Source organism: Phyllobates terribilis, unplaced genomic scaffold (assembly GCF_046119375.1).
Source record: "Phyllobates terribilis strain yellow unplaced genomic scaffold, ASM4611937v1 Scaffold_207__1_contigs__length_3498100, whole genome shotgun sequence".
Taxonomy (NCBI): Eukaryota; Metazoa; Chordata; class Amphibia; order Anura; family Dendrobatidae; genus Phyllobates; species Phyllobates terribilis.
The window spans coordinates 2,940,096-3,012,184 of NW_027362967.1; the positions used below are offsets into that span (position 1 = coordinate 2,940,096).

Consider the following 72,089-nt stretch of genomic DNA (forward strand, 5'->3'; position numbering starts at 1 on the left):
TAGAGAAGAGAAGTTGGAAATAATATAGAGAAGAGAAGATGTGAAATAATATAGAGAAGAGAAGATGGGAAATAATATAGAGAAGTGAAGATGGGAAATAATATAGAGAAGAGAAGATGGGAAATAATATAGAGTAGTGAAGATGGGAAATAATATAGAGAAGAGAAGATGAGAAATAATATAGAGTAGTGAAGATGGGAAATGATATAGAGAAGTGAAGATGGGAAATTATATTATTTCCCATCTTCTCTTCTCTATATTATTTCCCATCTTCTCTTCTCTATATTGAGAAGAGAAGATGGGAAATAATATAGAGAAGAGAAGATGGGAAATAATATAGAGAAGAGAAGATGGGAAATAATATAGAGAAGAAAAGATGGGAAATAATATAGAGAAGAGAAGATGGGAAATAATATAGAGAAGAGAGGATGGTATATAATATAGAGAAGTGAAGATGAGAAATAATATAGAGAAGAGAAGATGGGAAATAATATAGAGAAGAGAAGATGGGAAATAATATAGAGAAGTGAAGATGAGAAATAATATAAAGAAGTGAAGATGGGAAATAATATAGAGAAGTGAAGATGGGAAATAATATAGAGAAGTGAAGATGGGAAATAATATAGAGAAGAGAAGATGGGAAATAATATAGAGAAGAGAAGATGGGAAATAATATAGAGAAGTGAAGATGGGAAATAATATAGAGAAGAGAAGATGGGAAATAATATAGAGAAGAGAAGATGGGAAATAATATAGAGAAGAGAGGATGGTATATAATATAGAGAAGTGAAGATGAGAAATAATATAGAGAAGTGAAGATGGGAAATAATATAGAGAAGTAAAGATGGGAAATAATATAGAGAAGAGAAGATGGGAAATAATATAGAGAAGAGAAGATGGGAAATAATATAGAGAAGAAAAGATGGGAAATAATATAGAGAAGAGAAGATGGGAAATAATATAGAGAAGAAAAGATGGGAAATAATATAGAGAAGAGAAGATGGGAAATAATATAGAGAAGAGAAGATGGGAAATAATATAGAGAAGAAAAGATGGGAAATAATATAGAGAAGAGAAGATGGGAAATGAAAACAAAACAAAAAATACAAAACAATTGTGGAATTGCATTTTTTTTTTTAGAAATTTTAACTCACTTGGAATTTTTTTCTTGCTTTCTGATGCATAAAATGATAAAATAAATGATGTCATGAAAAAATATAACTCATCCTGTAAAAAAACTGGTCCTTGTACAACCATGGGCCAGGCTAAAATAAAAAAAGTTATGGCTCTAGGAAGAAGGGAGGAAAAGACAAAAACGAAAAAAAAAAAAAAAACAACTTAAAATTTCCGGGAATTTAAGTCCATATATATCAGAATATAATCTAGTAATTCTTACTTTGGTGAAAATGCCTACTCTCCCCAAAACGTACAGTTCTGCCAATATTTTGTGTTACATTTTCACTCCGTGGTCATTATCACACACATTCCCCCATCTATTGATTCCGTGGGAACAATTTTATTTCCCCAAACTCACACGTACTGAACAGGTAAGGGTTAATGTTTCCGTACACGATCACCGGATCATATAATGCTGTTATTAGGTAATAAGCCCCCAGGCAGCCAATAGCAGATAGCGCTCTGCAGCCCCACCTAGTGGTAGGAATATGTAGTGCAGATATCAGGAGGATATAAAGCATGGTGTTATCTGCTGTTCTTACAGATCGTCTTCTCCTGGATATTCCCCTGTGTCTCCTGGGCACAATGATGACCTGTCTGCTGCTCCTCCTTAGTCTCGGTAAGTCCTGATATTATCTGGAGCCCCTCAAGTAATGGGAATATAGTAGGGACTGATCTCCAGGCAGCTCCTGATCCAGAAGAGGAATATTCCCTGTAACATCCGTCATTCCTGGTGACTGCTCCGATCAGTGTCACACAACAAGTGATGGCGGCTTTTATCTTCTAGGGTCGGTGGACGGCATCATAATCCATCTCAAAGATTTCACAGATATGGTGAAGGAAACAACGACCAAAGAGATATCAGATGCTCTTCCTAATGACTGCATATGTGCGAAAACAACAAGTGATCAATTATTGGATCGTATTCGAAGGTAAGTGAAAATCTATACAAGACGTGACATGCAGTTCTATGTAACACCACAGATAAAACACAGAGCGTTATCACTGTGTTATCTGTGGTGTTACATAGGACTGCAGGTGACATATACTACATTATCTGTACTCAGAGAGTTATCACTGTGTTATCTGTGGTGTTACATAGGACTGCAGATTACATCTACTACATTATCTGTACTCAGAGAGTTATCACTGTGTTATCTGTGGGGTTACATAGGACTGCAGATGACATCTACTACATTATCTGTACTCAGAGAGTTATCACTGTGTTATCTGTGGTGTTACATAGGACTGCAGGTGACAAATACTACATTATCTGTACTCAGAGAGTTATCACTGTGTTATCTGTGGTGTTACATAGGACTGCAGGTGACAAATACTACATTATCTGTACTCAGAGCGTTATCACTGTGTTATCTGTGGTGTTACATAGGACTGCAGGTGACATATACTACATTATCTGTACTCAGAGAGTTATCACTGTGTTATCTGTGGTGTTACATAGGACTGCAGATTACATCTACTACATTATCTGTACTCAGAGAGTTATCACTGTGTTATCTGTGGGGTTACATAGGACTGCAGATGACATCTACTACATTATCTGTACTCAGAGAGTTATCACTGTGTTATCTGTGGTGTTACATAGGACTGCAGGTGACAAATACTACATTATGTGTACTCAGAGAGTTATCACTGTGTTATCTGTGGTGTTACATAGGACTGCAGGTGACATCTACTACATTATCTGTACTCAGAGAGATATCACTGTGTTATCTGTGGGGTTACATAGGACTGCAGATGACATCTACTACATTATCTGTACTCAGAGAGTTATCACTGTGTTATCTGTGGTGTTACATAGGACTGCAGGTGACATCTACTTCATTATCTGTACTCAGAGAGTTATCACTGTGTTATCTGTGGTGTTACATAGGACTGCAGGTGCCATCTACTACATTATCTGTACTCAGAGAGTTACCACTGTGTTATCTGTGGTATTACATAGGACTGCAGGTGACATCTACTACATTATCTGTACTCAGAGAGTTACCACTGTGTTATCTGTGGTGTTACATAGGACTGCAGGTGACATCTACTACATTATCTGTACTCAGGGAGTTATCACTGTGTTATCTGTGGTGTTACATAGGACTGCAGGTGACATCTACTACATTATCTGTACTCAGAGAGTTATCACTGTGTTATCTGTGGTGTTACATAGGACTGCAGGTGACATCTACTACATTATCTGTACTCAGAGAGTTATCACTGTGTTATCTATGCTGTTACATAGGACTGCAGGTCACATCTACTACATTATCTGTACTGAGAGTTACCACTGTGTTATCTGTGGTGTTACATAGGACTGCAGGTGACATCTACTACATTATCTGTACTCAGGGAGTTATCACTGTGTTATCTGTGGTGTTACATAGGACTGCAGGTGACATCTACTACATTATCTGTACTCAGAGAGTTATCACTGTGTTATCTGTGGTGTTACATAGGACTGCAGGTGACATCTACTACATTATCTGTACTCAGAGAGTTATCACTGTGATATCTGTGGTGTTACATAGGACTGCAGGTGACATCTACTACATTATCTGTACTCAGAGAGATATCACTGTGTTATCTTTGGTGTTACATAGGACTGCAGGTGACATCTACTACATTATCTGTACTCAGAGAGTTATCACTGTGTTATCTGTGGTGTTACATAGGACTGCAGGTGACATCTACTACATTATCTGTACTCAGAGAGTTATCACGGTGTTATCTGTGGTGTTACATAGGACTGCAGGTGACATCTACTACATTATATGTACTCAGAGAGTTATCACTGTGTTATCTGTGGTGTTACATAGGACTGCAGGTGACATCTACTACATTATCTGTACTCAGAGAGTTATCACTGTGTTATCTGTGGTGTTACATAGGACTGCAGGTGACATCTACTACATTATATGTACTCAGAGAGTTATCACTGTGTTATCTGTGGTGTTACATAGGACTGCAGGTGACATCTACTACATTATCTGTACTGAGAGTTACCACTGTGTTATCTGTGGTGTTACATAGGACTGCAGGTGACATCTACTACATTATCTGTACTCAGGGAGTTATCACTGTGTTATCTGTGGTGTTACATATGACTGCAGGTGACATCTACTACATTATCTGTACTCAGAGAGATATCACTGTGTTATCTTTGGTGTTACATAGGACTGCAGGTGACATCTACTACATTATCTGTACTCAGAGAGTTATCACTGTGTTATCTGTGGTGTTACATAGGACTGCAGGTGACATCTACTACATTATCTGTACTCAGAGAGTTATCACGGTGTTATCTGTGGTGTTACATAGGACTGCAGGTGACATCTACTACATTATATGTACTCAGAGAGTTATCACTGTGTTATCTGTGGTGTTACATAGGACTGCAGGTAACATCTACTACATTATCTGTACTCAGAGACTTATCACTGTGTTATCTGTGGTGTTACATAGGACTGCAGGTGACGTCTACTACATTATCTGTACTCAGAGAGTTATCACTGTGTTATCTGTGGTGTTACATAGGACTGCAGGTGACATCTACTACATTATATGTACTCAGAGAGTTATCACTGTGTTATCTGTGGTGTTACATAGGACTGCAGGTGACATCTACTACATTATCTGTACTCAGAGAGATATCACTGTGTTATCTGTGGGGTTACATAGGACTGCAGATGACATCTACTACATTATCTGTACTCAGAGAGTTATCACTGTGTTATCTGTGGTGTTACATAGGACTGCAGGTGACATCTACTTCATTATCTGTACTCAGAGAGTTATCACTGTGTTATCTGTGGTGTTACATAGGACTGCAGGTGACATCTACTACATTATCTGTACTCAGAGAGTTACCACTGTGTTATCTGTGGTATTACATAGGACTGCAGGTGACATCTACTACATTATCTGTACTCAGAGAGTTACCACTGTGTTATCTGTGGTGTTACATAGGACTGCAGGTGACATCTAATACATTATCTGTACTCAGGGAGTTATCACTGTGTTATCTGTGGTGTTACATAGGACTGCAGGTGACATCTACTACATTATCTGTACTCAGAGAGTTATCACTGTGTTATCTGTGGTGTTACATAGGACTGCAGGTGACATCTACTACATTATCTGTACTCAGAGAGTTATCACTGTGTTATCTATGCTGTTACATAGGACTGCAGGTCACATCTACTACATTATCTGTACTGAGAGTTACCACTGTGTTATCTGTGGTGTTACATAGGACTGCAGGTGACATCTACTACATTATCTGTACTCAGGGAGTTATCACTGTGTTATCTGTGGTGTTACATATGACTGCAGGTGACATCTACTACATTATCTGTACTCAGAGAGATATCACTGTGTTATCTTTGGTGTTACATAGGACTGCAGGTGACATCTACTACATTATCTGTACTCAGAGAGTTATCACTGTGTTATCTGTGGTGTTACATAGGACTGCAGGTGACATCTACTACATTATCTGTACTCAGAGAGTTATCACGGTGTTATCTGTGGTGTTACATAGGACTGCAGGTGACATCTACTACATTATCTGTACTCAGAGAGTTATCACTGTGTTATCTGTGGTGTTACATATGACTGCAGGTGACATCTACTACATTATCTGTACTCAGAGAGATATCACTGTGTTATCTTTGGTGTTACATAGGACTGCAGGTGACATCTACTACATTATCTGTACTCAGAGAGTTATCACTGTGTTATCTGTGGTGTTACATAGGACTGCAGGTGACATCTACTACATTATCTGTACTCAGAGAGTTATCACGGTGTTATCTGTGGTGTTACATAGGACTGCAGGTGACATATACTACATTATATGTACTCAGAGAGTTATCACTGTGTTACCTGTGGTGTTACATAGGACTGCAGGTAACATCTACTACATTATCTGTACTCAGAGAGTTATCACTGTGTTATCTGTGGTGTTACATAGGACTGCAGGTGACATATACTACATTATCTGTACTCAGAGAGTTATCACTGTGTTATCTGTGGTGTTACATAGGACTGCAGGTAACATCTACTACATTATCTGTACTCAGAGAGTTATCACTGTGTTATCTGTGGTGTTACATAGGACTGTAGGTGACATCTACTACATTATCTGTACTCAGAGAGATATCACTGTGTTATCTTTGGTGTTACATAGGACTGCAGGTGACATCTACTACATTATTTGTACTCAGAGAGTTGTCACGGTGTTATCTGTGGTGTTACATAGGACTGCAGGTGACATCTACTACATTATCTGTACTCAGAGAGTTATCACTGTATTAACTGTGGTGTTACATAGGACTGCAGGTGACATCTACTACATTATCTGTACTCAGGGAGTTATCACTGTGTTATCTGTGGTGTTACATAGGACTGCAGGTGACATCTACTACATTATCTGTACTCAGAGAGTTATCACTGTGTTATCTGTGGTGTTACATAGGACTGCAGGTGATATCTACTACATTATCTGTACTCAGAGAGCTATCACTGTGTTATCTGTGGTGTTACATAGGACTGCAGGTGACATCTACTACATTATCTGTACTCAGAGAGTTATCACTGTGTTATCTGTGGTGTTACATAGGACTGCAGGTGACATCTTTACATTATCTGTACTCAGAGAGTTATCACTGTGTTATCTGTGGTGTTACATAGGACTGCAGGTGACATCTACTACATTATCTGTACTCAGAGAGTTACCACTGTGTTATCTGTGGTGTTACATAGGACTGCAGGTGACATCTACTACATTATCTGTACTCAGAGAGTTACCACTGTGTTATCTGTGCAGTTACATAGGACTGCAGGTGACATCTACTACATTATCTGTACTCAGAGAGATATCACTGTTATCTTTGGTGTTACATAGGACTGCAGGTGACATCTACTACATTATCTGTACTCAGAGAGTTATCACTGTGTTATCTGTGGTATTACATAGGACTGCAGGTGACATCTACTACATTATCTGTACTCAGAGAGTTACCACTGTGTTATCTGTGGTGTTACATAGGACTGCAGGTGACATCTACTACATTATTTGTACTCAGGGAGTTATCACTGTGTTATCTGTGGTGTTACATAGGACTGCAGGTGACATCTACTACATTATCTGTACTCAGATAGTTACCACTGTGTTATCTGTGGTATTACATAGGACTGCAGGTGACATCTACTACATTATCTGTACTCAGGGAGTTATCACTGTGTTATCTGTGGTGTTACATAGGACTGCAGGTGACATCTACTACATTATCTGTACTCAGAGAGATATCACTGTGTTATCTGTGGTATTACATAGGACTGCAGGTGACATCTACTACATTATCTGTACTCAGAGAGTTACCACTGTGTTATCTGTGGTGTTACATAGGACTGCAGGTGACATCTACTACATTATCTGCACTCAGAGAGTTATCACTGTGTTATCTGTGGTGTTACATAGGACTGCAGGTGACATCTACTACATTATCTGTACTCAGATAGTTACCACTGTGTTATCTGTGGTATTACATAGGACTGCAGGTGACATCTACTACATTATCTGTACTCAGGGAGTTATCACTGTGTTATCTGTGGTGTTACATAGGACTGCAGGTGACATCTACTACATTATCTGAACTCAGAGAGATATCACTGTGTTATCTTTGGTGTTACATAGGACTGCAGGTGACATCTACTACATTATCTGTACTCAGAGTTATCACTGTGTTATCTGTGGTGTTACATAGGACTGCAGGTGACATCTACTACATTATCTGTACTCAGAGAGTTACCACTGTATTAACTGTGGTGTTACATAGGACTGCAGGTGACATCTACTACATTATCTGTACTCAGTGAGTTATCACTGTGTTATCTGTGGTGTTACATAGGACTGCAGGTGACATCTACTACATTATCTGTACTCAGAGAGTTATCACTGTGTTATCTGTGGTGTTACATAGGACTGCAGGTGACATCTACTACATTATCTGTACTCAGAGAGCTATCACTGTGTTATCTGTGGTGTTACATAGGACTGCAGGTGACATCTACTACATTATCTGTACTCAGAGAGTTACCACTGTGTTATCTGTGGTGTTACATAGGACTGCAGGTGACATCTACTACATTATCTGTACTCAGAGAGTTATCAATATGTTATCTGTGGTGTTACATAGGACTGCAGGTGACATCTACTACATTATCTGTACTCAGAGAGTTACCACTGTGTTATCTGTGGTGTTACATAGGACTGCAGGTGACATCTACTACATTATTTGTACTCAGGGAGTTATCACTGTGTTATCTGTGGTGTTACATAGGACTGCAGGTGACATCTACTACATTATCTGTACTCAGATAGTTACCACTGTGTTATCTGTGGTATTACATAGGACTGCAGGTGACATCTACTACATTATCTGTACTCAGGGAGTTATCACTGTGTTATCTGTGCAGTTACATAGGACTGCAGGTGACATCTACTACATTATCTGTACTCAGAGAGATATCACTGTTATCTTTGGTGTTACATAGGACTGCAGGTGACATCTACTACATTATCTGTACTCAGAGAGTTATCACTGTGTTATCTGTGGTATTACATAGGACTGCAGGTGACATCTACTACATTATCTGTACTCAGAGAGTTACCACTGTGTTATCTGTGGTGTTACATAGGACTGCAGGTGACATCTACTACATTATTTGTACTCAGGGAGTTATCACTGTGTTATCTGTGGTGTTACATAGGACTGCAGGTGACATCTACTACATTATCTGTACTCAGATAGTTACCACTGTGTTATCTGTGGTATTACATAGGACTGCAGGTGACATCTACTACATTATCTGTACTCAGGGAGTTATCACTGTGTTATCTGTGGTGTTACATAGGACTGCAGGTGACATCTACTACATTATCTGTACTCAGAGAGATATCACTGTGTTATCTGTGGTATTACATAGGACTGCAGGTGACATCTACTACATTATCTGTACTCAGAGAGTTACCACTGTGTTATCTGTGGTGTTACATAGGACTGCAGGTGACATCTACTACATTATCTGCACTCAGAGAGTTATCACTGTGTTATCTGTGGTGTTACATAGGACTGCAGGTGACATCTACTACATTATCTGTACTCAGATAGTTACCACTGTGTTATCTGTGGTATTACATAGGACTGCAGGTGACATCTACTACATTATCTGTACTCAGGGAGTTATCACTGTGTTATCTGTGGTGTTACATAGGACTGCAGGTGACATCTACTACATTATCTGAACTCAGAGAGATATCACTGTGTTATCTTTGGTGTTACATAGGACTGCAGGTGACATCTACTACATTATCTGTACTCAGAGTTATCACTGTGTTATCTGTGGTGTTACATAGGACTGCAGGTGACATCTACTACATTATCTGTACTCAGAGAGTTACCACTGTATTAACTGTGGTGTTACATAGGACTGCAGGTGACATCTACTACATTATCTGTACTCAGTGAGTTATCACTGTGTTATCTGTGGTGTTACATAGGACTGCAGGTGACATCTACTACATTATCTGTACTCAGAGAGTTATCACTGTGTTATCTGTGGTGTTACATAGGACTGCAGGTGACATCTACTACATTATCTGTACTCAGAGAGCTATCACTGTGTTATCTGTGGTGTTACATAGGACTGCAGGTGACATCTACTACATTATCTGTACTCAGAGAGTTACCACTGTGTTATCTGTGGTGTTACATAGGACTGCAGGTGACATCTACTACATTATCTGTACTCAGAGAGTTATCAATATGTTATCTGTGGTGTTACATAGGACTGCAGGTGACATCTACTACATTATCTGTACTCAGAGAGTTACCACTGTGTTATCTGTGGTGTTACATAGGACTGCAGGTGACATCTACTACATTATTTGTACTCAGGGAGTTATCACTGTGTTATCTGTGGTGTTACATAGGACTGCAGGTGACATCTACTACATTATCTGTACTCAGAGAGTTATCACTGTGTTATCTGTGGTGTTACATAGGACTGCAGGTGACATCTACTACATTATCTGTACTCAGATAGTTACCACTGTGTTATCTGTGGTATTACATAGGACTGCAGGTGACATCTACTACATTATCTGTACTCAGGGAGTTATCACTGTGTTATCTGTGGTGTTACATAGGACTGCAGGTGACATCTACTACATTATCTGTACTCAGAGAGTTATCACTGTGGTATCTGTGGTGTTACATAGGACTGCAGGTGACATCTACTACATTATCTGTACTCAGAGAGCTATCACTGTGTTATCTGTGGTGTTACATAGGACTGCAGGTGACATCTACTACATTATCTGTACTCAGAGAGTTACCACTGTGTTATCTGTGGTGTTACATAGGACTGCAGGTGACATCTAATACATTATCTGTACTCAGGGAGTTATCACTGTGTTATCTGTGGTGTTACATAGGACTGCAGGTGACATCTACTACATTATCTGTACTCAGAGAGTTATCACTGTGTTATCTGTGGTGTTACATAGGACTGCAGGTGACATCTACTACATTATCTGTACTCAGAGAGTTATCACTGTGTTATCTATGCTGTTACATAGGACTGCAGGTCACATCTACTACATTATCTGTACTGAGAGTTACCACTGTGTTATCTGTGGTGTTACATAGGACTGCAGGTGACATCTACTACATTATCTGTACTCAGGGAGTTATCACTGTGTTATCTGTGGTGTTACATATGACTGCAGGTGACATCTACTACATTATCTGTACTCAGAGAGATATCACTGTGTTATCTTTGGTGTTACATAGGACTGCAGGTGACATCTACTACATTATCTGTACTCAGAGAGTTATCACTGTGTTATCTGTGGTGTTACATAGGACTGCAGGTGACATCTACTACATTATCTGTACTCAGAGAGTTATCACGGTGTTATCTGTGGTGTTACATAGGACTGCAGGTGACATCTACTACATTATCTGTACTCAGAGAGTTATCACTGTGTTATCTGTGGTGTTACATATGACTGCAGGTGACATCTACTACATTATCTGTACTCAGAGAGATATCACTGTGTTATCTTTGGTGTTACATAGGACTGCAGGTGACATCTACTACATTATCTGTACTCAGAGAGTTATCACTGTGTTATCTGTGGTGTTACATAGGACTGCAGGTGACATCTACTACATTATCTGTACTCAGAGAGTTATCACGGTGTTATCTGTGGTGTTACATAGGACTGCAGGTGACATATACTACATTATATGTACTCAGAGAGTTATCACTGTGTTATCTGTGGTGTTACATAGGACTGCAGGTAACATCTACTACATTATCTGTACTCAGAGAGTTATCACTGTGTTATCTGTGGTGTTACATAGGACTGCAGGTGACATATACTACATTATCTGTACTCAGAGAGTTATCACTGTGTTATCTGTGGTGTTACATAGGACTGCAGGTAACATCTACTACATTATCTGTACTCAGAGAGTTATCACTGTGTTATCTGTGGTGTTACATAGGACTGTAGGTGACATCTACTACATTATCTGTACTCAGAGAGATATCACTGTGTTATCTTTGGTGTTACATAGGACTGCAGGTGACATCTACTACATTATTTGTACTCAGAGAGTTGTCACGGTGTTATCTGTGGTGTTACATAGGACTGCAGGTGACATCTACTACATTATCTGTACTCAGAGAGTTATCACTGTATTAACTGTGGTGTTACATAGGACTGCAGGTGACATCTACTACATTATCTGTACTCAGGGAGTTATCACTGTGTTATCTGTGGTGTTACATAGGACTGCAGGTGACATCTACTACATTATCTGTACTCAGAGAGTTATCACTGTGTTATCTGTGGTGTTACATAGGACTGCAGGTGATATCTACTACATTATCTGTACTCAGAGAGCTATCACTGTGTTATCTGTGGTGTTACATAGGACTGCAGGTGACATCTACTACATTATCTGTACTCAGAGAGTTATCACTGTGTTATCTGTGGTGTTACATAGGACTGCAGGTGACATCTTTACATTATCTGTACTCAGAGAGTTATCACTGTGTTATCTGTGGTGTTACATAGGACTGCAGGTGACATCTACTACATTATCTGTACTCAGAGAGTTACCACTGTGTTATCTGTGGTGTTACATAGGACTGCAGGTGACATCTACTACATTATCTGTACTCAGAGAGTTACCACTGTGTTATCTGTGCAGTTACATAGGACTGCAGGTGACATCTACTACATTATCTGTACTCAGAGAGATATCACTGTTATCTTTGGTGTTACATAGGACTGCAGGTGACATCTACTACATTATCTGTACTCAGAGAGTTATCACTGTGTTATCTGTGGTATTACATAGGACTGCAGGTGACATCTACTACATTATCTGTACTCAGAGAGTTACCACTGTGTTATCTGTGGTGTTACATAGGACTGCAGGTGACATCTACTACATTATTTGTACTCAGGGAGTTATCACTGTGTTATCTGTGGTGTTACATAGGACTGCAGGTGACATCTACTACATTATCTGTACTCAGATAGTTACCACTGTGTTATCTGTGGTATTACATAGGACTGCAGGTGACATCTACTACATTATCTGTACTCAGGGAGTTATCACTGTGTTATCTGTGGTGTTACATAGGACTGCAGGTGACATCTACTACATTATCTGTACTCAGAGAGATATCACTGTGTTATCTGTGGTATTACATAGGACTGCAGGTGACATCTACTACATTATCTGTACTCAGAGAGTTACCACTGTGTTATCTGTGGTGTTACATAGGACTGCAGGTGACATCTACTACATTATCTGCACTCAGAGAGTTATCACTGTGTTATCTGTGGTGTTACATAGGACTGCAGGTGACATCTACTACATTATCTGTACTCAGATAGTTACCACTGTGTTATCTGTGGTATTACATAGGACTGCAGGTGACATCTACTACATTATCTGTACTCAGGGAGTTATCACTGTGTTATCTGTGGTGTTACATAGGACTGCAGGTGACATCTACTACATTATCTGAACTCAGAGAGATATCACTGTGTTATCTTTGGTGTTACATAGGACTGCAGGTGACATCTACTACATTATCTGTACTCAGAGTTATCACTGTGTTATCTGTGGTGTTACATAGGATTGCAGGTGACATCTACTACATTATCTGTACTCAGAGAGTTACCACTGTATTAACTGTGGTGTTACATAGGACTGCAGGTGACATCTACTACATTATCTGTACTCAGTGAGTTATCACTGTGTTATCTGTGGTGTTACATAGGACTGCAGGTGACATCTACTACATTATCTGTACTCAGAGAGTTATCACTGTGTTATCTGTGGTGTTACATAGGACTGCAGGTGACATCTACTACATTATCTGTACTCAGAGAGCTATCACTGTGTTATCTGTGGTGTTACATAGGACTGCAGGTGACATCTACTACATTATCTGTACTCAGAGAGTTACCACTGTGTTATCTGTGGTGTTACATAGGACTGCAGGTGACATCTACTACATTATCTGTACTCAGAGAGTTACCACTGTGTTATCTGTGGTGTTACATAGGACTGCAGGTGACATCTACTACATTATTTGTACTCAGGGAGTTATCACTGTGTTATCTGTGGTGTTACATAGGACTGCAGGTGACATCTACTACATTATCTGTACTCAGATAGTTACCACTGTGTTATCTGTGGTATTACATAGGACTGCAGGTGACATCTACTACATTATCTGTACTCAGGGAGTTATCACTGTGTTATCTGTGGTGTTACATAGGACTGCAGGTGACATCTACTACATTATCTGTACTCAGAGAGTTATCACTGTGTTATCTGTGGTGTTACATAGGACTGCAGGTGACATCTACTACATTATCTGTACTCAGAGAGCTATCACTGTGTTATCTGTGGTGTTACATAGGACTGCAGGTGACATCTACTACATTATCTGTACTCAGAGAGTTACCACTGTGTTATCTGTGGTGTTACATAGGACTGCAGGTGACATCTACTACATTATCTGTACTCAGAGAGTTATCAATATGTTATCTGTGGTGTTACATAGGACTGCAGGTGACATCTACTACATTATCTGTACTCAGAGAGTTATCACTATGTTATCTGTGGTGTTACATAGGACTGCAGGTGACATCTACTACATTATCTGTACTCAGAGAGTTACCACTTTGTTATCTGTGCAGTTACATAGGACTGCAGGTGACATCTACTACATTATCTGTACTCAGAGAGATATCACTGTGTTATCTTTGGTGTTACATAGGACTGCTGGTGACATCTACTCCATTATCTGCACTCAGAGAGATATCACTGTGTTTTCTGTGGTGTTACATAGGACTGCAGGTGACATCTACTACATTATCTGTACTCAGAGAGTTATCACTGTGTTATCTGTGGTGTTACATAGGACTGCAGGTGACATATACTACATTATATGTACTCAGAGAGTTATCACTGTTATCTGTGGTGTTACATAGGACTGCAGGTGACATCTACTACATTATCTGTACTCAGAGAGTTATCACTGTGTTATCTGTGGTGTTACATAGGACTGCAGGTGACATCTACTACATTATCTGTACTCAGAGAGTTATCACTGTGTTAACTGTGGTGTTACATACGACTGCAGGTGACATCTACTACATTATCTGTACTCAGAGAGCTATCACTGTGTTATCTGTGGTGTTACATAGGACTGCAGGTGACATCTACTACATTACCTGTACACAGAGAGTTATCACTGTGTTATCTGTGGTGTTACATAGGACTGCAGGTGACATCTACTACATTATCTGTACTCAGAGAGTTATCACTGTGTTATCTGTGGTGTTACATAGGACTGCAGGTGACATCAACTACATTATCTGTACTCAGAGAGTTATCACTGTGTTATCTGTGGTGTTACATAGGACTGCAGGTGACATCTACTACATTATCTGTACTCAGAGAGTTATCACGGTGTTATCTGTGGTGTTACATAGGACTGCAGGTGACATCTACTACATTATCTGTACTCAGAGAGTTATCACTGTATTAACTGTGGTGTTACATAGGACTGCAGGTGACATCTACTACATTATCTGTACTCAGTGAGTTATCACTGTGTTATCTGTGGTGTTACATAGGACTGCAGGTGACATCTACTACATTATCTGTACTCAGAGAGTTATCACTGTGTTATCTGTGGTGTTACATAGGACTGCAGGTGATATCTACTACATTATCTGTACTCAGAGAGCTATCACTGTGTTATCTGTGGTGTTACATAGGACTGCAGGTGACATCTACTACATTATCTGTACTCAGAGAGTTATCACTGTGTTATCTGTGGTGTTACATAGGACTGCAGGTGACATCTTTACATTATCTGTACTCAGAGAGTTATCACTGTGTTATCTGTGGTGTTACATAGGACTGCAGGTGACATCTACTACATTATCTGTACTCAGAGAGTTACCACTGTGTTATCTGTGGTGTTACATAGGACTGCAGGTGACATCTACTACATTATCTGTACTCAGAGAGTTACCACTGTGTTATCTGTGCAGTTACATAGGACTGCAGGTGACATCTACTACATTATCTGTACTCAGAGAGATGTCACTGTTATCTTTGGTGTTACATAGGACTGCAGGTGACATCTACTACATTATCTGTACTCAGAGAGTTATCACTGTGTTATCTGTGGTATTACATAGGACTGCAGGTGACATCTACTACATTATCTGTACTCAGAGAGTTACCACTGTGTTATCTGTGGTGTTACATAGGACTGCAGGTGACATCTACTACATTATCTGTACTCAGGGAGTTATCACTGTGTTATCTGTGGTGTTACATAGGACTGCAGGTGACATCTACTACATTATCTGTACTCAGAGAGTTACCACTGTGTTATCTGTGGTGTTACATAGGACTGCAGGTGACATCTACTACATTATCTGTACTCAGAGAGTTATCACTGTGTTATCTGTGGTGTTACATAGGACTGCAGGTGACATCTAATACATTATCTGTACTCAGAGAGCTATCACTGTGTTATCTGTGGTGTTACATAGGACTGCAGGTGACATCTACTACATTATCTGTACTCAGAGAGTTATCACTGTGTTATCTGTGCAGTTACATAGGACTGCAGGTGACATCTACTACATTATCTGTACTCAGAGAGATGTCACTGTTATCTTTGGTGTTACATAGGACTGCAGGTGACATCTACTACATTATCTGTACTCAGGGAGTTACCACTGTGTTATCTGTGGTGTTACATAGGACTGCAGGTGACATCTACTACATTATCTGTACTCAGGGAGTTATCACTGTGTTATCTGTGGTATTACATAGGACTGCAGGTGACATCTACTACATTATCTGTACTCAGAGAGTTACCACTGTGTTATCTGTGGTGTTACATAGGACTGCAGGTGACATCTACTACATTATCTGTACTCAGGGAGTTATCATTGTGTTATCTGTGGTGTTACATAGGACTGCAGGTGACATCTACTACATTATCTGTACTCAGAGAAATATCACTGTGTTATCTTTGGTGTTACATAGGACTGCAGGTGACATCTACTACATTATCTGTACTCAGAGAGTTATCACTGTGTTATCTGTGGTGTTACATAGGACTGCAGGTGACATCTACTACATTATCTGTACTCAGAGAGTTATCACTGTATTAACTGTGGTGTTACATAGGACTGCAGGTGACATCTACTACATTATCTGTACTCAGTGAGTTATCACTGTGTTATCTGTGGTGTTACATAGGACTGCATGTGACATCTACTACATTATCTGTACTCAGAGAGTTATCACTGTGTTATCTGTGGTGTTACATAGGACTGCAGGTGACATCTACTACATTATCTGTACTCAGAGAGCTATCACTGTGTTATCTGTGGTGTTACATAGGACTGCAGGTGACATCTACTACATTATCTGTACTCAGAGAGCTATCACTGTGTTATCTGTGGTGTTACATAGGACTGCAGGTGACATGTACTACATTATCTGTACTCAGAGAGTTATCACTGTGTTATCTGTCGTGTTACATAGGACTGAAGGTGACATCTTTACATTATCTGTACTCAGAGAGTTATCACTGTGTTATCTGTGGTGTTACATAGGACTGCAGGTGACATCTACTACATTTTCTGTACTCAGAGAGTTACCACTGTGTTATCTGTGGTGTTACATAGGACTGCAGGTGACATCTACTACATTATCTGTACTCAGAGAGTTATCAATATGTTATCTGTGGTGTTACATAGGACTGCAGGTGACATCTACTACATTATCTGTACTCAGAGAGTTACCACTGTGTTATCTGTGCAGTTACATAGGACTGCAGGTGACATCTACTACATTATCTGTACTCAGAGAGCTATCACTGTGTTATCTGTGGTGTTACATAGGACTGCAGGTGACATGTACTACATTATCTGTACTCAGAGAGTTATCACTGTGTTATCTGTGGTGTTACATAGGACTGAAGGTGACATCTTTACATTATCTGTACTCAGAGAGTTATCACTGTGTTATCTGTGGTGTTACATAGGACTGCAGGTGACATCTACTACATTTTCTGTACTCAGAGAGTTACCACTGTGTTATCTGTGGTGTTACATAGGACTGCAGGTGACATCTACTACATTATCTGTACTCAGAGAGTTATCAATATGTTATCTGTGGTGTTACATAGGACTTCAGGTGACATCTACTACATTATCTGTACTCAGAGAGTTACCACTGTGTTATCTGTGCAGTTACATAGGACTGCAGGTGACATCCACTACATTATCTGTACTCAGAGACATATCACTGTGTTATCTTTGGTGTTACATAGGACTGCTGGTGACATCTACTACATTATCTGCACTCAGAGAGATATCACTGTGTTATCTGTGGTGTTACATAGGACTGCAGGTGACATCTACTACATTATCTGTACTCAGAGAGTTATCACTGTGTTATCTGTGGTGTTACATAGGACTGCAGGTGACATCTACTACATTATATGTACTCAGAGAGTTATCACTGTGTTATCTGTGGTGTTACATAGGACTGCAGGTGACATCTACTACATTATCTGTACTCAGAGAGTTATCACTGTGTTATCTGTGGTGTTACATAGGACTGCAGGTGACATCTACTACATTATCTGTACTCAGAGAGTTATCACTGTGTTATCTGTGGTGTTACATAGGACTGCAGGTGACATCTACCACATTATCTGTACTCAGAGAGTTATCACTGTGTTAACTGTGGTGTTGCATAGGACTGCAGGTGACATCTACTACATTATCTGTACTCAGTGAGTTATCACTGTGTTATCTGTGGTGTTACATAGGACTGCAGGTGACATCTACTACATTATCTGTACTCAGAGAGTTATCACTGTGTTATCTGTGGTGTTACATAGGACTGCAGGTGACATCTACTACATTATCTGTACTCAGAGAGTTATCACTGTGTTATCTGTGGTGTTACATAGGACTGCAGGTGACATCTACTACATTATCTGTACTCAGAGAGTTATCACTGTGTTATCTGTGGTGTTACATAGGACTGTAGGTGACATCTACTACATTATCTGTACTCAGAGAGCTATCACTGTGTTATCTGTGGTGTTACATAGGACTGCAGGTGACATCTACTACATTATCTGTACTCAGAGAGTTATCACTGTGTTATCTGTGGTGTTACATAGGACTTCATGTGACATCTACTACATTATCTGCACTCAGAGAGTTATCACTGTGTTATCTGTGGTGTTACATAGGACTGCAGGTGACATCTACTATGTTATCTGTACTCAGAGAGCTATCACTGTGTTATCTGTGGTGTTACATAGGACTGCATGTGACATCTACTACATTATCTGTACTCAGAGTGTTATCACTGTGTTATATGTGGTGTTACATAGGACTGCAGGTGACATCTACTACATTATCTGTACTCAGAGAGCTATCACTGTGTTATCTGTGGTGTTACATAGGACTGCAGGTGACATCTACTACATTATCTGTACTCAGAGAAATATCACTGTGTTATCTTTGGTGTTACATAGGACTGCAGGTGACATCTACTACATTATCTGTACTCAGAGAGTTATCACTGTGTTATCTGTGGTGTTACATAGGACTGCAGGTGACATCTACATTATCTGTACTCAGTGAGTTATCACTGTGTTATCTGTGGTGTTACATAGGACTGCATGTAACATCTACTACATTATCTGTACTCAGAGAGTTATCACTGTGTTATCTGTGGTGTTACATAGGACTGCAGGTGACATCTACTACATTATCTGTACTCAGAGAGCTATCACTGTGTTATCTGTGGTGTTACATAGGACTGCAGGTGACATCTACTACATTATCTGTACTCAGAGAGCTATCACTGTGTTATCTGTGGTGTTACATAGGACTGCAGGTGACATCTACTACATTATCTGTACTCAGAGAGCTATCACTGTGTTATCTGTGGTGTTACATAGGACTGCAGGTGACATGTACTACATTATCTGTACTCAGAGAGTTATCACTGTGTTATCTGTGGTGTTACATAGGACTGAAGGTGACATCTTTACATTATCTGTACTCAGAGAGTTATCACTGTGTTATCTGTGGTGTTACATAGGACTGCAGGTGACATCTACTACATTTTCTGTACTCAGAGAGTTACCACTGTGTTATCTGTGGTGTTACATAGGACTGCAGGTGACATCTACTACATTATCTGTACTCAGAGAGTTATCAATATGTTATCTGTGATGTTACATAGGACTGCAGGTGACATCTACTACATTATCTGTACTCAGAGAGTTATCACTGTGTTATCTGTGGTGTTACATAGGACTGCAGGTGACATCTACTACATTATCTGTACTCAGAGAGCTATCACTGTGTTATCTGTGGTGTTACATAGGACTGCAGGTGACATGTACTACATTATCTGTACTCAGAGAGTTATCACTGTGTTATCTGTGGTGTTACATAGGACTGAAGGTGACATCTTTACATTATCTGTACTCAGAGAGTTATCACTGTGTTATCTGTGGTGTTACATAGGACTGCAGGTGACATCTACTACATTTTCTGTACTCAGAGAGTTACCACTGTGTTATCTGTGGTGTTACATAGGACTGCAGGTGACATCTACTACATTATCTGTACTCAGAGAGTTATCAATATGTTATCTGTGGTGTTACATAGGACTGCAGGTGACATCTACTACATTATCTGTACTCAGAGACATATCACTGTGTTATCTTTGGTGTTACATAGGACTGCTGGTGACATCTACTACATTATCTGCACTCAGAGAGATATCACTGTGTTATCTGTGGTGTTACATAGGACTGCAGGTGACATCTACTACATTATCTGTACTCAGAGAGTTATCACTGTGTTATCTGTGGTGTTACATAGGACTGCAGGTGACATCTACTACATTATATGTACTCAGAGAGTTATCACTGTGTTATCTGTGGTGTTACATAGGACTGCAGGTGACATCTACTACATTATCTGTACTCAGAGAGTTATCACTGTGTTATCTGTGGTGTTACATAGGACTGCAGGTGACATCTACTACATTATCTGTACTCAGAGAGTTATCACTGTGTTATCTGTGGTGTTACATAGGACTGCAGGTGACATCTACTACATTATCTGTACTCAGAGAGTTATCACTGTGTTATCTGTGGTGTTACATAGGACTGCAGGTGACATCTACCACATTATCTGTACTCAGAGAGTTATCACTGTGTTAACTGTGGTGTTGCATAGGACTGCAGGTGACATCTACTACATTATCTGTACTCAGTGAGTTATCACTGTGTTATCTGTGGTGTTACATAGGACTGCAGGTGACATCTACTACATTATCTGTACTCAGAGAGTTATCACTGTGTTATCTGTGGTGTTACATAGGACTGCAGGTGACATCTACTACATTATCTGTACTCAGAGAGTTATCACTGTGTTATCTGTGGTGTTACATAGGACTGCAGGTGACATCTACTACATTATCTGTACTCAGAGAGTTATCACTGTGTTATCTGTGGTGTTACATAGGACTGTAGGTGACATCTACTACATTATCTGTACTCAGAGAGCTATCACTGTGTTATCTGTGGTGTTACATAGGACTGCAGGTGACATCTACTACATTATCTGTACTCAGAGAGTTATCAATATGTTATCTGTGGTGTTACATAGGACTGCAGGTGACATCTACTACATTATCTGTACTCAGAGACATATCACTGTGTTATCTTTGGTGTTACATAGGACTGCTGGTGACATCTACTACATTATCTGCACTCAGAGAGATATCACTGTGTTATCTGTGGTGTTACATAGGACTGCAGGTGACATCTACTACATTATCTGTACTCAGAGAGTTATCACTGTGTTATCTGTGGTGTTACATAGGACTGCAGGTGACATCTACTACATTATATGTACTCAGAGAGTTATCACTGTGTTATCTGTGGTGTTACATAGGACTGCAGGTGACATCTACTACATTATCTGTACTCAGAAAGTTATCACTGTGTTATCTGTGGTGTTACATAGGACTGCAGGTGACATCTACTACATTATCTGTACTCAGAGAGTTATCAATATGTTATCTGTGATGTTACATAGGACTGCAGGTGACATCTACTACATTATCTGTACTCAGAGAGTTATCACTGTGTTATCTGTGGTGTTACATAGGACTGCAGGTGACATCTACTACATTATCTGTACTCAGAAAGTTATCACTGTGTTATCTGTGGTGTTACATAGGACTGCAGGTGACATCTACTACATTATCTGTACTCAGAGAGTTATCAATATGTTATCTGTGATGTTACATAGGACTGCAGGTGACATCTACTACATTATCTGTACTCAGAGAGTTATCACTGTGTTATCTGTGGTGTTACATAGGACTGCAGGTGACATCTACTACATTATCTGTACTCAGAGAGCTATCACTGTGTTATCTGTGGTGTTACATAGGACTGCAGGTGACATGTACTACATTATCTGTACTCAGAGAGTTATCACTGTGTTATCTGTGGTGTTACATAGGACTGAAGGTGACATCTTTACATTATCTGTACTCAGAGAGTTATCACTGTGTTATCTGTGGTGTTACATAGGACTGCAGGTGACATCTACTACATTTTCTGTACTCAGAGAGTTACCACTGTGTTATCTGTGGTGTTACATAGGACTGCAGGTGACATCTACTACATTATCTGTACTCAGAGAGTTATCAATATGTTATCTGTGGTGTTACATAGGACTGCAGGTGACATCTACTACATTATCTGTACTCAGAGACATATCACTGTGTTATCTTTGGTGTTACATAGGACTGCTGGTGACATCTACTACATTATCTGCACTCAGAGAGATATCACTGTGTTATCTGTGGTGTTACATAGGACTGCAGGTGACATCTACTACATTATCTGTACTCAGAGAGTTATCACTGTGTTATCTGTGGTGTTACATAGGACTGCAGGTGACATCTACTACATTATATGTACTCAGAGAGTTATCACTGTGTTATCTGTGGTGTTACATAGGACTGCAGGTGACATCTACTACATTATCTGTACTCAGAGAGTTATCACTGTGTTATCTGTGGTGTTACATAGGACTGCAGGTGACATCTACTACATTATCTGTACTCAGAGAGTTATCACTGTGTTATCTGTGGTGTTACATAGGACTGCAGGTGACATCTACTACATTATCTGTACTCAGAGAGTTATCACTGTGTTATCTGTGGTGTTACATAGGACTGCAGGTGACATCTACCACATTATCTGTACTCAGAGAGTTATCACTGTGTTAACTGTGGTGTTGCATAGGACTGCAGGTGACATCTACTACATTATCTGTACTCAGTGAGTTATCACTGTGTTATCTGTGGTGTTACATAGGACTGCAGGTGACATCTACTACATTATCTGTACTCAGAGAGTTATCACTGTGTTATCTGTGGTGTTACATAGGACTGCAGGTGACATCTACTACATTATCTGTACTCAGAGAGTTATCACTGTGTTATCTGTGGTGTTACATAGGACTGCAGGTGACATCTACTACATTATCTGTACTCAGAGAGTTATCACTGTGTTATCTGTGGTGTTACATAGGACTGTAGGTGACATCTACTACATTATCTGTACTCAGAGAGCTATCACTGTGTTATCTGTGGTGTTACATAGGACTGCAGGTGACATCTACTACATTATCTGTACTCAGAGAGTTATCAATATGTTATCTGTGGTGTTACATAGGACTGCAGGTGACATCTACTACATTATCTGTACTCAGAGACATATCACTGTGTTATCTTTGGTGTTACATAGGACTGCTGGTGACATCTACTACATTATCTGCACTCAGAGAGATATCACTGTGTTATCTGTGGTGTTACATAGGACTGCAGGTGACATCTACTACATTATCTGTACTCAGAGAGTTATCACTGTGTTATCTGTGGTGTTACATAGGACTGCAGGTGACATCTACTACATTATATGTACTCAGAGAGTTATCACTGTGTTATCTGTGGTGTTACATAGGACTGCAGGTGACATCTACTACATTATCTGTACTCAGAAAGTTATCACTGTGTTATCTGTGGTGTTACATAGGACTGCAGGTGACATCTACTACATTATCTGTACTCAGAGAGTTATCACTGTGTTATCTGTGGTGTTACATAGGACTGCAGGTGACATCTACTACATTATCTGTACTCAGAGAGTTATCACTGTGTTATCTGTGGTGTTACATAGGACTGCAGGTGACATCTACCACATTATCTGTACTCAGAGAGTTATCACTGTGTTAACTGTGGTGTTGCATAGGACTGCAGGTGACATCTACTACATTATCTGTACTCAGTGAGTTATCACTGTGTTATCTGTGGTGTTACATAGGACTGCAGGTGACATCTACTACATTATCTGTACTCAGAGAGTTATCACTGTGTTATCTGTGGTGTTACATAGGACTGCAGGTGACATCTACTACATTATCTGTACTCAGAGAGTTATCACTGTGTTATCTGTGGTGTTACATAGGACTGCAGGTGACATCTACTACATTATCTGTACTCAGAGAGTTATCACTGTGTTATCTGTGGTGTTACATAGGACTGTAGGTGACATCTACTACATTATCTGTACTCAGAGAGCTATCACTGTGTTATCTGTGGTGTTACATAGGACTGCAGGTGACATCTACTACATTATCTGTACTCAGAGAGTTATCACTGTGTTATCTGTGGTGTTACATAGGACTTCATGTGACATCTACTACATTATCTGCACTCAGAGAGTTATCACTGTGTTATCTGTGGTGTTACATAGGACTGCAGGTGACATCTACTATGTTATCTGTACTCAGAGAGCTATCACTGTGTTATCTGTGGTGTTACATAGGACTGCATGTGACATCTACTACATTATCTGTACTCAGAGAGTTATCACTGTGTTATCTGTGGTGTTACATAGGACTTCATGTGACATCTACTACATTATCTGCACTCAGAGAGTTATCACTGTGTTATCTGTGGTGTTACATAGGACTGCAGGTGACATCTACTATGTTATCTGTACTCAGAGAGCTATCACTGTGTTATCTGTGGTGTTACATATGACTGCAGGTGACATCTACTACATTATCTGTACTCAGAGAGTTATCACTGTGTTATCTGTGGTGTTACATAGGACTGCAGGTGACATCTACTACATTATCTGTACTCAGAGAGCTATCACTGTGTTATCTGTGGTGTTACATAGGACTGCAGGTGACATCTACTACATTATCTGTACTCAGAGAGCTATCACTGTGTTATCTGTGGTGTTACATAGGACTGCAGGTGACATCTACTACATTATCTGTACTCAGAGAGTTATCACTGTATTAACTGTGGTGTTACATAGGACTGCAGGTGACATCTACTACATTATCTGTACTCAGTGAGTTATCACTGTGTTATCTGTGGTGTTACATAGGACTGCATGTAACATCTACTACATTATCTGTACTCAGAGAGTTATCACTGTGTTATCTGTGGTGTTACATAGGACTGCAGGTGACATCTACTACATTATCTGTACTCAGAGAGCTATCACTGTGTTATCTGTGGTGTTACATAGGACTGCAGGTGACATCTACTACATTATCTGTACTCAGAGAGTTATCACTGTGTTATCTGTGGTGTTACATAGGACTGCAGGTGACATCTACTACATTATCTGTACTCAGAGAGTTATCACTGTGTTATCTGTGGTGTTACATAGGACTGCAGGTGACATCTACTACATTATCTGTACTCAGAGAGTTATCACTGTGTTATCTGCGGTGTTACATAGGACTGCAGGTGACATCTACTACATTATCTGTACTCAGAGAGTTATCACTGTGTTATTTGTGGTGTTACATAGGACTTCATGTGACATCTACTACATTATCTGCACTCAGAGAGTTATCACTGTGTTATCTGTGGTGTTACATAGGACTGCAGGTGACATCTACTACGTTATCTGTACTCAGAGAGCTATCACTGTGTTATCTGTGGTGTTACATAGGACTGCATGTGACATCTACTACATTATCTGTACTCAGAGTGTTATCACTGTGTTATATGTGGTGTTACATAGGACTGCAGGTGACATCAACTACATTATCTGTACTCAGAGAGCTATCACTGTGTTATCTGTGGTGTTACATAGGACTGCAGGTGACATCTACTACATTATCTGTACTCAGAGAGCTATCACTGTGTTATCTGTGGTGTTACATAGGACTGCAGGTGACATCTACTACATTATCTGTACTCAGAGAGCTATCACTGTGTTATCTGTGGTGTTACATAGGACTGCAGGTGACATCTACTACATTATCTGTACTCGGAGAGTTATCACTGTGTTATCTGTGATGTTACATAGGACTGTAGGTGACATCTACTACATTATCTGTACTCAGAGAGTTATCACTGTTATCTGTGGTGTTACATAGGACTGCAGGTGACATCTACTACATTATCTGTACTCGGAGAGTTATCACTGTGTTATCTGTGGTGTTACATAGGACTGCAGGTGACATCTACTACATTATCTGTGCTGTTACATAGGACTGCTCCAGGGTCCAGGTGGGATTGAACATATCATAGTTTCGCCCCGGTGACATTACTCTCTTGCTCCCTCAGGTGCTGCGATATACGACAATGCTGCTATAACGATATTATTTTCTGTTTCACTGGATATCAGAAATACACTTACACTTACAGTAACGGGACCATCACTTGTGGTAAGTGCTCCGTTCTCTTTGGGGTCAGGACACAAGGTGACATTATAAGATACGAATGTAACAAACCCTCAGCTGTGATTACAATTTTTTTAGATGGAGATAGAAGTTTTGAGTCCTTGATAGAATTAAAGAAATGTTCTAGTTCATTCACTAAATTCAGAGACATTAAACTTGTATAGGAGTTTTAGGTATAACGGCCCTAATTCATCAAAACTGATGTTTTCATTTCCAGTTATGATCCCGGGTGCGCTGGAGTAAGACGCTCCGTAGAAGCATAGAGGTCATAGTGAATCTGGTGCATCGTTCAGCTGCCGGGCACCAGGGACAGAACTGTGCTGTAGTCACGGATCAGAGTTTATTTCTATATTACATTATGCCATTTTCCTGCTATACATTATAACTAGCTATTGAAGCCGTTCTACGCCCGGGTGGCGAGCATTTTTATTGGTATATGGTCTCCCATGCTGGTATGTGCTGCCCCCCTCCTGGTATTTGTGCTGCCCCCATCCTGTCCCCACGATCCTATCCTGGTATGCGTGGCACCCCTCATCCCCAATCCCGGTATGCGTGGCAACCCTCATCCCCAATCCCGATATGCGTGGCACCCCTCATCCCCAATCCCGGTATGTGTGGCACCCCTCACCCCCAATCCCAGTATGCGTGGCACCCCTCACCCCCAATCCCAGTATGCGTGGCACCCCTCACCCCCAATCCCAGTATGCGTGGCACCCCTCATCCCCAATCCCAGTATGCGTGGCACCCCTCACCCCCAATCCCAGTATGCGTGGCTCCCCTCATCCCCAATCCTGGTATGCGTGGCACCCCTCATCCCCAATCCTGGTATGCATGGCTCCCCTCATCCCCAATCCCGGTATGTGTGGCACCCCTCATCCTCAATCCCAGTATGCGTAGCACCCCTCACCCCCAATCCCAGTATGCGTGGCTCCCCTCATCCCCAATCCTGGTATGTCTGGCACCCCTCATCCCCAATCCCGGTATGCATGGCACCCCTCATCCCCAATCCCGGTATGCATGGCACCCCTCATCCCCAATCCGGTATGAGTAGCACCCCTCATCCCCATTCCCGGTATGCGTGGCTCCCCTCATCCCCATTCCCGGTATGCGTGGCTCCCTTCATCCCCATTCCCGGTATGCGTGGCTCCCCTCATCTCCCAATCCTGGTATGCGTGGCTCCCCTCACCCCCAATCCCAGTATGCGTGGCTCCCCTCATCCCCAATCCTGATATGTCTGGCACCCCTCATCCCCAATCCCGGTATGCATGGCACCCCTCATCCCCAATCCCGGTATGCATGGCACCCCTCATCCCCAATCCGGTATGAGTAGCACCCCTCATCCCCATTCCCGGTATGCGTGGCTCCCCTCATCCCCATTCCCGGTATGCGTGGCTCCCTTCATCCCCATTCCCGGTATGCGTGGCTCCCCTCATCTCCCAATCCTGGTATGCGTGGCTCCCCTCATCCTCAATCCCGATATGTGTGGCACCACTCATCCCCAATCCTGGTATGCCTGGCACCCCTCATCCCCAATCCTGGTATGCGTGGCACTCCTCATCCCCAATCCCGGTATGCGTGGCACTCCTCATCCCCAATCCTGGTATGCGTGGCTCCCCTCACACCCCAATCCTGGTATGTGTGGTACCTCTCACCCCCCAATCCTGGTATGTGTGATACCCCTCATCCCCCCAATCCGGGTATACGTGGTACCCCTCACCCACCAATCCTGGTATGCGTGGTACCCCTCATCCTTCCTATCCTGGTATGTGTGGTACCCCTCACTACCCCAATTCCGGTATGTGTGGTACCCCTCACCCCACAATCCTGGTATATGCATGGTCCCCTCAACCCATAATCCTGGTATGTGTGGCCCCCTCATCCCTTTCACACTGTACACACATACAAAAAAAAATAAACAGTTATACTCACCTTTCTTCTCTGTGTTCCAGCGCTGCAGCGTCCTGTTCTGCCGGAGGCCGGGGGAGGAATGTGATGCCGTAGCACCGCGCTGTCCGCGCCATTTTGTTGAAGACACACTGTAAATGTGTCTTCAGTAAAATGGGACCGGATAGTGCTATGCGCATGCGCCGATCCAATGCCTCACTCCGCCCCCGGTCTCCGGCCAGAAGAGAGGCGCCGTGGCAAAGCTCCACCTGGTCAAGTAAGTATGTAAGTATGGCGCCGGAGATCGTGGTATGTGTTCAGTGTCTACGCATACTGTGATCTCCGGCGCCATACACTCCTCTTACCTGTAACGGCTGGATGCCTGCTTCTCTGTGGAGCCAGACTGCGCGTCACGCATGCGCAGTCTATCAAGGCTTCAGACTGAGGGACGCATCCGCCGTTATATTATAGATGAATTTGTCAGGTCGTGCTCGACCACACCCTCCACTAAGCTCCACCCACTTATCAAAAGTTATTAAAACTGGCAAAAAAGTGGCAGAAGTTACAAAATATCAGTTTTACGCCACATTCATAGTGCAAACGGTTTGACTAATCGGTTGAAAGCCTATTAGAAAGATATAGAAGTATTGGATTCAGAATCGGCAGCCATTAAACTTTATTAAGTCAATGAGAAGTCGCTTTATCACGGCTGAGGTATTTTATGAAACTTCTTTCATTCTTTTCACATAAACTGGAAATTTGTTGTCAGCTCCATTCACTATTAAATCAGATTACAGATCCTTTGTCTCATGTCTCAGCCACGGATCGTCCATAATGATAAATGTTTCTGTTACTCCCGCAGATTGGAATAGGTACATAGGAGTATGTGCCTCACGAATGTGTGAGTGCGACCGGAAAGCCGCGATATGTCTAATGGACCCCGAGAATTCAGAAGAGAACAAAAAATATGAAGAAAAGTGTTATGATAAAATTAAACGCTGCACGGATCTACCAGAGTTGATTAAGTTGTTGTTCGGAATAAATTAATATTTATTGTATCAGTTCTCATAAGAACTTTACACTGTATTCCACCAATTAATTGTTATTAAAAACCGAGGACACAACTAACAAGGCTGCAGTGATATCATCGAGATGGGGGGATATTCAACATCTATGTTCTGCTGGTGGCGTCACTGTGAACATACATTACATTACTGATCCTGAGTTACATCCTGTATTATACCCCAGAGCTGCACTCACTATTCTGCTGGTGCAGTCACTGTGTACATACATTACATTACTGATCCTGAGTTACATCCTGTATTATACCCCAGAGCTGCACTCACTATTCTGCTGGTGCAGTCACTGTGTACATACATTACATTACTGATCCTGAGTTACATCCTGCATTATACTCCAGAGCTGCACTCACTATTCTGCTGGTGCAGTCACTGTGTACATACATTACATTACTGATCCTGAGTTACATCCTGCATTATACTCCAGAGCTGCACTCAATATTCTGCTGGTGCAGTCACTGTGTACATACATTACATTACTGATCCTGAGTTACATCCTGTATTATACTCCAGAGCTGCACTCACTATTCTGCTGGTGCAGTCACTGTGTACATACATTACATTACTGATCCTGAGTTACATCCTGTATTATACTCCAGAGCTGCACTCACTATTCTGCTGGTGCAGTCACTGTGTACATACATTACATTACTGATCCTGAGATACATCCTGTATTATACTCCAGAGCTGCACTCACTATTCTGCTGGTGCAGTCACAATGTACATACATTACACTACTGATCCTGAATTACATCCTGTATTATACTCCAGAGCTGCATTCACTATTCTGCTGGTGCAGTCACTGTGTACATACATTACATTACTGATCCTGAGTTACAACCTGTATTATACTCCAGAGCTGCACTCACTATTCTGCTGGTGCAGTCACTGTATAAATACATTACATTACTGATTCTGAGTTACACCCTGTATTATACTCCAGAGCTGCACTCACTATTCTGCTGGTGCAGTCACTGTGTACATACATTACATTACTGATCCTGAGTTACATCCTGTATTATACTCCAGAGCTGCACTCACTATTCTGCTGGTGGAGTCACTGTGTACATACATTACATTACTGATCCTGAGTTACCTCCTGTATTATACTCCAGAGCTGCACTCACTATTCTGCTGGTGCAGTCACTGTGTACATACATTACATTACTGATCCTGAGTTACATCCTGTATTATACTCCAGAGCTGCACTCACTATTCTGCTGGTGCAGTCACTGTGTACATACATTACATTACTGATTCTGAGTTACATCCTGTATTATACTCCAGCGCTGCACTCACTATTCTGCTGGTGCAGTCACTGTGTACATACATTACATTACTGATCCTGTACTGATCCTGAGTTACATCCTGTATTATACTCCAGAGCTGCACTCACTATTCTGCTGGTGCAGTCACTGTGTACATACATTACATTACTGATCCTGAGTTACATCCTGTATTATACTCCAGAGCTGCACTCACTATTCTGCTGGTGCAGTCACTGTATACATACATTACATTACTGATTCTGAGTTACACCCTGTATTATACTCCAGAGCTGCACTCACTATTCAGCTGGTGCAGTCACTGTGTACATACATTACATTACTGATCCTGTACTGATCCTGAGTTACATCCTGTATTATACTCCAGAGCTGCACTCACTATTCTGCTGGTGCAGTCACTGTGGACATACATTACATTACCGATCCTGAGTTACATTCTGTATTATACTCCAGAGCTGCACTCACTATTCTGCTGGTGCAGTCACTGTGTACATACATTACATTACTGATCCTGAGTTACATCCTGTATTATACTCCAGAGCTGCACTCACTATTCTGCTGGTGCAGTCACAATGTACATACATTACATTACTGATCCTGAATTACATCCTGTATTATACTCCAGAGCTGCACTCACTATTCTGCTGGTGCAGTCACTGTGTACATACATTTTATTACTGATCCTGATTTACATTCTGTATTATACTCCAGAGCTGCACTCACTATTCTGCTGGTGCAGTCACTGTGTACATACATTACATTACTGATCCTGAGTTACAACCTGTATTATACTCCAGAGCTGCACTCACTATTCAGCTGGTGCAGTCACTGTGTACATACATTACATTACTGATCCTGTACTGATCCTGAGTTACATCCTGCATTATACTCCAGAGCTGCACTCACTATTCTGCTGGTGCAGTCACTGTGGACATACATTACATTACCGATCCTGAGTTACATTCTGTATTATACTCCAGAGCTGCACTCACTATTCTGCTGGTGCAGTCACTGTGTACATACATTACATTACTGATCCTGAGTTACATCCTGTATTATACTCCAGAGCTGCACTCACTATTCTGCTGGTGCAGTCACAATGTACATACATTACATTACTGATCCTGAATTACATCCTGTATTATACTCCAGAGCTGCACTCACTATTCTGCTGGTGCAGTCACTGTGTACATACATTATATTACTGATCCTGATTTACATACTGTATTATACTCCAGAGCTGCACTCACTATTCTGCTGGTGCAGTCACTGTGTACATACATTACATTACTGATTCTGAGTTACATCCTGTATTATACTCCAGAGCTGCACTCACTATTCTGCTGGTGCAGTCACTGTGTACATACATTACATTACCGATCCTGAGTTACATTCTGTATTATACTCCAGAGCTGCACTCACTATTCTGCTGGTGCAGTCACTGTGTACATACATTACATTACTGATCCTGAGTTACATCCTGTATTATACTCCAGAGCTGCACTCACTATTCTGCTGGTGCAGTTGACGCGCCCCCTGGGCCGTGGGGCACTCGGATCCGGGCAATAGGGAGACGATGGGGGTAGTAGTGGCTGCCCGGTTCCGTGGCTCAGGGTGGTCAGGCCAATGGTAGTCTGCTATGTTCTGCTGATAATGTCCGACTACGCCACCCGTGGATTTGCGGTTATTAGGAACCGCCGCTGCATGCAGACCGCTGGGGCTGATGAGATGTGCAGCTATGGTAGTGTGACTCCCCACGGGAAGAGTGCGGCCCCAGGGCAGTATAGTGGATGGTGGGAGTGATGGTAGTGAGAGTCCCAGTGATGATAGTGCTGGAGGAGCAAGGAGCAAACAGACAACAGGTTGCAATCCAGGGTCTTTACTTGAACAGGTAAACTGACCCACAAGCAGTCCCAGCTAGGAGGGGACCTGGATGTCTGAGAGCAACGGGGAAATTGGCCCTGGTCAGGGTGAGGGTGTAGGCCTACCGTGCTTTCTGCGCTCCTTCTGGCTATCTCCTCCTGATAGGGTAACAGCCCACGTTTCCGAGCTTTCCGTGTATTCTCGCCTGTATGGCCTGCGACGTGGGTTCCTTTCTGCTCCCAGCCTTGTACGGCTTTACTGGTCCCTTCGGTTGTGGCAGGGCCTCCAGGCTTCTTAGGCCAAGGAATATACAGTCCCTTGCGGACTGGTTCTCTGCTGGGGGATGTGGAATCCTTCCAGCCTCAGACACCAAAGTCTGGTAAAATGAAGTCTTTTCTCTGCCAAGACAGACTCTCTTTGCCTCTTGTCTCTGGCTTGTGGCTCTCCTCCTGCCACACTTCCTCTTAGGTGCAGTGCAACTGTCTGTCCCTGCTCTGCTGAGACACGTCTCAGTCCTGAGACAGGTCATCTGGGTTCTCTCTAACCCTGCCCCCAGCACCAGCTTTTATAGGGGCAGCCTGCTCCCCCTACTGGCCTGAGACAGGAGGCATTGCATGCTAATGTTCCCCTGACCAGAGAACCTCCCCCCTGCTCTCAGACACAGCTTTAATTACACTTGTGGCATCCAGGTAGGGTGACACATTCCCCCCTAGTGAAATTTAGTACTCCGGGACTAAACAATAAACAAAGACAATATGCATAACTATAAAACATTAATAGACAGACGACGCACAAATTGAGTTCTTAAGGTCACAGTGTGGCCTGTGACCGGGTGTCCATATCACCAAAAACAACGGGAGCCTTAACCAGGTGGGGGTCTGTCCTACCCCAAGTCCTTTACAGTCTTAGTTCATTCCTGGGTTAGGCTCCGAACGCAGTCCATACAAGGTCCCGGTTATAAAAAGTCCATAACCTTTGAGTCCTTACGGTAGCTGCAAGAGACTGAAACACACTATCAATAAACATGCAGGTAACTTGGCAAACAATTTAACATTTGGCAACAGGGTTATTTACAATCTTATTGCACACTATATTCTCCAGCGAGCGGGTATCTGCCCCTTTGTGCTCCTGGTTGACCTCCTTAACCCACTGTCTGGTGGTGGACCAACCTGGCTTTCCCCACTAGCGTTAGGGGTACAGCTACCAGCTGGGTGTACAGGTAGGGCAGGCAGCTGTCTGCGGGTTCTTTGGCTTACCGCAGGCATGGCAGGCTCACTGTCAGCAGAGGGTTGACTCTCCTGGGCTGCTGGAACAGGCTCTTCTGCCTCTGGAACCGCTTGCTCCTCTTCACCTTCCGGCTCTGGTGTTGGTTGTTGCTGTGCCGGTTGCAGGAAATGCAGGACAGGTACCACTATGGCATCATTTATGCGAGTCCAGGACTGAGGGAACTCTCCGAGAACGGTGCTGATCATTTCTTCCTTGTCCTCTGCGGGTTCAAGGTCACTCTGATCCTCTTCTGCACTACGGAGTTGCTCGGGGCACCTTTTGAGGTGGTCTCTGGAGACGACACTAGTGGTTTCTCCTCCATCCTTGGTGATTACGCACACCTTTGGGTTGTCATGGTCAGACTGCAGTACGGTGTAGGGTTCCCTTTCCCACTGGTCGTCCAACTTATGTAGCCTTCTCTTCCGCTTTAGGACTTGCTCACCAGGTTCTAGGGGACTAGCAGGGGCGTGTTGATTGAAGAGTCTTTCTTGCTTCTCTCTCACCTGGGCCAGGCTCTTCTCCACACTCTCCTGTACCTTCTTGTACTGCAGTTGCCTTTCCGTATCCCAGTCCGCATCCGGGGAGGTGTCCTCAGGTATTAGGACTCCCATCTCCAGGTCTACGGGCAGCTTACCCGGTCTAGCTCGCATCAGGTAAGCCGGGGTGCAGTTTGTAGCGTTCACCGGGATATTGTTGTACATGTCTACCAGGTCCGGCAGTTTTTCTGGCCACAGGCTGCGTTCCTCCAGGGGCAACGTCTTCAGGAGATCAATGACTATATTGTTCATCTTCTCACACATCCCGTTGGTTTGGGGGTGGTAAGGCGTTGTCCGAATCTTCTTACAGCCATAGAGGTTACAGAACTCCTGGAAGATTTCAGCCTCGAACGCTGGACCCTGGTCTGTCAGGACCTGTTCCGGATACCCGTGTGGACGGCAGAAATATTGCTGGAAGGCTCTGGCCGCTGTTTGGGCTGTCAAGTCCTTTACCGGGACCACCACTAGAAAACGGGAATAGTGGTCCACGATTGTCAGGGCATAGATGTATCCTGACCGGCTGGGAGCCAATTTGACATGGTCCAGAGCTACCAGCTCAAGAGGCTGCGTGGTGACGATGGGCCTCAAGGGTGTCTTCTGGCTGGTACGGTCCTTCCTCCTTAGGTGACAAAGGCCACAGTCTCTGCACCATTTTTCCACAGCTCCTCTCATGCCGACCCAAAAGAACCTTCCTCTTAGTAGGAACTCCAGTTTCTTCCAACCGAAGTGTCCCGCTCTGTCATGGTAAGCTCCCAGGACCATAGCTGCATCTCGCCTTGGGACCACGACTTGCCAGGTCAGCTCGTGCGTCCGGTGGTTGACAATCTTTCTGCACAACTTGCCTTCGTAGAGGAACAGCTTGCTCTTCTCCTTCCATAGCTGCTTGGCTTCCTCTGGGGCATCTGGATCTAGGCGGGCGTCTTCCCGGGTCAGCAGATCTTTCACCAGGCGGACTGCAGGGTCACTATCTTGGGTCTCGGCCCAGCTGTGGTGAGGTAGGGGATTCATCATCACAGTTGTTAGATCCTCCTCCTTCACGCGGTGAGAGTGTTGAGCGGCTCCATACCGGTGAAACGCGGGGAGTTCTACCTCTTCCAGCTCTTCTGGGTTTTCGTCACCTTCAGGTAAGTGAGGCATTCTTGATAGGGCGTCCGCGTTGGCGTTGGTTTTGCCTGCCCGGTACTTGATCACGAAGTCATAATTGGAGAGACGGGCCATCCACCGCTGTTCCAGGGCACCCAGTCTTGCATTGTCCAGGTGTGTCAACGGGTTGTTGTCCGTGTACACGGTGAACTTTGCGGAGGCCAGGTAATGCTTGAAGCGTTCAGTCACGGCCCACACCACCGCCAAGAATTCTAGCTTGAAGGAGCTGTAATTCTCCGGGTTCCTCTCGGTGGGCCTCAGCTTCCGGCTGGCGTATGCGATCACCCGTTCTCTGCCCTGTTGGTTTTGGGACAGTACGGCTCCCAGTCCCACATTACTGGCATCTGTGTGGAGAATGAAAGGCTGGCCGTAATCAGGGTAGGCCAGGATCTCATCCCCAGTGAGGGCCATCTTTAGCTGGCGGAAGGACTCCTCTTCCGGTTTATCCCACTTGAAGGGCGGCTTTTGGCTCCTGGACTTAGACTGTCCGATCAGGAGGTCCTGCATAGGAGCTGCCATCTTGGTGAACCCGGGGATGAACCTTCGGTAGTAGCCTACCAACCCGAGAAACTGTCTCACCTCTTTGATGTTCGAGGGGCTTGGCCAGCTCTTGATTGCCGTGACCTTGTCAGGGTCGGGGGCCACTCCTTCCGCGCTTACCACGTGCCCTAGGTACTGGACCTTTGGTTTCAGCAGGTGGCACTTCGATGGTTTCACCTTCAGGCCATAGCCTGCCAGGGCTTCGAACACCTCGGCCAGGTGCTTGAGATGGTCCTCGTAGGTCTTCGAATAGACGATCACGTCGTCCAGGTAAAGGAGGACCGTCTCGAAGTTTCGATGCCCTAGACAGCATTCCATCAGCCGCTGGAAGGTCCCTGGTGCGTTGCAGAGCCCGAAAGGCATACAGTTGAATTCGCTCAGTCCCATCGGGGTGGTGAAGGCGGTCTTCTCCTTGTCAGCCTCTGCCACAGGAACCTGCCAGTACCCGCTAGTAAGGTCCAAAGTAGAAAAGAAGTTAGCAGATTTTAGTGCGGCTAAAGACTCTTCTATTCTAGGCAGCGGATATGCGTCTTTGTGAGTGATACGGTTGATTTGTCTGTAGTCCACGCACATTCTCATGGTGCCGTCTTTCTTTTTGACCAGAACCAAGGGGGCTGCCCAGGGGCTACAGCTGTCTCTAATGACCCTAGCTTCTTTCATCTCCCTTAGCATACCCTTGGCGTTCTGATAATGTGCAGGGGGTACAGGTCTGTGCCTCTCTTTTATTGGTGGATGGCTCCCTGTGGGGATGTGGTGTTCTATCCCTTTTACTCTGCCGAAGTCTAGCGGGTGCTTACTAAAGACTCTCTCGTACTCCCGTACCACCCGGTAGACTCCTTGTTTTTGGTGCAGGGGAGTGGAGTCAGCACCCACGTGGAGTTTCTGGCACCAGTCCTCCTTTTGTTTCTGGGAGCCATTACCCTCCGCCTGAGGAGATGGAGGCAAGGGTTCCACGGCCCTGATAGCTTTGTGTTCGACGACAAACAGTTTGGCGAGTGTAGCGTACCTGGGTAAGTGTACTTCCCTCTCCCCAATGTTGAGGATGCGGACGGGCACCCTCCCATGACGGACATCAACCACCCCCCGGGCTGTCAAAATGGTGGGCCTGCTGTCTGAGTACACGGGTTCTACCATGGCTTGGTAGTCTCTACCTCTCAACCCGATTGCAGTCCGACACCAGATCATCATTTCACTTTTGGGAGGCATGGAAATGGGGAATGGATCATTGAGTCTTACGCTACCGATCTCACCACCAGACAGTTCTACCTGCTGCCGTCTCATCAGGGCTTTTATCTCCTTGTTGAGGACTCTCTTTTGGCTGGAACTAGCATTCACCGCCACCTGTTGTAGAATTACAATTACTTCTGAAAGACAATTTTCAATGATGTTAGTACCCACAGTTATTTTAGGGTGACTTTCATGACGGTCAATGTCCACAATAATCACTCCCTGTGCCAGCAGTTCAACTTTACCAATTTTAATGGTCATCTCCTTGAACCCCATCTGCGGCACGGGTAAGCCATTACTGGCGATGATGCTCAAGTTACTGTCTGGATACCGTGTGATATCAGCATCAGTCCAATACTGCTTAAAAAGTACATAAGGGATTGTGGTTACTTGCGACCCAGTATCCAGCAAGGCGCTCATGGGGATACCGTCCAGCACCACGGGTAAAACCGGGCGCCCCCCAACGTACTTATCACGCCAATTATAAGGGCCTGGTGATCTTATGCCTGGGGGTCGGCCCTCTGCCCCAGGTTGGACCCGTTTAAATTACAGTACCTGGAAATGTGTCCGGGCTGGTTGCATCGACGGCAAATGGGCTGTCCATCCTCTGCGTAGCGGTCTGTGGGCCTCCCTCGGAACGACGGGATCCTCCTCTGTCGACGCCACGGGACATCCTCCGGACTTGAAGCCAGCTTGATGGGTCTCGACGGGTCCACTTGCAACGCCTGGACGGTCCTGGTCAACGCCGCGACGCTCCTGGTCAGCTCCTGGACTTGGTGGTGCAGGCCTTTCGACGGGGCTTGCTTCAGGGCCTGTGCATCAGCCTCCACGGAGTCCATAGAGGAGGGCGCCGCCTCCTGGTGGTAGGTGATAGCAGGGCGCCGGGGGTTTATAGCGCCACTGGTTGCAGATTCACGGAGCACCCTTATGGCCCTGTCCTTAAATTGGGCAAAGGTCAGGTCGGGGTTCTGGAAGAACATGAGGCGCAGCTGGGCCCTGTGGGCGCTGGACAGCAGACCCTCTATGAATTGCTCTGTTAGCAGCTTATCGGTTTCCTGCACACTGCCAGGGTCAGTTTGTTGAATAGCCCTCAAGGCTTCCTGCAGATTTAGGGCATAGTCTCTGATGCTGTCCTGTGCCCGCTGCTTACATCCATAGAACCTCATTTTAATTTCAGCGGAGGTACGTGTATCAAAGGTACCCCGCAGCCGGGCCAGAATACCCTTCACAGTCCCTTTCTCTTCAATGGGCCATGATTTTACCTCCCTTTGGGCTGCGCCAGTTAACTGCCCTGTCAATATACTGACCTTCTGTTCCTCTGTCAGAGGGTAAACTTGGAACAAACTATACAGTCTTTCCTTGAAGTCAGTTAGGGCATGGGGCTCCCCTGAGTATTTGGGCAGCCAGGCCGCTCCAGGGATGTAGGGCAAGGAAAAGGGCATCACCGCTGCTGCAGCTGCGTTGGTGGTAGTGGGCGCCTCTGTGTCCGACATCTTCCTCCCCCCTAGTCAAGCGTGGCCTACCTTCCGACGATCCTCTTCTGTAGGCCGCGGCTCCGCTGCTGCTATGGACGAGGACCTGGCGTCGCACTCCGATGACGTCAGCGTCGCTCTCTCTCCCTTCCAGGACCTTGCGCAGCGTCGGTGCGTGGGGCGGAGCTTCGGATCTCGCGCGGTTTTGACGTCCACGCCCCTCTTCTTCCCGCGCGGCGTCCTGGAGATGGCGTCCGATGGCGGGAAACAGCTGCAGATGGCGGGAAGACGGCAGAAGACGGCGGGAAAAGGTCCAAGATGGCGTCTGATGGCGGGAATCGGCTCCGGATGGCGGGAAACGACTCCGGACGGCGGGAAACTTTGCCACAGGTAAGTTATAAAAGTCTTTTTCAGGCACGCAGTACCCGGTGGTTGCGGGCACGAAATCCTGCCGACTACGCCAAAGCTGACTCGCCCCCTGGGCCGTGGGGCACTCGGATCCGGGCAATAGGGAGACGATGGGGGTAGTAGTGGCTGCCCGGTTCCGTGGCTCAGAGTGGTCAGGCCAATGGTAGTCTGCTATGTTCTGCTGATAATGTCCGACTACGCCACCCATGGATTTGCGGTTATTAGGAACCGCCGCTGCATGCAGACCGCTGGGGCTGATGAGATGTGCAGCTATGGTAGTGTGACTCCCCACGGGAAGAGTGCGGCCCCAGGGCAGTATAGTGGATGGTGGGAGTGATGGTAGTGAGAGTCCCAGTGATGATAGTGCTGGAGGAGCAAGGAGCACACAGACAACAGGTTGCAGTCCAGGGTCTTTACTTGAACAGGTAAACTGACCCACAAGCAGTCCCAGCTAGGAGGGGACCTGGATGTCTGAGAGCAACGGGGAAATTGGCCCTGGTCAGGGTGAGGGTGTAGGCCTACCGTGCTTTCTGCGCTCCTTCTGGCTATCTCCTCCTGATAGGATAACAGCCCACGTTTCCGAGCTTTCCGTGCTTTCTCGCCTGTATGGCCTGCGACGTGGGTTCCTTTCTGCTCCCAGCCTTGTACGGCTTTACTGGTCCCTTCGGTTGTGGCAGGGCCTCCAGGCTTCTTAGGCCAAGGAATATACAGTCCCCTGCGGACTGGTTCTCTGCTGGGGAATGTGGAATCCTTCCAGCCTCAGACACCAAAGTCTGGTAAAATGAAGTCTTTTCTCTGCCAAGACAGGCTCTCTTTGCCTCTTGTCTCTGGCTTGTGGCTCTCTCCTACTGCCACACTTCCTCTTAGGTGCAATCAACTTGCTGTCCCTGCTCCACTCTGGGACACGTCTCAAAGCTGAGACAGGCAATCCAGTTCTCCCTAACCCTGTCCCCAGTACCAGCTTTTATAGTGGCAGCCTGCTCCCCCTACTGGCCTGAGACAGGAGGCATTGCATGCTAATGTTCCCCTAACCAGAGAACCTCCCCCCTGCTCTCAGACACAGCTTTAATTACACTTGTGGCATCCAGGTAGGGTGACACACAGTCACAATGTACATACATTACATTACTGATCCTGAGTTACATCCTGTATTATACTCCAGAGCTGCACTCACTATTCTGCTGGTGCAGTCACTGTGTACATACATTATATTACTGATCCTGAGTTACATTCTGTATTATACTCCAGAGCTGCACTCACTATTCTGCTAGTGCAGTCACTGTATACATACATTACATTACTGATTCTGAGTTACATCCTGTATTATACTACAGAGCTGCACTCACCATTCTGCAGGTGCTGTCACAATGTACATACATTACATTACTGATCCTGAATTACATCCTGTATTATACTCCAGAGCTGCATTCACTATTCTGCTGGTGCAGTCACTGTGTACATACATTACATTACTGATCCTGAGTTACAACCTGTATTATACTCCAGAGCTGCACTCACTATTCTGCTGGTGCAGTCACTGTATAAATACATTACATTACTGATTCTGAGTTACACCCTGTATTATACTCCAGAGCTGCACTCACTATTTTGCTGGTGCAGTCACTGTGTACATACATTACATTACTGATCCTGAGTTACATCCTGTATTATACTCCAGAGCTGCACTCACTATTCTGCTGGTGGAGTCACTGTGTACATACATTACATTACTGATCCTGAGTTACCTCCTGTATTATACTCCAGAGCTGCACTCACTATTCTGCTGGTGCAGTCACTGTGTACATACATTACATTACTGATCCTGTACCGATCCTGAGTTACATCCTGTATTATACTCCAGAGCTGCACTCACTATTCTGCTGGTGCAGTCACTGTGTACATACATTACATTACTGATCCTGAGTTACATCCTGTATTATACTCCAGAGCTGCACTCACTATTCTGCTGGTGCAGTCACTGTGTACATACATTACATTACTGATCCTGTACTGATCCTGAGTTACATCCTGTATTATACTCCAGAGCTGCACTCACTATTCTGCTGGTGCAGTCACTGTGTACATACATTACATTACTGATCCTGAGTTACATCCTGTATTATACTCCAGAGCTGCACTCACTATTCTGCTGGTGCAGTCACTGTGTACATACATTACATTACTGATCCTGAGTTACATCCTGTATTATACTCCAGAGCTGCACTCACTATTCTGCTGGTGCAGTCACTGTGTACATACATTACATTACTGATCCTGTACTGATCCTGGGTTACATCCTGTATTATACTCCAGAGCTGCACTCACTATTCTGCTGGTGCAGTCACTGTGTACATACATTACATTACTGATCCTGAGTTACATCCTGTATTATACTCCAGAGCTGCACTCACTATTCTGCTGGTGCAGTCACTGTGTACATACATTACATTACTGATCCTGAGTTACATCCTGTATTATACTCCAGAGCTGCACTCACTATTCTGCTGGTGCAGTCACTGTGTACATACATTACATTACTGATCCTGAGTTACATCCTGTATTATACTCCAGAGCTGCACTCACTATTCTGCTGGTGCAGTCACTGTGTACATACATTACATTACTGATCCTGAATTACATCCTGTATTATACTCCAGAGCTGCACTCACTATTCAGCTGGTGCAGTCACTGTGTACATACATTACATTATGATCCTGTACTGATCCTGAGTTACATCCTGTATTATACTCCAGAGCTGCACTCACTATTCTGCTGGTGCAGTCACTGTGGACATACATTACATTACCGATCCTGAGTTACATTCTGTATTATACTCCAGAGCTGCACTCACTATTCTGCTGGTGCAGTCACTGTGTACATACATTACATTACTGATCCTGAGTTACATCCTGTATTATACTCCAGAGCTGCACTCACTATTCTGCTGGTGCAGTCACTGTGTACATACATTACATTACTGATCCTGTACTGATCCTGAGTTACATCCTGTATTATACTCCAGAGCTGCACTCACTATTCTGCTGGTGCAGTCACTGTGGACATACATTACATTACCGATCCTGAGTTACATTCTGTATTATACTCCAGAGCTGCACTCACTATTCTGCTGGTGCAGTCACTGTGTACATGCATTACATTACTGATCCTGAGTTACATCCTGTATTATACTCCAGAGCTGCACTCACTATTCTGCTGGTGCAGTCACAATGTACATACATTACATTACTGATCCTGAATTACATCCTGTATTATACTCCAGAGCTGCACTCACTATTCTGCTGGTGCAGTCACTGTGTACATACATTATATTACTGATCCTGATTTACATTCTGTATTATACTCCAGAGCTGCACTCACTATTCTGCTGGTGCAGTCACTGTGTACATACATTACATTACTGATTCTGAGTTACATCCTGTATTATACTCCAGAGCTGCACTCACTATTCTGCTGGTGCAGTCACTGTGTACATACATTACATTACCGATCCTGAGTTACATTCTGTATTATACTCCAGAGCTGCACTCACTATTCTGCTGGTGCAGTCACTGTGTACATACATTACATTACTGATCCTGAGTTACATCCTGTATTATACTCCAGAGCTGCACTCACTATTCTGCTGGTGCAGTCACAATGTACATACATTACATTACTGATCCTGAGTTACATCCTGTATTATACTCCAGAGCTGCACTCACTATTCTGCTGGTGCAGTCACTGTGTACATACATTATATTACTGATCCTGAGTTACATTCTGTATTATACTCCAGAGCTGCACTCACTATTCTGCTGGTGCAGTCACTGTATACATACATTACATTACTGATTCTGAGTTTCATCCTGTATTATACTACAGAGCTGCACTCACTATTCTGCTGGTGCAGTCACTGTGTACATACATTACATTATTGATCCTGAGTTACATCCGGTATTATCCTCCAGAGCTGCACTCACTATTCTGCTGGTGCTGTCACTGTGTACATACATTACATTACTGATCCTGAGTTACATCCTGCATTATACTCCAGAGCTGCACTCACTATTCTGCTGGTGCAGTCACTGTGTACATACATTACATTACTGATCCTGAGTTACATCCTGTATTATCCTCCAGAGCTGCACTCACTATTCTGCTGGTGCTGTCACTGTGTACATACATTACATTACTGATCCTGAGTTACATCCTGCATTATACTCCAGAGCTGCACTCACTATTCTGCTGGTGCAGTCACTGTGTACATACATTACATTACTGATCCTGAGTTACATCCTGTATTATACTCCACAGCTGCACTCACTATTCTGCTGGTGCAGTCACTGTGTACATACATTACATTACTGATCCTGAATTACATCCTGTATTATACTCCAGAGCTGCACTCACTATTCTGCTGGTGCAGTCACTGTGTACATACATTATATTACTGATCCTGAGTTACATTCTGTATTATAATCCAAAGCTGCACTCACTATTCTGCTGGTGCAGTCACTGTATACATATATTACATTACTGATTCTGAGTTACATCCTGTATTATACTCCAGAGCTGCACTCACTATTCTGCTGGTGCAGTCACTGTGTACATACATTACATTACAGATCCTGAGTTACATTCTGTATTATACTCCAGAGCTGCACTCACTATTCTGCTTGTGCAGTCACTGTGTACATACATTACATTACTGATCCTGAGTTACATCCTGTATTATACTCCAGAGCTGCACTCACTATTCTGCTGGTGCAGTCACAATGTACATACATTACATTACTGATCGTGAGTTACATCCTGTATTATACTCCAGAGCTGCACTCACTATTCTGCTGGTGCAGTCACTGTGTACATACATTACATTACTGATCCTGAGTTACCTCCTGTATTATACTCCAGAGCTGCACTCACTATTCTGCTGGTGCAGTCACTGTGTACATACATTACATTACTGATCCTGAGTTACAACCTGTATTATACTCCAGAGCTGCACTCACTATTCTGCTGGTGCAGTCACTGTATAAATACATTACATTACTGATTCTGAGTTACACCCTGTATTATACTCCAGAGCTGCAATCACTATTCTGCTGGTGCAGTCACTGTGTACATACATTATATTACTGATCCTGATTTACATTCTGTATTATACTCCAGAGCTGCACTCACTATTCTGCTGGTGCAGTCACTGTGTACATACATTACATTACTGATTCTGAGTTACATCCTGTATTATACTCCAGAGCTGCACTCACTATTCTGCTGGTGCAGTCACTGTGTACATACATTACATTACCGATCCTGAGTTACATTCTGTATTATACTCCAGAGCTGCACTCACTATTCTGCTGGTGCAGTCACTGTGTACATACATTACATTACTGATCCTGAGTTACATCCTGTATTATACTCCAGAGCTGCACTCACTATTCTGCTGGTGCAGTCACAATGTACATACATTACATTACTGATCCTGAGTTACATTCTGTATTATACTCCAGAGCTGCACTCACTATTCTGCTGGTGCAGTCACTGTATACATACATTACATTACTGATTCTGAGTTTCATCCTGTATTATACTACAGAGCTGCACTCACTATTCTGCTGGTGCAGTCACTGTGTACATACATTACATTATTGATCCTGAGTTACATCCGGTATTATCCTCCAGAGCTGCACTCACTATTCTGCTGGTGCTGTCACTGTGTACATACATTACATTACTGATCCTGAGTTACATCCTGCATTATACTCCAGAGCTGCACTCACTATTCTGCTGGTGCAGTCACTGTGTACATACATTACATTACTGATCCTGAGTTACATCCTGTATTATCCTCCAGAGCTGCACTCACTATTCTGCTGGTGCTGTCACTGTGTACATACATTACATTACTGATCCTGAGTTACATCCTGCATTATACTCCAGAGCTGCACTCACTATTCTGCTGGTGCAGTCACTGTGTACATACATTACATTACTGATCCTGAGTTACATCCTGTATTATACTCCACAGCTGCACTCACTATTCTGCTGGTGCAGTCACTGTGTACATACATTACATTACTGATCCTGAATTACATCCTGTATTATACTCCAGAGCTGCACTCACTATTCTGCTGGTGCAGTCACTGTGTACATACATTATATTACTGATCCTGAGTTACATTCTGTATTATAATCCAAAGCTGCACTCACTATTCTGCTGGTGCAGTCACTGTATACATATATTACATTACTGATTCTGAGTTACATCCTGTATTATACTCCAGAGCTGCACTCACTATTCTGCTGGTGCAGTCACTGTGTACATACATTACATTACAGATCCTGAGTTACATTCTGTATTATACTCCAGAGCTGCACTCACTATTCTGCTTGTGCAGTCACTGTGTACATACATTACATTACTGATCCTGAGTTACATCCTGTATTATACTCCAGAGCTGCACTCACTATTCTGCTGGTGCAGTCACAATGTACATACATTACATTACTGATCGTGAGTTACATCCTGTATTATACTCCAGAGCTGCACTCACTATTCTGCTGGTGCAGTCACTGTGTACATACATTACATTACTGATCCTGAGTTACCTCCTGTATTATACTCCAGAGCTGCACTCACTATTCTGCTGGTGCAGTCACTGTGTACATACATTACATTACTGATCCTGAGTTACAACCTGTATTATACTCCAGAGCTGCACTCACTATTCTGCTGGTGCAGTCACTGTATAAATACATTACATTACTGATTCTGAGTTACACCCTGTATTATACTCCAGAGCTGCAATCACTATTCTGCTGGTGCAGTCACTGTGTACATACATTACATTAATGATCCTGTACTGATCCTGAGTTACATCCTGTATTATACTCCAGAGCTGCACTCACTATTCTGCTGGTGCAGTCACTGTATACATACATTACATTACTGATTCTGAGTTACATCCTGTATTATACTCCAGAGCTGCACTCACTAATCTGCTGGTGCAGTCACAATGTACATACATTACATTACTGATCCTGAGTTACATCCTGTATTATACTCCAGAGCTGCACTCACTATTCTGCTGGTGCAGTCACTGTGTACATACATTACATTACTGATCCTGAGTTACATCCTGTATTATACTCCAGAGCTGCACTCACTATTCTGCTGGTGCAGTCACTGTGTACATACATTACATTACTGATCCTGAGTTACAATCTGTATTATACTCCAGAGCTGCACTCACTATTCTGCTGGTGCAGTCACTGTATAAATACATTACATTACTGATTCTGAGTTACACCCTGTATTATACTCCAGAGCTGCACTCACTATTCAGCTGGTGCAGTCACTGTGTACATACATTACATTACTGATCCTGAGTTACATCCTGTATTATACTCCAGAGCTGCACTCACTATTCTGCTGGTGCAGTTACTGTGTACATACATTACATTACTGATCCTGAGTTACAATCTGTATTATACTCCAGAGCTGCACTCACTATTCTGCTGGTGCAGTCACTGTATAAATACATTACATTACTGATTCTGAGTTACACCCTGTATTATACTCCAGAGCTGCACTCACTATTCAGCTGGTGCAGTCACTGTGTACATACATTACATTACTGATCCTGAGTTACATCCTGTATTATACTCCAGATCTGCACTCACTATTCTGCTGGTGCAGTAACTGTGTACATACATTACATTACTGATCCTGTACTGATCCTGAGTTACATCCTGTATTATACTCCAGAGCTGCACTCACTATTCTGCTGGTGCAGTCACTGTGTACATATATTATATTACTGATCCTGAGTTACATCCTGTATTATACTCCAGAGCTGCACTCACTATTCTGCTGGTGCAGTCACTGTGTACATACATTACATTACTGATCGTGAGTTACATCCTGTATTATACTCCAGAGCTGCACTCACTATTCTGCTGGTGTAGTCACTGTGTATATACAGTACATTACTGATCCTGAGTTACATCCTGCATTATACTCCAGAGCTGCACTCACTATTCTGCTGGTGCAGTCACTGTGTACATACATTACATTACTGATCGTGAGTTACCTCCTGTATTATACTCCAGCGCTGCACTCACTATTCTGCTGGTGCAGTCACTGTGTACATACATTACATTACTGATCCTGAGATACCTCCTGTATTATACTCCAGAGCTGCACTCACTATTCTGCTGGTGCAGTCACTGTGTACATACATTACATTACTGATCCTGTACTGATCCTGAGTTACATCCTGTATTATACTCCAGAGCTGCACTCACTATTCTGCTGGTGCAGTCACTGTGTACATACATTACATTACTGATTCTGAGTTACATCCTGTATTATACTCCAGAGCTGCACTCACTATCCTGCTGGTGCAGTCACTGTGTATATACATTACATTACTGATCGTTAGTTACATCCTGTATTATACTCCAGAGCTGCACTCATTATTCTGCTGGTGCAGTCACTGTGTACATATATTACATTACTGATCCTGAGTTACAACCTGTATTATACTCCAGAGCTGCACTCACTATTCTGCTGGTGCAGTCACTGTGTACATACTTTACATTACTGATTCTGAATTACATCCTGTATTATACCCCAGCGCTGCACTCACTATTCTGCTGGTGCAGTCACTGTGTACATACATTACATTACTGATCCTGTACTGATTCTGAGTTACATCCTGTATTATACTCCAGAGCTGCACTCACTATTCAGCTGGTGCAGTCACTGTGTACATACATTACATTACTGATCCTGAGTTACATCCTGTATTATACTCCAGAGCTGCACTCACTATTCTGCTGGTGCAGTCACTGTGTACATACATTACATTACTGATCCTGAGTTACATCCTGTATTATACTCCACAGCTGCACTCACTATTCTGCTGGTGCAGTCACAATGTACATACATTACATTACTGATCCTGAATTACATCCTGCATTATACTCCAGAGCTGCACTCACTATTCTGCTGGTGTAGTCACTGTGTACATACATTATATTACTGATCCTGAGTTACATTCTGTATTATACTCCAGAGCTGCACTCACTATTCTGCTGGTGCAGTTACTGTATACATACATTACATTACTGATTCTGAGTTACATCCTGTATTATACTCCAGAGCTGCACTCACTATTCTGCTGGTGCAGTCACTGTGTACATACAGTACATTACTGATCCTGAGTTACATTCTGTATTATACTCCAGATCTGCACTCACTATTCTGCTGGTGCAGTTACTGTATACATACATTACATTACTGATTCTGAGTTACATCCTGTATTATACTCCAGAGCTGCACTCACTATTCTGCTGGTGCAGTCACTGTGTACATACATTACATTACTGATCCTGAGTTACATCCTGTATTATACTCCAGAGCTGCACTCACTATTCTGCTGGTGCAGTCACTGTAAAAATACATTACATTACTGATTCTGAGTTACACCCTGTATTATACTCCAGAGCTGCACTCACTATTCTGCTGGTGCAGTCACTGTGTACATACATTACATTAATGATCCTGTACTGATCCTGAGTTACATCCTGTATTATACTCCAGAGCTGCACTCACTATTCTGTTGGTGCAGTCACTGTGTACATACATTACATTACTGATCCTGAGTTACATCCTGTATTATACTCCAGAGCTGCACTCACTATTCTGCTGGTGCAGTCACTGTATACATACATTACATTACTGATTCTGAGTTACATCCTGTATTATACTCCAGAGCTGCACTCACTATTCTGCAGGTGCAGTCACTGTGTACATACATTACATTACTGATTCTGAGTTACATCCTGTATTATACTCCAGAGCTGCACTCACTATTCTGCTGGTGAATTCACTCTGTACATACATTACATTACTGATCCTGAGTTACATCCTGTATTATACTCCAGAGCTGCACTCACTATTCTGCTGGTGCAGTCACTGTGTACATACATTACATTAATGATCCTGAGTTACATCCTGTATTATACTCCAGAGCTGCACTCACTATTCTGCTGGTGCAGTCACTGTGTACATACATTACATTACTGATTCTGAGTTACATCCTGTATTATACTCCAGAGCTGCACTCACTATCCTGCTGGTGCAGTCACTGTGTATATACATTACATTACTGATCGTGAGTTACATCCTGTATTATACTCCAGAGCTGCACTCATTATTCTGCTGGTGCAGTCACTGTGTACATATATTACATTACTGATCCTGAGTTACAACCTGTATTATACTCCAGAGCTGCACTCACTATTCTGCTGGTGCAGTCACTGTGTACATACATTACATTACTGATTCTGAGTTACATCCTGTATTATACTCCAGCGCTGCACTCACTATTCTGCTGGTGCAGTCACTGTGTACATACATTACACTACTGATCCTGTACTGATTCTGAGTTACATCCTGAATTATACTCCAGAGCTGCACTCACTATTCAGCTGGTGCAGTCACTGTGTACATACATTACATTACTGATCCTGAGTTACATCCTGTATTATACTCCAGAGCTGCACTCACTATTCTGCTGGTGCAGTCACTGTGTACATACATTACATTACTGATCCTGAGTTACATCCTGTATTATACTCCACAGCTGCACTCACTATTCTGCTGGTGCAGTCACAATGTACATACATTACATTACTGATCCTGAATTACATCCTGCATTATACTCCAGAGCTGCACTCACTATTCTGCTGGTGTAGTCACTGTGTACATACATTATATTACTGATCCTGAGTTACATTCTGTATTATACTCCAGAGCTGCACTCACTATTCTGCTGGTGCAGTTACTGTATACATACATTACATTACTGATTCTGAGTTACATCCTGTATTATACTCCAGAGCTGCACTCACTATTCTACTGGTGCAGTCACTGTGTACATACAGTACATTACTGATCCTGAGTTACATTCTGTATTATACTCCAGAGCTGCACTCACTATTCTGCTGGTGCAGTTACTGTATACATACATTACATTACTGATTCTGAGTTACATCCTGTATTATACTCCAGATCTGCACTCACTATTCTGCTGGTGCAGTTACTGTATACATACTTTACATTACTGATTCTGAGTTACATCCTGTATTATACTCCAGAGCTGCACTCACTATTCTGCTGGTGCAGTCACTGTGTACATATATTACATTACTGATCCTGAGTTACATCCTGTATTATACTCCAGAGCTGCACTCACTATTCTGCTGGTGCAGTCACTGTGTACATACATTACATTACCGATCCTGAGTTACATTCTGTATTATACTCCAGAGCTGCACTCACTATTCTGCTGGTGCAGTCACTGTATACATACATTACATTACTGATTCTGAGTTACATCCTGTATTATACTCCAGAGCTGCACTCACTATTCTGCTGGTGCAGTCACTGTGTACATACATTACATTACTGATCCTGAGTTACATCCTGTATTATACTCCAGAGCTGCACTCACTATTCTGCTGGTGCAGTCACTGTATACATACATTACATTACTGATTATGAGTTACATCCTGTATTATACTCCAGAGCTGCACTCACTATTCTGCTGGTGCAGTCACTGTGTACATACATTACATTACTGATCCTGAATTACATCCTGTATTATAGTCCAGAGCTGCACTCACTATTCTGCTGGTGCAGTCACTGTGTACATACATTACATTACTGATCCTGTACTGATCCTGAGTTACATCCTGTATTATACTCCAGAGCTGCACTCACTATTCTGCTGGTGCAGTCACTGTGTACATATATTACATTACTGATCCTGAGTTACATCCTGTATTATACTCCAGAGCTGCACTCACTATTCTGCTGGTGCAGTCACAATGTACATACATTACATTACTGATCCTGAATTACATCCTGTATTATACTCCAGAGCTGCACTCACTATTCTGCTGGTGCAGTCACTGTGTACATACATTACATTAATGATCCTGTACTGATCCTGAGTTACATCCTGTATTATACTCCAGAGCTGCACTCACTATTCTGCTGGTGCAGTCACTGTATACATACATTACATTACTGATTATGAGTTACATCCTGTATTATACTCCAGAGCTGCACTCACTATTCTGCTGGTGCAGTCACTGTGTACATACATTACATTACCGATCCTGAGTTACATTCTGTATTATACCCCAGAGCTGCACTCACTATTCTGCTGGTGCAGTCACTGTGTACATACATTACATTACTGATCCTGAATTACATCCTGTATTATACTCCAGAGCTGCACTCACTATTCTGCTGGTGCAGTCACTGTGTGCATACATTATATTACTGATCCTGAGTTACATTCTGTATTATACTCCAGAGCTGCACTCACTATTCTGCTGGTGCAGTCACTGTATACATATATTACATTACTGATTCTGAGTTACATCCTGTATTATACTCCAGAGCTGCACTCACTATTCTGCTGGTGCAGTCACTGTGTACATACATTACATTACCGATCCTGAGTTACATTCTGTATTATACTCCAGAGCTGCACTCACTATTCTGTTTGTGCAGTCACTGTGTACACACATTACATTACTGATCGTGAGTTACATCCTGTATTATACTCCAGAGCTGCACTCACTATTCTGCTGGTGCAGTCACTGTGTACATACATTACATTACTGATCCTGAGTTACCTCCTGTATTATACTCCAGAGCTGCACTCACTATTCTGCTGGTGCAGTCACTGTGTACATACATTACATTAGTTATCCTGAGTTACAACCTGTATTATACTCCAGAGCTGCACTCACTATTCTGCTGGTGCAGTCACTGTATAAATACATTACATTACTGATTCTGAGTTACACCCTGTATTATACTCCAGAGCTGCAATCACTATTCTGCTGGTGCAGTCACTGTGTACATACATTACATTAATGATCCTGTACTGATCCTGAGTTACATCCTGTATTATACTCCAGAGCTGCACTCACTATTCTGCTGGTGCAGTCACTGTATACAAACATTACATTACTGATTCTGAGTTACATCCTGTATTATACTCCAGAGCTGCACTCACTAATCTGCTGGTGCAGTCACAATGTACATACATTACATTACTGATCCTGAGTTATATCCTGTATTATACTCCAGAGCTGCACTCACTATTCTGCTGGTGCAGTCACTGTGTACATACATTACATTACTGATCCTGAGTTACAATCTGTATTATACTCCAGAGCTGCACTCACTATTCTGCTGGTGCAGTCACTGTATAAATACATTACATTACTGATTCTGAGTTACACCCTGTATTATACTCCAGAGCTGCACTCACTATTCAGCTGGTGCAGTCACTGTGTACATACATTACATTACTGATCCTGAGTTACATCCTGTATTATACTCCAGAGCTGCACTCACTATTCTGCTGGTGCAGTTACTGTGTACATACATTACATTACTGATCCTGAGTTACAACCTGTATTATACTCCAGAGCTGCACTCACTATTCTGCTGGTGCAGTCACTGTATAAATACATTACATTACTGATTCTGAGTTACACCCTGTATTATACTCCAGAGCTGCACTCACTATTCTGCTGGTGCAGTCACTGTGTACATACATTACATTACTGATCCTGTACTGATCCTGAGTTACATCCTGTATTATACTCCAGAGCTTCACTCACTATTCTGCTGGTGCAGTCACTGTGTACATACATTACATTACTGATCGTGAGTTACATCCTGTATCATACTCCAGAGCTGCACTCACTATTCTGCTGGTGCAGTCACTGTGTATATACAGTACATTACTGATCCTGAGTTACATGCTGTATTATACTCCAGAGCTGCACTCACTATTCTGCTGGTGTAGTCACTGTGTACATACATTACATTACTGATCCTGAGTTACCTCCTGTATTATACTCCAGAGCCGCACTCACTATTCTGCTGGTGCAGTCACTGTGTACATACATTACATTACTGATCCTGAGTTACATACTGTATTATACCCCAGAGCTGCACTCACTATTCTGCTGGTGCAGACACAATGTGCATACATTACATTACTGATCCTGAATTACATCCTGTATTATACTCCAGAGCTGCACTCACTATTCTGCTGGTGCAGTCACTGTGTACATACATTACATTACTGATCCTGAGTTACAACCTGTATTATACTCCAGAGCTGCACTCACTATTCTGCTGGTGCAGTCACTGTATACATACATTAGATTACTGATCCTGAGTTAGATCCTGTATTATACTCCAGAGCTGCACTCACTATTCTGCTGGTGCAGTCACTGTATACATACATTAGATTACTGATCCTGAGTTAGATCCTGTATTATACTCCAGAGCTGCACTCACTATTCTGCTGGTGCAGTCACTGTGTACATATATTACATTACTGATCCTGAGTTACATCATGTATTATACTCCAGAGCTGCATTCACTATTCTGCTGATGCAGTGACTGTGTACATACATTACATTACTGATCCTGAGTTACATCCTGTATTATACTCCAGAGCTGTACTCACTATTCTGCTGGTGCAGTCACTGTGTACATACATTACATTACTGATCCTGAGTTACATCCTGTATTATACTCCAGAGCTGCATTCACTATTCTGCTGGTGCAGTGACTGTATACATACATTACATTACTGATCCTGAGTTACATCCTGTATTATACTCCAGAGCTGCACTCACTATTCTGCTGGTGCAGTCACTGTGTACATACATTATATTAATGATCCTGAGTTACATCCTGTATTATACTCCAGAGCTGCACTCACTATTCTGCTGGTGCAGTCACTGTGTACATACATTACATTACTGATCCTGAGTTACATCCTGTATTATACCCCAGAGCTGCACTCACTATTCTGCTGGTGCAGTCACTGTGTACATACATTACATTACTGATCCTGAGTTACATCCTGTATTATACTCCAGAGCTGCACTCACTATTCTGCTGGTGCAGTCACTGTATACATACATTACATTACTGATCCTGAGTAGAGATGAGCGGTGTTCGACTAGAACTGTTCGCTATTCTCAAATTCGAGCTGTTTTGGGCGGTGTTCGAGTCGTTCAAAGAACGCGAACAATTTGCAAAAAATTCGGCTGTTCGAGGTTATGTTCGATAACTGTTCGTGCACCAAAAGCGTGTCCTGCATGTCTGGCGCTATTTAGAGCACCAATCATGCAGGGATTGTCTGCCACTCACTGTAATGCCACAGCCATGGTGATTGTGGCATTACAGTGATTGCCAAATCGATGGGAACAGTGCCAACAGTGAAACATGAAAAGCCGGCAATTCATCAGCGGCATACACCGGTACCCGACAATTTAGAACCGAAAGAATAGAGAATCACACATAGATTAGATAGATAGAAACATGTCAGTCACATATATATGAAGTACAGTGACAGTGTTGATTACTGTACTTGTCATTTAGTGTTAAAATAAAGGATTTATTTAAAAAAAAATTGGCGTGGGGTTCCCCCTATTTTAATAGCTAGCACAGGCTAGGCAGACAGCTGGGGGCTGATATTAATAGCCCAGGAAGGGAGCCATGAATATTGGCCCCCTCCCAGGCTAGAAACACCAGCCGTCAGCTGCCCCAGAAATGGCGCATCCATAGGATGCACCAATTCTGGCACTTAGCCTCGCTCTTCCACGCTGCCCTGTAGCGGTGGCAGTGGGGTAATAGGGCTGGGGTTGATGTCAGCTTATAATGCCAGCTGACATCAAGCCCAGGTTAGTAATGGAGAGGCGTCTATAAGACACCCCCATTACTAACCCCATAGTCAAAGTTAAAAGAAATCAACGGTTTCAAGGTCAGGATCTACGCAATATGTTGTCGCCCAGCGTATTTTTGGATAATAAAGTACAAAGTCCCACCTGGCTGAAATATGTCGGCAAGTATAAATGTGGTGAAAATAGATGCTGTATGTGCAAATATGTCGCTATGGGTTCAAGTTTCTCTGATTTACATACAGGTAGAAAATATGACATAGAGTCTTATATAAATTGTAACACCTCCCATGTTGTCTATATGGCAACTTGTGCCAGCTGTTCAGAATATTCTATAGGCCGCACTACCAGAGCCCTTAAGGCAAGAATATCAGAACATATTACAGGAGCAAATCCTGCCTCAAAATCCATCAGGTTATCAGGTCTCTCCAAACATTTCAGAGAGGTACAAGCGGGCAATATAAGTACATTAAATATTAGAGGCATAGAGAGAGTACCACGTCCCCATCGTGGCGGTAATTGGGAGAAAATGCTCCATAACAAAGAAAAATTGTGGATATTGAAATTAAATGCACGGATACCGCAAGGTATGAATTATAGATCAGATTTAATGTTTTTTATTGAATTATATATATATATACTTGCATTTATAATATTATATGCATGTTCTGTTCTGTGCATCTATATGGCAAATTATTTACAAAAAAGTTTTTTTTTTTGGGGGGGGTTTCTTGTTTTTTTCCAAAGTCTATGTCTGTATATTCTATGAGAATTTGTTGCACGCAAATCTTGTCTAAGTAGGAGTTAATATCCTAATGTGTATACTAATCTATCACACATGCTTAGGGGTGATCACAGTTTTTATTATAAATGTGTTGTTTTTTAATTCATTTGTATACTGACGATTAAGGGGCTGTGTCCTCGAAACGCGTCCAGTTGTTCCCCTCCTAGGGACATGTGATTTTTAATATTTGGAATAAAGGATTTATCGCTTGTGGCACCGGATTTTACTTTTTCTATATATCCTTACAAGTGTATGCTAGACACTAATCCGTGAGCCTGGGATTCCTGTGAGTATCAGGTGTAGTGTTGAGCCACCCCCGTAGTGTTCGAGTTCGGTTCGGTTCGTCGAACACCCGTGTGTTCGCCGAACTGTTCGTCGAACTGTTCGTCGAACACCTTCGAACACCGTTAAAACCAATGGCAGGCAAACAAAAACACATAGAAACACATAGAAAACACCTTCAAAGGTGTCCAAAAGCTGACAAACTGCTCAGAAGACACAACTAACACATGGAAAAGTGACAAGTACATATAGTCATGCGAAAATAAAAGAGGTGGAGGAGTAAAAGGAGGGGGAGACACAGATATAGGCATGTCATGCCCTTCTAAAATCCAAAAAGTGAGAAGCCGACACGGCCAGTCCGCTCCTGCCCGTGCCACCTCCGTGTCGCCGGGTTTGTGCCAGAGCCGCGGTGAACCCTGACGGCCAGCCCCCCTCTCCCAATACTGGTGCCTGTCCGCTGGTGGGTCGAGAGAGCCCCCCTGTGGTGGAGGCAGCTCTAAGCTTTTTAATTTAAATTGTCTCTCTAATTTGAATGAATACACTTTAAATCCATTTACAAGGATCTATTGGAGGGCAAGTCTCATGCCAGCAGCCGCGTAATTCCAGCTCCAGTAGCGTCCACTAAAGCTGCTGCAGTTAAAAAGCTTTTATAAGGATCGAGCTCGGCTGTCCACCGCAAGGCATCCTACTGCCAGTCCCAGCCCCTATGCCTTGGGGTGCCTCCTGATGCTCTTCACTGAGTATCCCGTGGTCCCGAAGCATTTCCTTTGAAAAAATTAAGTGTCTAAACTACAGGTGGTGCAGCTTGCTTAACAGCCGGGATAATCCGCTGACTAGCAGACACTGCTACTAGGCACAAAGTATTTCCTGGGCTAGATGCAGTTAAAAATTTGTAATTAGATACACTCGTTGGATGCTGAGAAAGCATTCCATAGAGTCTCCTGGCACGCCATATATGATTCTCTTAAAAAGCTTGGGGTAGGGGTCTAGGGGACCCTTTTATAGCCAAAATCACGGCCCTGTATCGCAATACGTCACCTAGGCTGAAGATAAATGGAACTGTAGCACCCTGAGGGCTCGGTTGCTACAGACGTATTGCACCTCACCCAGAGGTGTGATATCTCACTCTCAGGTAAGGATGGAGTGTGGATCAGGACCCAACACCTGCATGCATTACACCACATTGCCGTGGGGCAGGGCGACCAATATGCCCCTGAGATGGGCACGACAGTCCCTGTCCCTGGCTGGAGTGGGGGGAGGGAACACTGAGGAAGGGGAACCCTGTAGTGCAGGAGCAGGGAGGAAGCAGTTCCTGGGTGCATTGAGAAGGGAGTATAAAAGGTGGGCACCATCTTAGTTCAGTGCAGAGAAGTCTGAGCAGAAGTGGCAGGGAGCAGGGGCTCTGCATGAGCTCTGCTCCGGAGGCGGGCCTAGTAACAGAGGCCCAGGCCTGGAAGAGGGAGAAGGAAGGAAGAGGAGCGGAGAAGGCTCCAGGAACGAGGAATGAAGGGATCCCAGGGGTGCGGACGGGCGAGTCGCCACCGCACGCCCGAATCCACCTGCGTGGAGGGGTCAGGCCAAAGGGGGAGACCGGTCCCCAAACTAGTGGAGGCAGGAAACGACCCTCAGCTAGAAACCGGAGGCTCTGACATTTTATGTGGCGCAGCCCCTCGCTACACCCGCTAGGAAGGCACCACATAGGGTAAGGGAAACTGGCGCCAAGTTTACCAAGAGGAGGCCCGAGGCAGCTGGACAGAAGGGTTGGTAAGAAAGGCCAGACAAAGGACACACAAAGGGGGTCCTGTGAAGCACTCCAAAGTTATCTGGGAGTTGTCTGAGCCCCTCACCTGGTGAGCACAGTACGACGTGGGCAGCCGTTACCTGCAGACGTGGTCTGGATAATAAGAACTGTGAGTAAAGGCCCTGGACTGCATCACTGACTCCGTGTCATTACTGCTGCTGCCCTGCACCATCACCCCCATCCTCCGCATACACTGCCCTGAGGCTATACTCCTCCCGTGGGGAGTTATGCTACGCTCTGCTGCACCCACAACACCAGCCTCAGCGGTCTGCCCTGGAGCGGCGGTTCACTCTGACCACAATCCACGGGTGGCGTAGTCGGACATTTAAACATCAAAACCACATAAATAGTTCCGCCACTGGTTTGACCGCCCTGAGCCACGGAACCGGGTTGCCGCCACGGAGACTACAACCACCAGCATCCACCAAAAAGGGTCCGGCTCCGGGTGTCCCAAGGCCCAGGGGGCGCGTCAGAACATTTTCATCACCTTTCACAATCACCAATGGGACAAGGCAGGGATGTCCTCTGTCCCCTCTCTTATACATCCTAGTGACGGAGCACCTGCTCTCATCAATTCGCCATAACCCCAATATTAGGTGGATTGAGGTGGGAGGCACCGAGTACAAGTGCTCTCTATTTGCTGATGATGTCCTAGTATATATCACTCAATCACATATATCCATCCCTGCTGTTATGGCTGAAATAGATCACTTTGTTACATGGTCAAATTTTAAAATCAATGCAGCGAAGTCTGAGGCCCTCGATGTCTCCCTCCCCAAATCCATATAGGATTCCATCCAGTCCAACTTTCCCTTTGCCTGGCCCTCACAGGGTATCAAATACTTAGGAATTCCTATTCATAGAGACCTCTCCCATCTATGTTATCTTAATTTTGGGCCCTTTATTGAACAATTCCATACAGACCACGGTTGGCAAGTTAGAACTGTAAGATTCACTACGTGAACCACTGGTGTTTTGTGGAAAAGCACATGTACACTGTGTTCCAAATTATTATGCAAAAAGTGTTTAGGAGTGATAAGGGAAGAATTTGTTTGTTTGTCAGTTAAACTCATTGATGGTGATGTGTGTCAGGGCTCTTTATATCACTGTAAGCAATTGCAGACACCTGTGCTAATTAGTTTGGCAGGTGTGTCCAATGAAAGGCAAGACTACTTAAGAAGGCTCTCTCACATTATTAAGCAGCCTACATTTTCTGCCAAAATGGGAAAGAAAAAGGATGTGTCGGCTGCTGAGAAGCAACAAATTGTGGAGTGTTTAGGTCAAGGCATGACTACAATCAACATTGTGCGATGATCAGGATGAAGTGTCCTGGCAATCAAGAAGTATGTAGCTGATTCACAGTACACACGTGTGCGTGCTGATAAGGGCAAATTGAGGACTCTTTCCTACAGGCAATTACGTCAGGTTGAAAGAGCAGCGGCAAAAAAGCCTTGTCATAGCAGCAGACAAGTTTTTGAAGCTGCTTGTGCCTCCAACGTCCCCCGAACAACAAGATGCAGGGTCCTTCAGAGGTTTGCAGCTGTGCATGCGCCATCCTGTCGACCTCCTCTATCCACTTCACACAAGCAGAAACGGCTCCAGTGGGCCAAACATTACATGAAGACTGATTTCAAAACTGTTTTGTTCACGGATGAGTGCCGTGCAGCGCTCGATGGTCCAGATGGATGGAGTGGAGGATGGCTGGTTGATGGACACCCCACGCAAACACGGCTACAGCGCCAACAAGGAGGAGGTGGAGTAATGTTTTGGGCTGGAATCATGGGGAGAGAGATTGTCGGCCCCTTTAGGATCCCTGAAGGCGCTAAAGATGAACTCCATAATGTATGTGGATTTTCTCAAACAGCACTTCCTGCCATGGTTCAAGAAGAAGAACCGTGTATTTCACAGCAAGATCATTTTTCTGCATGATAATGCACCATCTCATGCTGCACATAAAACATCTGCATCTCTGGCTGATATGGGCATAAAAGGGGACAAACTTATGGTGTGACCCCCATGCTCCCCTGACCTCTACCCCATTCAGAACCTTTGGAGCATCATTAAAAGGAGTGTCTATGATGGCGGGAGGCAGTTCACATCTAAGCAACAGCTCTGGGAGGGTATTCTGTCCTCATGCAAAACAATTGAAGCAGAAACCATCCAAAACCTGACAAATTCAATGGACGAGAGAGTTCAGAAGCTCCTTTCGAACAAGGGGTCCTATGTGAAAATGTAACATCACCTAGAATAAAGTTTTGAGTTGAAAACTGTTTGATTTCAGTTTCTAACAACCTGCTAATGCTTATAATTTCAAAAATGACCATTTTTTTGGTCTTTATTAAAATGAAAAGGTTGATCGAAAAGTTTGGGGGATCTAAGAGTGTGGCAACCCAGTAGTCATGATTACTTCGAATTCTGACAATATGAGGGTCATGCTGCAGGTAGTGCAGCAAGAAGGCACTTATGTGCCTTGCGCATCTCGGAGCCCCAAAATTATTTTCCGGGCTAGATGCAGCTAAAAATTATTTTTAATTTTAAATCTGGTGGAGCTTATTATAGATGGCCTAATAGGATCAGTGCTGCACACTGCTACAAAGCCCAAATTATTTTCCAGTCAAGATACAGATAAACATGATTAGTAATTTGAAAGCTTAAAACGGTTGGTAGGGTGATTTTAACCAATCATCAAGCTTTTACTCTCCCCAGGATGACACAGGGTTAGAAAAGTCGTTTCGGATCCATGATTTGTTCATCTTTATGAACGTGAGTCTGTCTACATTATCAGTGGAGAGCCGCGTGCGCTTATCTGTCAGCACACCACCAGCAGCGCTGAACACACGTTCAGACAGAACGCTGGCTGCGGGGCATGACAAGATCTCCAAGGCGTAAGTGGCTAGCTCCGGCCATTTATCCAGATTGGAAGCCCAAAAAGAGCAAGGGTCCAGTGACACAGTCGTGGCTTCAATGTTTACTTGGAGATACTCCTGTACCATCGTCTCTAGGCGTTGACTATGTGTCAGACTTCTTGTCTCCTGTGGCCTTGCAAAGGATGGGCTAAAAAAGTGGTGAAATGATTCCGCAAAATTGATGTTACCAGCAGATACTGTGGTTCTGTTACGGTTTGAGTGCTGAACACTTGACGGTCCCACGGTTGGCAAGTTGGAACTGTGAGATTCACTACGTGCACCACTGGTATTTTGTGGAAAAGCACATGTAAGATTCTGCAACAGTCTCTGCTGATACTCCTGCATGCGTGCATCCCTTTCTATGGCAGGAATAATTTCTGCAAATTTACTTTTGTACCGGGGATCTAACAGTGTGGCAACCCAGTAGTCAGGATTATTTCTAATTCTCACAATTCGAGGGTCATGTTGCAGGTAGTGCAGCAAGAAGGCACTCATGTGTGTTGCGCATCCAGGAGCACCAAGTCCCTGTTGTGTTGGTGGCGAGGTAACAATCATGCTTCCTTCCTCTGTCCTCTCCCCCCAACCTCGCACAACAGAAATGTGATCAAGGTCTCCCTCATCTGATGAGTCTTCCATCAGTTCGTCCTCCACTTCTTCCTGGGCTCCTGCACCTTCCTCACTAGTTTGGCTGCTACCATGCGCCCTGGTAAAACCATCTCCCCCACCCTCACATGCCTGCCGCCTTGGTGCTGCCGACCGTCTGGACCTTGCAGATGTTAGCCCTTCCGCATACAACTCCTCCTCCTCTACTTCCTCCACCTCCTCTTGTGCCACCACCTGACTCCGAATTCTGTTTAACATGTGCTCCAGCATGTAAATCACCGGAATAGTCATGCTGATAATGGCATCGTCAGCACTAAACATCTTCGTCGCCATTTCAAAACTGTGCAGAAGGGTGCATAGGTCCCTGATCTGAGACCACTCCTCCAGCGTGATTTGCCCCACCTCTGAATCTCGTTGGCCCAGGCTATACGTCAGAACGTATTGCACCAGGGCTTGTCGGTGCTGCCACAGTCGCTGCAACATGTGCAGAGTTGAATTCCACCGGGTAGGCACATCGCATTTTAGCCGGTGAAGTGGCAGGCCCAACGACTTCTGTAGAGATGTAAGTCGCTGAGCTGCGGGATGCGAACGGCGGAAGTGAGCACACAGCGACCGTGCCCTCTGCAGAAGGCCATCTAGTCTGGGATAGTGGGCTAAAAATTGCTGGACAACCAGGTTCAACACGTGAGCCATACAAGGCACGTGTGTGACATTGCCCCGGCGAAGGGCCGCACCCAGGTTTGCAGCATTGTCGCACACGGCCTTCCCTGGTTTCAGGTCCAGTGGAGACAACCATTCATGAAATTGGTTCTCCAGAGCTGACCACAACTCCTCAGCTGTGTGACTCACATTTCCCAGACATTTCAATGTAAAAACCGCCTGATGACGTTGAGCCCTACTGCCAGCATAGTAAGGAGGTGTGCAGGATCCCTTCTGCGCAGTTAGAAAGCTTGTGGCATGACCAGACAGGCTTTGGGTGCAGGTGGAAGACCGAGAGGAGGTTGAGGAGGCAGAAGCAGTGGAGGAACTTTGACATAAAGAGGATTGACGCACAACTCGTGGGGACGGCAAGACTTGGACAGCAGCCCCTTGTCCTGCTGTCACCATAGTTACCCAGTGCCCAGTCAGCGACATGTAACGCCCCTGTCCATGCCTACTCGTCCAAGTGTCTGTGGTGAAATGCACCCTGTCACACACAGAGTTTCTCAAAGAAGCGGTGATGTTGTGTGCGACATGCTGGTGGAGCGCAGGCACACCTTTCTTTGAGAAGTAGTGCCGACTGGGCATCTGGTACTGGGGCACTGCGACGGACATAAGGTCTCGAAAATCCTCTGTGTCCACCAGGCGGAAAGGCAGCATTTCTGTAGCCAAGAGCTTGCAGATGGTGAAATTCAACCTCTTAGCTTTCTCATGGCTAGGAGGAAATGGTCTTTTACTTGTCCACATCTGAGGGACCGAGGGCTGGCTATTGTGCTTAGACGGGGTTGATAAGGGTGTCCCCGGCAAACTGCCGGTCTGTGAGGAAGATGCAGGCGGACATGTTAGGTTGCCTTGATCCAAAGGTGGTGCTATCGATGTCGGACAGCGCTCAACACCAGCTGGTGTTACCACCTCCAAAGAAAATGATGACCTGCCAATCACGCTGGCTGTTGCGGGTAAAGAGGTGGCAGGTCTGCGCCCCAAAACAGGTGTGACTGCTGTCCCCCCAGTCACAGAGGATGAAGAGGCCGCGGATGCACAAGATATGGCAGACGATGATTGGCCCGGCCGGCTAGGCCGCATTGTAGCACACTGAGCTTCCCACTGCAACTTATGCTTCATGTCCATGTGCCGGTTCATGCATGAAGTACTCAAACTATGTATTTTTTGGCCTCTACTTAGCTTTTGCTGACAAATGTTACAGATAACACGAGTTGGGTCATCTTTATCGATCTGAAAAAATGCCCAGGCTATGCAAGGCTTAGCACCCATGCGACCTGAAGAGCCACCACGACTTGTGGTGAGAGGCAGAGTTGTGTTTGAGGATGCAGTTGTTGACGTGCTTCCAGTACTACGTCTCTGTCCAGGAAGGCGCAACCTGACCTCGTCGTCACTAGCATCTTCCTCCACCTCCTCTGCTGACCTCATCTCTTGGCTGACTGTGGGTTGACAGTAAGTGGGATCTCCGACCTCATCATCATCACCCTGTGCGTTATCACACCCGTCGTCCTCAGAGCCAACCTGTTCCTGCCCTGACAAAAAACTAAAGTTGTCGCTCCAATCAGGTATTTGAGTCTTATCATCGTCTTCCTCATTGTCTCCACCAACAGGAGTTACAGTTTGGGAATGAGGGTCTACATTATGGTCAGAACCTTCTGCGTCTGGTCCTGGATCCGACTCATAAAGATTCTGGGCATCAGTGCAGATCATTTCCTCGTCTGGATTCACAGAAGCGCTGGAGTCGACCTCTGATTCCCAGGCTATAGTATGAGTAAACAGCTCTGCAGACTCAACCATCTGTTCTACCTCATACTCAGACGGGCAGCTGGAGATTTGGGAGCTGTGAGGAAGCAAGTGCGATTTGGGTGACACCTTTGAGGACTGGAGTATTTGTGATGTTGAAGTTGATGTGGAGGAGAGCCCACTTAAAGGAGCACTTGATATCCGTTGAAGCACCTGCTGTTTTTGTGCCTCATCTGGAATTTGTAGCGATTGGCGTGGCCGTAAGAAAGGGATCTTATCACATTGTCCGCTAAAAGAACTAGACATTTTAGTTTGGCTGGAAGATGGTCTTTCTTCTGCACCTACCCCACGGACACAACCTTTTTTCCCCTTCCCAACACGCCTATTCCCCTTTCCACCAGCAGCAGGCCTTTTTCCACTCATTTTGGTGGTTAACTAATTCACAACTCTGGAGTTGTTTGCACAAAAAAACAATGGATGGTAACCGAGCAGAGCTGAGTGGCCAAACTGTGGTATTAGGCCAAAACTATTGGCTGGGTTAGATGCAGAAAAAAATTATTTTTAATTTGCAACCTGATGGAGGTCAGTATAGATGGACTAATAGACCAAGTCCCACACACCGCTAGAAGCCCAAATATTTTTTCAGAGCTAGATGCAGAAAATTTTTTTATTCAATTTGCAACCTGATGGAGGTCAGTATAGATGGACTAATAGACCAAGTCCCACACACTGCTAGAAGCCCAAATATTTTTTCAGAGCTAGATGCAGAAAAAAATTATTTTTAATTTGCAACCTGATGGAGGTCAGTATAGATGGACTAATAGACCAAGTCCCACACACTGCTAGAAGCCCAAATATTTTTTCAGAGCTAGATGCAGAAAAAAATTATTTTTAATTTGCAACCTGATGGAGGTCAGTATAGATGGACTAATAGAACAAGTCCCACACACTGCTAGAAGCCCAAATATTTTTTCAGAGATAAATGAAGAAAAAAATTATTTTTAATTTGCAACCTGATGGAGGTCAGTATAGATGGACTAATAGACCAAGTCCCACACACTGCTAGAAGCCCAAATATTTTTTCAGAGCTAGATGCAGAAAAAAATTATTTTTAATTTGCAACCTGATGGAGGTCAGTATAGATGGACTAATAGACCAAGTCCCACACACTGCTAGAAGCCCAAATATTTTTTCAGAGCTAGATGCAGAAAAAAATTATTTTTAATTTGCAACCTGATGGAGGTCAGTATAGATGGACTAATAGACCAAGTCCCACACACTGCTAGAAGCCCAAATATTTTTTCAGAGCTAGATGCAGAAAAAAATTATTTTTAATTTGCAACCTGATGGAGGTCAGTATAGATGGACTAATAGACCAAGTCCCACACACTGCTAGAAGCCCAAATATTTTTTCAGAGCTAGATGCAGAAAAAAATTATATTCAATTTGCAACCTGATGGAGGTCAGTATAGATGGACTAATAGAATGATGCTATGCCCAAAAGATTTTACTTCACTAGGTGCAGTAAAAAAATTGGTATTCTATACACAGGTGGTATATCTTGCAACACAGATAGGCTACTCCACTGACTAACACACTCTGCAATAGGCCAAAAAGGATTAGCTTTGCTAGATTCAGCCAAATGCTGTGAAAAAAACTTGCACAGCACTGGCACAGACCTGCCTGGCAAAAACTGATAGGAACTCATGTAACCTAGTCCTGAAAAGGACTCCAATTACAATTAGTCTTTACTCCCACAATCTATCTATTTAAGAGCACAGACCTGCCTGATAAAAGTCGTAGGAAATGCTGTAACCTAGTCCTTAAAAGGACTGCAATCACAACTATTCCCTACTCCCAAGCTATCTGTATATTTGTGCGAAAATTGGCTTGAAATTAACAAGGTATAGCGCACACAGCAACAGCGGTGCCGTCTAACACGCAGCTGCAGCAGTGAGAAAATGGTGGCGACGGGGAAAATGGCTTGGTCTTATAGGGCAAGGACATGTGACATACACTGCCAATCACACATGCCCTTGCTTGTGTGAAAAAAAGCACTTCGCTCCGTGTGTGCGCTGCTGATAGGCTGACAGATTGCACCTCCCCACTGCAAATGCGGGAAAGAGAAAAAAAAATGGAGATCTTCATTGTTCCTGCAGAGATCCATCCCCTGCCCCTCCCCCCGCCCCGCTGTACACTCAAACTGCGTATTAACATTAATTTTCATCATTACTGAGAAAAAATCCAGTTATGATTTTGGTGCACGAACAGTTATCGAACATAACCTCGAACAGCCGAATTTTTCTCAAATTGTTCGTGTTCGCCGACCGGCTCGAACACCGCCCAAAACAGCTCGAATTTGAGATTGGCGAACAGTTCGAGTAGAACAACGCTCATCTCTACCTATGATGTCAAGGTCTCATATTTACAAGGTGCTTATTGGCAATCTGAGCCGGCGAATGGCTCTGTGTCCGTATATTCGCTATATACTGCCCGCAATATCTTGTAGAAAGCTCACAGTGACTAAAATGTATAAATAGTTCTCTTTGGAGAATTTAATTAGATCCATTCATACCTTACCTTATAATGAGGACTTAAAGGGCTTTTATAACTAGGTAAAACAAGCTTAACGGGACTGTCCAGGACTTATATATTAATGACCGATTTTAGGATAAGTCATCAACAGGGTGGGACTGGGCTGGCGGGGTACCCTTCTGCAGAGGAGAGGGGGAGAAGAGAATGAAAAAATAAAAAAACCTGCGGTTTTAAGGGGCACGGGCCCTTTAAAAGCGCAGGCACAGTGTATGCAGGGACGCGCGCACGCGGCATTCATTGCCTGAACCGCCGCGACACACGTCCCAGTGAAGCAGCTGAAGCTGCGCGTCTCCCTTCCCCGGCCGGCGTATGACGTCACCGGAGAAGGAGGACACCGCACGGGAGAGCAGGAAGGTAAGAGGTGTCTGTGTGTGTGTCTGTGTGTATATGAGTGGATGCAGAATGGGATGGGCCCCTGGCTGGACACACAAGGGGGGGCCCGGCTAGACACACAAGGGGGGACCCTGGCTGGACACACAAGGGGGGGCCCGGATGGACACACAAGGGGGGCCTTGCTGGACACACAAGGGGGAGCCCTGGCTGGACACACAAGGGGAAGCCCTGGCTGGACACACAAGGGGGAGCCCTGACTGGACACACAAGGGGGAGCCCTGACTGGACACACAAGAGGGAACCCTGGCTGGACACACAAGGGGGAGCCCTGGCTGGACACACAAGGGGGAGCCCTGACTGGACACACAAGGGGGAGCCCTGGCTGGACACACAAGGGGGGAGCTGGATGGACACACAAGGGGGAACCCTGGCTGGACCCACAAGGGGAGCCCTGGCTGGACACACAAGGGGAAGCCCTGACTGGACACACAAGAGGGAACCCTGGCTGGACACACAAGGGGGAACCCTGGCTGGACACACAAGGGGGAACACTGGCTGGACACACAAGGGTGAGAGCCTGGCTGGACACACAAGGGGGAACCCTGGCTGGACACACAAGGGCGGGAGCCTGGCTGGACACATAAGGGGGAGCCTGGCTGGACACATGGGAAAGGGTGGGCAGGATGGCTATATGGTGGGGCAGGCTGGACACATGGAGGCCAGGATGGATATGTGAGGGGGATGGATATATGGGGGGGCCGGATATATGGGGGGCGGGGCAGGCTGGACACATGATGGCCAGGATGGATATGTGGGGGGCAGGCTGGACACATGGGGGGCTAGGATAGATATGTGGAGGGGCAGGCTCGATACACGTGGGCTAGGATAAATATATGGAGGGGCCACGCTGGACATATGGGGGCCAGTATGGATATATGGGGGGGTGTCAGGATGGATATATGCAGGGGGGAAGGGCAGGATGGATATATGAGGGGGCAGGCTGGACACATGGAGGCCAGGATGGATATATGGGGGGCAGGCTGGAAACATGGAGGCCAGGATGGATATATTGTGGGGGGCAGGCTGGACACATGGAGGCCAGGAAGGATATGTAGGGGGGGCATGCTGGACACATGGAGGCCAGGATGGATATATGGGGGGCAGGCTTGACACATGGGGCTTTAGGACAGATATATGGGAGGGGGCAGGCTGGACACATGGAGGCCAGGACAGATATATGGGGGGGCAGGCTGGAAACATGGAGGCCAGGATGGATATGTGGGGGGCAGGCTGGACACATGGAGGCCAGGATGGATATATGGGGGGAACAGGAGGGCCACATGGGGGACTAGGATGGGTATATGGGAGGGGGCAGGCTCGATACACGTGGGCTAGGATAAATATATGGCGGGGTCACACTGGACATATGGGGGCCAGAAGGGATATATGGGGGGTGTCAGGATGGATATATGCAGGGAAGGGGGGGCCAGGATGGATATATGGGGGTGCCAGGCTGAACAAGGGACTTAATTACTGTTTGGGGCCAGATTGAGGAACATACTTTATTAGTTTATGGTGGCCAGTGAGGAACATTATTATTTTAGAGTCCAATTAGAGACATTATTACTTCTGTAATATAATTTACTTTTTAGGAAATTGTTTTCCATGGGATAGGACAAAAGCGGGCTCCTGTTACTGTGCAGGGCGGCACTATATCGCTTTTTTTCTTCAACTGGTGTAGTGTAGAAGTCGGGGGGTGGAGTGGGAATATTCCCTAGAAGAGATCAGTTATTGATAACTGTGTGTTATTTTCTGCAGAGATGATTCCTGGCTGGAAGAAGTGATGGCCGTCTGTGCCAGATGAAGAAGAAAAGCGAAGATGAAGGACTTCACCTAGAGACGTCACTGGTGAGTCAGTGTATTACATGTGACTCGCCCCCTGGGCCGTGGGGCACTCGGATCCGGGCAATAGGGAGACGATGGGGGTAGTAGTGGCGACCCGGTTCCGTGGCTCAGGGTGGTCAGGCCAATGGTAGTCTGCTATGTTCTGCTGATAATGTCCGACTACGCCACCCGTGGATTGCGGTTATTAGGAACCGCCGCTGCATGCAGACCGCTGGGGCTGATGAGGTGTGCAGCTAGGGTAGTGTGACTCTCCACGGGAAGAGTGCGGCCCCAGGGCAGTATAATGGATGTTGGGAGTGATGGTAGTGGGAGTCCCAGTGCTGATAGTGCTGGAGGAGCAAGGAGCACACAGACAACAGGTTGCAGTCCAGGGTCTTTACTAAACAGGTAAACTGACCCACAAACAGTCCCGGCTAGGAGGGGACCTGGATGTCTGAGAGCAACGGGGAAATTGGCCCTGGTCAGGGTGAGGGTGTAGGCCTACCGTGCTTTCTGTGCTCCTTCTGGCTATCTCCTCCTGATAGGGTAACAGCCCACGTTTCCGAGCTTTCCGTGTTTTCTCGCCTGTATGGCCTGCGACGTGGGTTCCTTTCTGCTCCCAGCCTTGTATGGCTTTACTGGTCCCTTCTGTTGTGGCAGAGCCTCCAGGCTTCTTAGGCCAAGGAATATACAGTCCCTTGCGGACTGGTTCTCTGCTGGGGGATGTGGAATCCTTCCAGCCTCAGACACCAAAGTCTGGTAGATTAAGTCTGTTATCTGCCAAGACAGGCTTGCTTCGCCTCTTGTCTCTGGCTTGTGGCTCTCCTCCTGCCACACTTCCTCTTAGGTGCAGTGTAACTGTCTGTCCCTGCTCTGCTGAGACACATCTCAGTCCTGAGACAGGTCATCTGGGTTCTCTCTAACCCTGCCCCCAGCACCAGCTTTTATAGGGGCAGCCTGCTCCCCCTACTGGCCTGAGACAGGAGGCATTGCATGCTATTGTTCCCCTGACTAGAGAACCTCCCCCCTGCTCTCAGACACAGCTTTAATTACACTTGTGGCATCCAGGCCAGGGTGACACATTCCCCCCTAGTGAAATTTAGTACTCCGGGACTAAACAGTAAACAAAGACAATATGCATAACAATAAAATATTAATAGACAGACGACGCACAAATTGAGTTCTTAAGGTCACAGTGTGGCCTGTGACCGGGTGTCCATATCACCAGCACAACGGGGAGCCTTAACCAGGTGGGGGTCTGTCCTACCCCAAGTCCTTCACAGTCTTAGTTCATTCCTGGGTTAGGCTCTGAACGCAGTCCATACAAGGTCCCGGTTATAAAAAGTCCATAACCTGTGAGTCCTTACGGTAGCTGCAAGAAACTGAAACAGAGTATTACCAAACATGCATGTAACTTTGCAAACAATTCAACATTTGGCAACAGGGTTATTTACAATTTTAGTACACTCTATATTCTCCAGCGAGCGGGTATCTGTCCCTTTGTGCTCCTGGTTGACCTACGTAGCCCACTGTCTGGTGGTGCACTGACTTGGCTTTCCCCACTAGCGTTAGGGGTGCAGCTACCAGCTGGGTGTACAGGTAGGGCAGGCAGCTGTCTGCGGGTCCTTTGGCTTCCCGCAGGCATGGCAGGCTCACTGTCAGCAGAGGGTTGACTCTCCTGGGCTGCTGGTACAGGCTCTTCTGCCTCTGGAACTGCTTTCTCCTCTTCACCTTCCGGCTCTGGTGTTGGTTGTTGCTGTGCCGGTTGCAGGAAATGCAGGTCAGGTACCACTATGGCATCATTTATGCGAGTCCAGGACTGAGGAAACTCTCCGAGAACGGTGCTGATCATTTCTTCCTTGTCCTCTGCGGGTTCAAGGTCACTCTGATCCTCTTCTGCACTACGGAGTTGCTCGGGGCACCTTTTGAGATGGTCTCTGGAGACGACACTAGTGGTTTCTCCTCCGTCCTTGGTGATTACGCACACCTTTGGGTTGTCGTGGTCAGACTGCAGTACGGTGTAGGGTTCCCTTTCCCACTGGTCGTCCAACTTATGTAGCCTTCTTTTTCGCTTTAGGACTTGCTCACCAGGTTCTAGGGGACTAGCAGGGGCGTGTTGATTGAAGAGTCTTTCTTGCTTCTCTCTCACCTGGGCCAGGCTCTTCTCCACACTCTCCTGTACCTTCTTGTACTGCAGTTGCCTTTCCGTATCCCAGTCCGCATCCGGGGAGGTGTCCTCAGGTATTAGGACTCCCATCTCCAGGTCTACGGGCAGCTTTCCTGGTCTAGCTCGCATCAGGTAAGCCGGGGTGCAGTTTGTAGCATTCACCGGGATATTGTTGTATAGGTCTATCAGGTCCGGCAGTTTTTCTGGCCACAGGCTGCGTTCCTCCAGGGGCAACGTCTTCAGGAGATCAATGACTATATTGTTCATCTTCTCACACATCCCGTTGGTTTGGGGGTGGTAAGGCGTTGTACGAATCTTCTTACAGCCATAGAGGTTGCAGAACTCCTGGAAGATTTCAGCCTCGAACGCTGGACCCTGGTCTGTCAGGACCTGTTCCGGATACCCGTGTGGACGGCAGAAATATTGCTGGAAGGCTCTGGCCGCTGTTTGGGCTGTCAAGTCCTTTACCGGGACCACCACTAGAAAACGGGAATAGTGGTCCACGATTGTCAGGGCATAGATGTATCCTGACCGGCTGGGAGCCAATTTGACATGGTCCAGAGCTACCAGCTCAAGAGGCTGCGTGGTGATGATGGGCCTCAAGGGTGTCTTCTGGCTGGCACGGTCCTTCCTCCTTAGGTGACAAGGGCCACAGTCTCTGCACCATTTTTCTACAGCTCCTCTCATGCCGACCCAAAAGAATCTTCCTCTTAGTAGGAACTCCAGTTTCTTCCAACCGAAGTGTCCCGCTCTGTCATGGTAAGCCCCCAGGACCATAGCTGCATCCCTCCTTGGGACCACGACTTGCCAGGTCAGCTCGTGCGTCCGGTGGTTGACAATCCTTCTGCACAACTTGCCTTCGTAGAGGAACAGCTTGCTCTTCTCCTTCCATAGCTGCTTGGCTTCCTCTGGGGCATCTGGATCTAAGCGGGCGTCTTCCCGGGTCAGCAGATCTTTCACCAGGCGGACTGCAGGGTCACTATCTTGGGTCGTGGCCCAGCTGTGGTGAGGTAGGGGATTCATCATCACAGTTGTTAGATCCTCCTCCTTCACACGGTGAGAGTGTTGAGCGGCTCCATACCGGTGAAACGCGGGGAGTTCTACCTCCTCCAGCTCTTC

The 72,089-nt window shown here is 44.5% G+C and overlaps 1 protein-coding gene across 1 annotated transcript; it reads left to right on the forward strand.

Annotated features, from left to right (window-relative positions):
- Window positions 1–1,662: 1,662 nt before the first annotated feature.
- Window positions 1,663–29,680, forward strand: LOC141213674 (basic phospholipase A2 PLA-B-like). Its single transcript, XM_073665274.1, has 4 exons — window positions 1,663–1,795; window positions 1,964–2,108; window positions 26,550–26,650; window positions 29,412–29,680. The coding sequence occupies exons 1-4, from the start codon at window positions 1,696–1,698 to the stop codon at window positions 29,594–29,596; spliced, it is 531 nt and encodes a 176-aa protein (XP_073521375.1). The 5' UTR covers window positions 1,663–1,695; the 3' UTR covers window positions 29,597–29,680.
- The last annotated feature ends 42,409 nt before the right edge of the window (window positions 29,681–72,089 follow it).

What these genes read in the sequence shown, in the direction of transcription:
- LOC141213674 (XM_073665274.1), top strand. Translation starts at nt 1,696, where the DNA reads ATGGTGTTATCTGCTGTTCTTACAGATCGTCTTCTCCTGGATATTCCC. An exon ending in GCTGCTCCTCCTTAGTCTCG is followed by an intron (nt 1,796 to 1,963) that starts GTAAGTCCTGAT and finishes TTTATCTTCTAG; the next exon opens with GGTCGGTGGACGGCATCATA. An exon ending in TAACGGGACCATCACTTGTG is followed by an intron (nt 26,651 to 29,411) that starts GTAAGTGCTCCG and finishes TTACTCCCGCAG; the next exon opens with ATTGGAATAGGTACATAGGA.